At 49.0% G+C, this 72089-nt stretch overlaps 1 long non-coding RNA gene across 1 annotated transcript; it reads right to left on the bottom strand.

Moving 5' to 3' along the window:
- Positions 1–27852: 27852 nt before the first annotated feature.
- On the bottom strand, positions 27853–69642 carry LOC140411409 (uncharacterized). Its single transcript, XR_011940847.1, has 3 exons — positions 69543–69642; positions 29439–29789; positions 27853–27984 (listed from the first exon to the last, which is right to left on the bottom strand). It is a non-coding gene; the product is annotated as an uncharacterized lncRNA (long non-coding RNA).
- Between the last annotated feature and the right edge of the window lie 2447 nt (positions 69643–72089).

Here is a 72089-nt window from a genome sequence, read left to right as displayed (position 1 = left end):
GTCTCGCCGGGTGCAGGAGCCTAAACCTCACCCCTTTGGCGTGAAGGACCGCCTTTGCCCGGTTAAACCCTGCACGCCTCCTCGCCAGCTCAGCTCCCAGGTCCTGGGAAATTCGGATCTCGCCACTCTCCCACTTCCTGCTCCGCTCTTTCTTCGCCCACCGCAGGACTCGCTCCCGGTCTGCCAAGCGCTGAAACCGTATCACCATCGCCCTCGGTGGCTCGTTTACCGTCGGCTTTCCAGCGAGAACCCTGTGCGCCCCATCCAGCTCCAAGGGCCGTGGGAAGGCCCCCGCGCCCATCAGCGTCCCCAATATTGTGGCCACGTACGTGCTCGCGTCCTCCCCCTCCGCTCCTTCAGGAAGGCCCAGGATCCGCAGATTGTGGCACCGAAATCTGCACTCAAGGCCATCCAGCCTCTCCTGCCATCTGTTATGGAGCGCCTCATGCGCCTCCACTTTCACCGCCAGGCCCAGGATCTCGTCCTCGTTCTCCGCCACCTTCCTCCTCACCTCCTTGATCTCCTTTTCCTGCGCCTTCTGGGTCACCACAATTCTCTCCATGGCGGCCAGCATCTCCCTTTTCAGCTCCATGAAGCAGTTTTTCAGGAGCTCCTGCTGTTGTCTGGCCCACTGGGCCCACACCTCCCGATATTCTCCGGCCGCCATTTTGTCCTGCCGGACCTTCTCGATCTTCTTCCCCGGGTTCGCGCATCTGCCGGCTCCGCACCTGGTCCTCTCCATGCACCAGCGGGGGGGGCTCTCCCACGTCAGTTCCCATGCCGGTCCCTCCTGTTAATTGCCGCCGCCGCTCCTTTTAGCGGCCCGAAACACCGATCCCGGCGGGAGCTGCCGTTCGCGTGACCTAGCAGGTCATGGCCGCTACTGGAAGTCTACAGACAATATTTAGGTGTGGCCGCACCAAGGCCCTGTATAATTGCAAAAACACATTCCTGCTCCTGTACTCAACCTCTCGCAATGAAGGTCAACATGCCATTCGCCTCCTTTACCACCTGCTGTACCTGCATGCTTACCTTCAGCGAATGGTGCACAAGGACACGCAGGTCCCGCTGCACTCTCCCCTCTCCCAATTTACAACCATTCAGGTAGTAATCTGCCTTCCTGTTTTTCCATCCTCACACTTATCCAAATTATACTGCATCTGCCATTGATTTGCCCACTCGCCCAACCTGTCCAGATCATGCTGTAGGATCGCTGCATCCTCATCACAGTTCACCCTCCCACCCAACTTGGTGTCACCTACAAACATTGAGATGTTACATTTTGTTCCCTCATCCAAATCATCAATATCTCTTGTGAATAGCTGGGGTCCCAGTATCGATCTGTGTGGTACCCCACTAGTTACTGCCTGCCAATTTGAAAAGGACCCAATAATCCGTGCTCTTTGTTTCTGCTCTCCCAACCAGTTTTCTATCCACCTCAATACACTTCCCCAATTCCATGCACTTTAATATTGCACGATAATTTCTGATGCGGGACTTTGTCAAATGTCTTCTGAAAGTCCAAATATATCACATCGACAGGCCCCTTGTCAACTCTACTACATACATTTTCAAAGAATTCCATTTGATTTGTCAAGCATGATTTCCCCTTCATAAATCCCTGCTGACTCTGACTGATCTTGCCACAGCTTTCTAAATGTCCCGCTACAAAGTCCTTGATAATGGATTTGAGAATTTTCCCCACTGCCAATGTTAGGCTTACTGGTCTATAATTCCCTGCTTTCTCTCTGTCTCCCTTTTTGAATATTGGAGTGACATTAGCCACCCTCCAATCAGCAGGGACTGCTCCAGAATCTATAGAATCCTGGAAGATGACCACCAATGCATCCACTATTTCCAGAGCCACTTCCTTCAGTATTCTGGGATGTAGATTATCAGACCCTGGGGATTTATCCGCCTTCAGTCCTATCAATTTCCCCAACACCATTTCTCTCCTAATATTGATCTCCCTCAGTTCTTCCCTCTCACTCAGCCTTTCAATCTCCAACATTTCTGGTATCTAATTTGTCCTCTTTTGTGAAGATAGAACCAAAGTATGTATTCCATTGCTCAGCCATTTCTTTGTCACCAATTATACAATCCCCCATTTCTGTCTGTAGGGGGCCGACATTTGTCTTTACCAATCTCTTTCTCTTTATGTATTATAGAAACTGTTATAGTCTGTCTTTATGTTCCCTGCAAGCTTACTTTCGGACTGTATTTTCCCCTTGTTAATCAATCACTTGATCCTTTTTTGTTGAATTCTTTACTGCTCCCAATCCTCAGACTTATTATTTTTCTTGGCCAATCTGTGTGCTTCTTCCTTGGATCGGATACTATCCCGAATTTCCTTTGTAAGACAGAGATTGGTCCTCTTACCCAAGCGAGACAAGCGAGGCCAGCAGCGCGGGTTCAATTTCTGTACCAGTGACAAATCCCAAATTTCTTTACCCGTCAGTCTGGCCTCAATAAAAGTCGAGATGGATTTGCAGGTACAGCATTAGTTATTTTATTTAGCTTGCAAGCTTGTTTCATTTCACAGAAGCATAGGACACATCTAGTCTCCTACATCCCGGAAAGCGAATGAACAAAGAGACAAAGGGATCTCTGCAAATCAATTCAAATGGTATCAAGTTTCACATACACGATTCCCATAGGTCAGCCTATACCCCTCCTGGCCTAGTCAGACATTCTGATTGGCTCACTTCCAATCCCTTCCTCTGGCCCCTATTACCCAGCATCCTTTTCTCCTCCATTGGTGGACACACCTCTTCCTGCTTTGCCATGCGGTCTGAAATCCTTTGTCTGTGAACTCACCAGAATGAGACTGGCCTATCTCTACATTACAGTAACTAATATCTCTAAAGTAACTATTTTATATCACATTCGTCATTCCCTCCTTTTATCATTCCATGATAACCAAACTATCCAATCCATAGCTACGGTCCCTCATCTAAAAAGATCTGTCACTGCATTTCCAATTCCTGGCGTAGCCCCCCTTCATCTGCTGCACCCTCATAGATTTTGACAGCTAAGATTTTAGGGGCGTTGATCTGTTCCAGTGTACCCCGCATTCTACCCATCACACATTTAAGGATGGCTGGGCCCACAAACATGCAGCCGATAGCCACCACTAAATACATGACCATATTTATCAACCAGCCCTTTCAACCTCCAAATCCCCAGTTACCCCAAGTGCTTTGATGCTGCATTCCGTCCAGGTGATCCCGTATGTGATCCATTAATTTAGTGATGTTAGCGGTCAAGTCCTGAACTCCCATGATACACTTGCCCTGCACTATGGCGCATACCCCACCCTCACGGGCCAGAAGATAGTCAAGAGCATACCGGTTCTGCATTGCAAACAACCGTAGCTGAGACAATTCCTTGGTTATTGCCCGAGGGCTCCCAAGGTTTCATTTCCCAAGATGGTAAGGCCACAAATAAAATAATTCCTATTGCTGACAGCCAAGGAACCCCCCACACCTCCCAGTGTCAAGATGCTCAGAATCCCCCACCAGGCTGAGTGGCCCCGGTTGGGTGCGAGAACCTGAGCTTTTTTCCAGTTCTCGCAAAATTCAGCCGAGACTGCCCGGCGTGCTAACTGATTATGCAGCTTCCACGCCGCAGGGCAGGGGACTGTGGTATGGACTAGAGTCCCTATAGCAATTTGGCGGGGAAATGGGGGTGACAAATCATTGGTCGCTGTGCCATTAAAGAAAAAGTAGTATCCTTGTTCCGTGTGCAGGCTAGCATCACAATCAGTATATCGGTTGCGTAAGGATCCCCCAGTAGCCCAGTTTATCCAGCTTCGAAATGCCCATTCGGGCCGCCTAGCAATGCGGAAAGCCCTAGTCCCAACAGTGATATGTGAGACATTCGCCCAGCCACAAAGGAGCTGGAGGCCGGCGTTCAATGGAACGCAAGTGGTGTTGTAACAAACGCATTGGCCAGACGCCTGGGTGATATGGCACCTCCTGTCCGTACAGGTGGGGAACAGACATGTTATATTCGTTTCCACCTCTTCCAGCAAACAGCCGTATCCGTCACTGCTGAAACAATTCTCGTACGACCGGGAATCCCTATTGGGAGTGAAGTGGCTAGGTATATATGCCCTCCACCGTTGCAACCTATCATACTGTGAATGGGAATTATCCCGAGGAAGGGGAAGGCAAATAGCCGGTGGTGCTGAACCCGGATCGTAAGGAAGAGTGACTTGCTCGGGCAGTGGCTCGGAATGCTGACAATGAACCACTGTTTGGGGAGTGCCCCAAAGCGGTGAAACAGAAAATAATCTAGACACTGCTGCGGGGTTCGGATAGCAGACAACCCGTCCCTGGCCATACAAGCGATGGTAAATCTGGTAGAAGATACTACCCAGGTTTTCCTCAGTTTGGCCTTTAACTAACTTAAGTGTATCTCCCGGTAACCTACGTTCTAGCTGTACTTCCCTTCTCACACGCCCCGTCCTCTCTCTAGTCCCTCTCTCTTTCTCATAGCCTCTTCCTACGCTCTCCTGACGGCCTGATGTTACCTTTATTGCACCAATCTTAACACATCCAAAATCAAATTTACATGTTTTCCAAAAACAAGGCAATGTTTCCATAAAATATTCCCTTCCCATCGCCGGGACCGGTGCAATTGCTTCATGAGTCCTGCATTCTCCTTAACTTTGACGATCTTCCATGAGTCGATACCATGTCCTCGTATATGGGGGCAGCGAAGAACATCACCTTTGCATAGGTGATGTATCCTTGTAGATTGGTTGGGGTTACAAATATAGATAATATTCCCCTTTTCCATGTCCGTCGCCAATAACACTCCAAGCGAAGTGAGGCCAAATATCACACAGACGGTGCGTAGCCACCCCATCATGCTCCACACCTGGAAAATAGCACGGGGAATGATTTTCCGCATCAAGACTTTAACCACAGTAGCAGCTTTATTATCGATAGTCGGATACGCCTTGACCCATCTGCTGAACACATCCACAATGACCAAAACATATTTATAACATTGACACCTTTCCAACTCAATGTAATCCATTTGGAGCGTCTCAAAGGGACCACTGGGCAACGGGGTTTGCCCCATCCCACAAGGGATACCTTTTCCGGTGTTATATTGCTGACAAATCAAACACCGATTACTGATACTCTGGGCCAACCCCTGCATTTTAGCACATTCAATGACCCATTAAGCCAGTACATCAGACATACAAGTCTGATGTGCTGGCATGGTCCATAAAGAGGAAACAGAATCATATGTACAACCTAACCGTTTCCACATTTGTTTATCACTCTCAGGAGCGTCCTCCTGTAACCTTATGACGTCTTGGATGGTTGGCATTGACTTGTCAGAAGCAGACATATTTATAGTAGATCGTTTAGTCTGACTTAACATTTTAGGCACCATCACTTGCTGAATTTGCACGGCTGTCCACGCTGCACAATCTGCTTGTTCATTACCAACGTCAACTGGGGTCTTACCATTTGTGTGGGCAGCGCATTTAAGAACGGAAATCTGTGCGGGCATAAGAAGGACCTGCAGTAAGTCATTAACTAAACCCCGGTGGGATATTTGACCACACATAATCATGTCAGGTTGTTCTGACGAAATGTCACTCAAATCGCCCCTTATTGTGGTAGTTTCCTGAATCAAGGCTAAACAGTCGTGGCCAGGTGTGTCTTCATGGACAGGGGGACCACTAAGAAAACAGGCTGGATTGATAGTGGTACAGTGGTTAAATGTCGGACGTGGATTGTTCAAAAGGTATACCTCATACCTATTCTGACGAGCTGCGGTAAGATGCTGAGTCTGCAGTTGCCTCAGTAGTGTGATGACCGAGTGGGAGCTATACACCGTAATATCCTGTTGGAGGGCGAGAGCATGTAACGGCTATGCGGTGGCATTGATTGAACGTAAATCCTGTACTAATCGGTACTGGTCTGGTTTGGCTGGTTTAGGCACAGCAAGTATGAGGGTGTTACATTCTGATTGGCAAGGGACCAAAATACCCTCTTGCAACAGCTCATGAATTAATTTGTCTATAGACGGAGCAGCTTGGGATTTCAGGGGGTATTGCTGAATGGAAGGTAGCTTTACATGATCCTTAATCGTTACCTTTATAGGTGTAACATTTGTCTTTCCCACTTGTGATGGGTATTTCGCCCAGACCTGTGGATTGACATATTCCAAAACATCATGTCCCCAGTGATGCTGCAGTCGAGTGTTAATTGTTTCAGGGACCTCAAAATATGTTATGGCAGTGCCGTCTGGCATGACTTCAAGTGCGTACTCTGTTGGATCTGAATGATCCACTGCCCTTCTTACCATTTGCCCCAGATCCCTGGCATGGTACTGGTCGTGGACCTGACGTGTAATATGAGGGCTTACCGAAGCTGACTGTGGCCATAAATGTGGTGGTATTGTAACAAAATCGGCTGTACCTTCTTTTCCCGTGACTGTGGCTGTAACCTTGACTGGCCATTCGGTCCCAATTAATGGCCGGTATTTGTCCTCCAACTCCCTGTTTTGTCCAGTTCTGTCATAGGCCAGGGTAACGTGATGCAGTGAATGTTCAATGTCTAACGTCCACCACTGGGGGGTGATATAAATATAGCACTGTTGTCTCATCCTCCATGATTTAACCGTTACCCCCTCGTCTCCGCACTCTAGCTGTAGCTGGAAGATACACAGTAAATCTCGGGCCAACAAGTTACAGTCCAATCCAGTAGTCACTGCAAACTGATGATCTGCAGACTTATTCTCGTAAGTGACTGTCACAGGTTCAGAAATAGGATACTCTCACACCTGTCCTTGGAACCCCGACAATTGCTGCGTGTGGTCGGATAGTGGTAGTCCAAGTTCTGATTGCACAGAAGACATGGCTGCTCCAGTGTCGATTACAAATGAGTGATGTTGATCTCCTATCTGCAGAGAGATAATAGGTTCCCTGTCCGATTGGAGAGTCCTTATGACTAAATTAACTAGTCAATCCTATGTTGGGAAAGGGTTTGCCTGGGAGAAGTCAGTGTATCTCGTCTGTCTTCCCCTTGGTGGGTACCCCCTCCTTTGGGTCGGATAATCTCCTTCTACTGCCTGTCTTTTAAAGGGGCATTCCTGTTGCCAGTGATCTGCATGGCCGCAATTAAAACATGCATTGCTCCCTCTATATCTGCCCCGTCCTCTTCTCCCAGTAGACCAATGGCCCCTCAGAGGGGGCGGCGGTTGTAAAGCTGTTGATGCATACGGTGGGCCATAAAAAGGAGCTGAGGGTCCCTTTGGGTGGGTTTGGTTTCCTCCCTAATCGGCAACTGTCTCCAAATCTCACCAGGGGGCACTCTAGCTATTTCCTCTGGTTCTTCCAAGACTTTGACGTCCCTCCCTGTCACTAGAGGGAGTTCTTTCTCTTCAAAATCATCTGTTGCAGCTCCCTTTGTTCTCGAACCTTCCGGTTTCCCGTTGGTTTGGAGGGATTTAGGCTTTATGCTTAATTGTTTTTGGTTAGGATCAAGCCCTTCTCTCGCTGTCCAAGATCTGGTCCTAGAGCTAACTGGGCTTGCGGAACAGAGCTCTTCTTTCTCTACTGATCGTGAAGATGGTAAATCAGGACCCACACTATCACCCAAAAGGGCTTGAGTTACTGGCATAATTGGAATCTGGGGAGCAGTGACTGGATATCAATTATTATACTCTGGTGGTTCTGGAATTAGTGCAGACAATGCTACAGGTGCAGTCGGAACTTTTAGTGACTTTTCTAAATTATTGAATTTATCATTTTCTGTCAATTCAAGGCCAGCCATTGAACTACTTAGCTCATCTTTTGTTTGACCCGCGCCTTTCCTGTCTCTACTTGCGCGTTTTTGTTTTTTTTTTCTTGGCAAAACGATTGAAAAGGTTCTAACAGTGTTTTTTTTTTTAAACATAAAAATGTTTGAAAATTCAAATTGAATTACTGCAACTTGCAAGCTTAGCTCTGATCTCAACTCAGAACTAAATCTACGATTTGCTTAACACAAACTTGTATAACATTTACAACTTAATTAATTCTTTATCTTAACAATTTTTCTTTTAACAAGTTTTTCTTACATTCACAAAAATGTTGGCAAAGTCAACTATCATCTCCAGATTTACACTTTTTAAAATGGTGTCAGTGATCTTCTTTAACTTTCTATTAATTCACAAATAAAATGAGATAAACATTATTTCAAGTAAGTAAAACTTAAGATTCTGGCAATTTCAATCAATTGCTTTCGAAAATAATAACTTTTATCAAAGAGGTGGAGAAACCCACTGGTTTCCTTTAATTAATTCAAAACGTAACTTTGCTGGAGTTCACTGACTCAAAGGAAAGGTATCCGATTACACGACAGGCTGCTGCTGTTATCTCGAGGCCTGAGTGAGAAGCACAGTCTGTCGTCTATAACTTTGGCTGCTGCTGTGAACCCTTTGAGAGACTTCTGCTTCAACCAATATGCAGCATTCCCCACAATCTCAACTAGTCCTCAGAACTGCGCCCTTCGCCACCACAGTCCAAGGGTACAATTTTAGCTTAATCAACTATATATTTAAAACACTCACACATGGAATTGAATCATCTTCAGATTTTAAAAACAGTTATACTGGACTGAACCTTCACTACTGAAGTCCCATCAACCCTTAAACACACATACTCGACTGAACCTCCACTACTGAAGTCTCATCAGCCCTTAAACACATATACTGGACAGAACCTCCACTACTGAAGTCCCATCAGCCATAAAAACACTTTTACTTGGAATTGAATCATCATTTTCGATGTCCCATTAACCCAAAAACATAACCCAAGCCGAATCAACAATATGAAATCCCATCAATTAAATTTCTAATCCCTAGACTGACCTTTGATTTCGTCGAGACGATCTTTCCGTACCAACCGCGAGTGACCAGACTAATCAGACGATAAGAAGAGGGGAAAAAGCAATGCGCGGTGATTTTCCAGCTATACATTGTGGGCCCCTTCTTCCCACTCTCCCTGTTCATAATCAGTCTAATTCTGATTTCGCAGTTGGTCAGAACCGTCTTGAGAAATCCCGGGTTTTCGGCACCAATTGACAAATCCTAAATTTCTTTATCCGTCAGTCTGGCCTCAATAAAAGTCGAGATGGATTTGCAGGTACAGCATTAGTTATTTTATTTAGCTTGCAAGATTGTTCCATTTCACAGAAGCATAGGACACATCTAGTCTCCTACATCCCGGAAAGCGAATGAACAAAGAGACAAAGGGATCTCTGCAAATCAATTCAAATGGTATCAAGTTTCACATACACGATTCCCATAGGTCAGCCTATACCCCTCCTGGCCTAGTCAGACATTCTTATTGGCTCACTTCCAATCCCTTCCTCTGGCCCCTATTACCCAGCATCCTTTTCTCCTCCTATGGTGGACACACCTCTTCCTGCTTTGCCATGCGGTCTGAAATCCTTTGTCTGTGAACTCACCAGAATGAGACTGGCATATCTCTACATTACAGTAACAAATATCTCGAAAGTAACTATTTTATATAACATTCGTCACCAGCTGAGGTTATACATTCAGGCCTCGCCTTCTCAACCTTGCCCCTCGCCTGAGGTGTGGTGATCCTCAGGTTAAATGGGCTGACAATTGGCAAATAACATTTGCGCTACGCAAGTGCCAGGCAATGACCGTCTCCTACAAGAGAGGATCTAACCATCGGTCCTGGACATTCAATGGCATTACTATCGCTGAATCCCCCACAGTCAACATCCTGGGGGTTACCATTCATCAGAATCTGAACTGGACTAGCCATATTGATATTGTGGCTACCAGGACAGGTCAATGGCTAGGAATCCTATGGTGAGTAACTCACCTCCTGACCCCCAAAGCCTGTCCACAACCTACAAGGCATAAGTTAGGAGTGTAATGGAATACTCTCCACTTGCCTGGATGAGTGCAGCTCCAACAGCACTCAGGACAAAGCAGCCCGCTTGATTGCTCCTCCTTCCACAGATATTCAAACCCTCCACCACTGACAAACAGTGGCAGCCGTGTGTACCATCAACAAAATGCACTGCAGTACCTCACCAAGGTTCCTTAGACAACACTTTCCAAACCCACAAGCACTACCATCTAGAAGGACAAGAGCAGCATATACCTGGGAACAACACCAGCTGGAGGTTCACCTCCAAGTCACTCAACACCCCGACTGGGAAATATATCGCTGTTCCTTCATTGTCACTGTGGCAACATCCTGGAATTTCCTCCCTAGCAGCACAGTGGGTGAACCTACACGCCAGGGACTGCAGCGATTCAAGATGGCAACTCACCCCCACCTTCTGAAGGGTAACTAGGGATGGGCAATAAATGCCGGCCTAACCAGCGATGCCCCGTAAATAAATATAAAAACATTTAATCCCCAACCCCAAAGTTGTGAGTGAAGTGCAGCTCGCCAGGTGAGGCCCTCCCTCTGGTGTCCAGTGTTGAATGGGACCGGTTGAATTATCTGTCGGTGGAGCACCGTGAACATGATTTCAGAGAGCTGGGTGTTTGATCAGCATATCTGAGACGCAAAGGGGTAAACGTGGTGCCAAACATTCACCCGGCATCGACCCCGGCACCCGGCATCGACCCCGGCACCACAAAGTCCCCTTCCTAACATTCAGGAGCCAAAATTGGGAGAGGGAATTGACAGACTAGTCAAACAGCAGCCTGACACGGTGATACTGACAGACCCCAGACACTGTCACCATCCTTCAATATGACCTGTCTCACCGATAGGTCACACCCAGCAGAGGTGGTGGTGCCGTGGTATACAGTCGGGATTTAGGTGTCCGGGAATCCTCAGTGTTTGTCCCAGAGGAACTGTATGAACATTCTCTTGATTTCTGTGACAGAGTCAGTGGGAGGGCCCAATGTGACCAGCCGGTACCACAACATGGAGGCAATCAGCTGGTTTATGACCAGAACTCGGCCCCTGTAGGACAGCACTCGGAGCAGTCCTGTCCACTCTCTCAGGCGAGCGGTGGCCTTGGCCTCCAGCTCCTGCCCGTTAGCCGGCCAGGATTCCTCAGCCGGGCAAAGATGGACGCCCAAGTAGAGGAGGCTGGTCCTGCTCCAGGTGAAAGGCCTGATCTCCTCTGGGAGGGATGTCCATCCGCCACGGACTGACCCGGAGTCGCGAGCACTCGGCCCAGTGGATCCAGGGAGGAGACGCAGCTTCCTCTGCAGGTCAGCAGGGTTCATGAACATGAGGACATGTCATCAGCGGAGGCCAGAAGAACAACTCCAATTCCCAGCTGGCACAGAACCAATCACGACCACCTCCTCCGCAGGAGGCGCTGAACATGGGTTCAACAACAGGCAGACTCCTTCAATCACCACCAGAGACAATGATTGGGTTCAACAATCATTGACAAATTACTTGCTGCTTATTTTCTCCTGACTCCGAGTTTCCGGAAGTGCTGTGTGCTTTGAGACAGAAAGTCTCGTAGCAGGTAGCCTTATCCATGCTGGTTGTTCAGGGAGCATTTTCCATATCTCCTTTGGTATCCAGAGTTATGCGTGTGCTGTCTGTGGTTCCTGGAGGAGGCCCTCACAGAGATGTATTCCTCTGGAATCAGATCCACATTCCAGTTCTATAAAAAGGTCATTTAGATCCGAAACGTGTTTCCCTCTCCAAATACACTGCCAGACTTGCTGAGGTTATCCAGCATCCTTCACATCCATTCTAAAGTGTGGTGCCCAGAGCTAGACGCAAACCTCCATTGAGACTGGACCCGTCATTTATAAAGGTTCACTAGACCATCCTTGCTTTTAGTCGACATCACAATATACATGAACGATCTGGAAGAAGGAACTGAAGGCACTGTTGCCAAGTCTGCAGATGATACAAAGATATGTCGAGGGACAGGTCGTATTGAGGAAGCAGGGGGGCTGCTGATGGACTTGGACAGGCTGGGAGAGTGGGCAAAGAAGTGGCAGCTGGAAAACAATCTGGAAAAGAGGTTATGCATTTTGGTAGGAAGAACGGAGGCATAGACCATTTCGAAATAGGGAGATGCTTCGGAAATCAGAGGCACAAAGGGACTTGGGAGTCCTTGTTCACGATTCTCTTAAGGTCAATGTGCATCTTCAGTTGGCAGTTAAGAAGGCAAATGAAATGTTAGCATTCATGTCAAGAGTGCTAGAATACAAGCCCAGGGGTGTTCTTCTGAGGCTATCTCAGGCTCTGGTCAGACCCCATTTGGAGTATTGTGAGCAGTTTTGGGCCCCGTATCTAAGGAAGGATGTGCTGGCCTTGGAAAGGGACCAGCGGAGGTTCACAAGAATGTTCCCTGGAATGAAGAGCTTGTCATATGAAGAATGGTTGAGGACTCTCGGTCTACACTCAGAGTTTAGAAGGATGAGGGAGGATCTCATTGAAACGTACAAGATACTGCGGGGCCTGGATAGAGTGGACTTGGAGAGGAAGGTTCCACTCGAGGAGTTTCCACGTGGAGAGGAGTTTCAAAATAGCGACAGCGATTGCTTATTCAGTCAAAGAGAGATAATGGCTTCCCAGCCAGGGATTTTCCTGCCCGGCTTGGGTATGCTCCAAAGCATACTTCCCAATCTCATTTCATTTTCATTTCATTTCATTTTCATTTCATTCATTTCATTTCAAGCATACTTCCCCATGGTGAGAAGTAGAATATCGGGACTGAGTTTCGGGTGAGTTCAGGTTGATGAAGGGTGGAAGATGTGTGGCTGGCCTGGAGGGCATTAGGGGCATTCTATTTGAAAGTGAGCAATGACGAGGGTTTCAGATGGATGGGGGTTGTTGGGGGATTCGGGGGAGGCAGCCAAAGTATGTCCTCAGTTTACAACATCACATTTTCCTTTGCACCACAATTGGGACAATCTGTAAATAAAAAGAGGATCTCTGTCAAGCCTATTTGTCCTTGTATTTCTCTTCAGGAGGCAGTGGTGTAGTGGTATTGTCACTAGTAAACCAGACACCCAGAGTAATACTGTGGAGACACAGGTTCAAATCCCACCAGATGGAGAAATTTGAATTGAAGGAAATAAATCTGGAATTAAAAATCGAAAGATGTCCATGAAACCATTGTCTTCCTTAAATGTTTCAACGCAGACTTCAGTGGAGAGGTGACAAGGCCAGCAGCATTGTGCACCCTGCTATTGGACAGTCAAATGTGCAGAGGCCACAACTCCACAAATAAAAGCGCGCATTGAGACATGTTCAATCCGAGGAGGTCACAAGGATGATTGATGCAGGTAGGGCAGTGGATGTTGTCTATATGGACTTCAGTAAGGCCTTTGACAAGGTCCCTCATGGCAGACTAGTACAAAAGGTGAAGTCACACGGGTCAGAGGTGAGCTGGTAAGATGGGTACAGAACTGGTTGGGTCATGGAAGGCAGAGAGTAGCAATGGAAGGCTGCTTTTCTGATTGGAGGGCTGTGACGAGTGGTGTTTCGCAGGGATCAGTGCTGGGAACTTTGCTGTTCGTAGCATATATAAATGATTTAGAGGAAAATGTAACTGGTCTGAGTAGTAAGTTTGCAGACGACACAAAGTTTGGTGGAATTGCGGATAGCGATGAGGACTTTCAGAGGATACAGCAGGATTTAAATCGTTTGGAGACTTGGGCGGAGAGATGACAGGTGGAGTTTAATCAGGGCAAATGTGAGGCCTGTTCCTGTGCTGTACTTTTCTTTGTTCTTTGTTCAAAAATAAACTCCTGTGGTATTGTTTAAAGTTCAACTTCCCCTTTTACAGCTTCCTCAGTGACATTTCCATCAAGAAGGGGTTTGTGTCCTTTCCATATACGGCCAACACTGAAAACTGAGTCAGCAACAATATCGGATGTATTTCTTATCAAAGTTGCTATTCTGGAAGGAAGGTACCTGAATAAAGAGCCAAAAAAAGAACAGTTACATTTCTGTAGCACCTTTCACATCAGCTGGACTTGTCCCAGTACATCACAGCAGCTGTCTGCCGAGTAAAGTAGGAAATTCAGCAGCTCATTTTCACCCAACGGTATCACAATGGCAGGTTTTACATTGTCATAGAATTGCTACAGTGCACAAGGAGACCATTCGGCCCATCGAGTCTGCACTTAGCCGCTGACTGATCACTCTACCTAGGCCCACTCCCTGCCCTATCCCGTTTTGGGTGAATTGGTTCCACAGCCTGAAGTTTACACAGTGCCTGTGGACCTGGACTTGAGTGGGAGTCACTGGATTCAATAAAAGAGACATTGAAGGGTGATTGGTGCCAATCTGTTTGCCCTCTTGTTCCTGATTTGTGAATTGTATATCAGAGGGCAGTCCCTCTTTCTCTTGTTATTCCTTCCTCTTTCTGTGACTGGTATTCGAGTTACGTGAACCGTAGTGAGAGTCAGTTACATCTGAAACTTCAGCAGTATCAGATTATACTCGGTGTGAAAGATCAGGAATTTCACCTTTGAAAAACCAGCTTGTTTGAAATGTTTGACTGGATTCTCTCAGTGCTGACTCTGGCCCTCGGTCTCACAATCAGTAAGTAAACACCCAGGGTTGACTTTGTTTGGTGTGGTTATGTTTTGGAATTCGATTTGCTGGTTATTGCTGGGCGACGTGTATTTTGGGTCAGATATTCCTGTTTTGGAAGGTGATAGTTTGGGATTCCTCGCGGTTCGATGGAAAAGTCGGAGATAAGACTGAGTCCCCAGCCCAGTTATCGGTGTGTGTCAGACTGCTGGATTTTGTCACGATATGCAGACATGCACATAATGAGATACAGACAGGCAGCTAATGAACACAGAGAACAGGACATAACCAATCAGCAGCCAGAACACTTGGGGGTGGTTTCCCACTATAAAAAGCACGAGGCACTCACACTCCACCTCTTTCAACTGGGGACATCTACAGAGTGAGTCAGGTGTATATATCACATAACACCTACAGCACATGGCTAAGAGCTAGTCTGGTTCAGTCAGACAGAGTAATCACACTAGGTTAGCAGAGAGTCGAACTCATAGAGAACTGAGCTAACTGTGTGACAGGTTCAATAAATCAAATTGAACTAACTTCAAGGTCTGGAGTATATTTCAGTTATAGCTGCACCAGTTGCAGCCCGTGTTACCTCCGTGTGCTTAACACGACATGGTACCAGAAGACTGCTATCCCTAGGTTGTTTACCTCAATCTGTTCCGTAACGACCAGCAAATGTATCCCGGCACCATGGAGAAGATCCAGGTTCCTCAACAGCTGCGGACCTCCAGCAATCTCAGTGCCAATTGACGGACTTTCAAGCCAAGTTTCTGCTGTACATCGAAGCCTCAGACCTCGAGGGTGCGCCTGATACAAGAAAGATCGCGCTTCTCCTCTCAACTGCGGGGGATCAAGCCATCCAACTCTTTAACTTGTTTAACTTCACCGAAGGCCAGTACAAGACAAAGTTTCAGACCATCCTGGACAAGTTTGATAGTCATTGTGAAGTGGACACCAATGAAATCTTCGAGCGCCAGAGATTCAAACAACGCCTACAAGGTAAAGATGAATCTTTCATCTCCTTCTTAACTAATCTCAGTCTACTAGCGCTGTCCTGCAACTTTGGTGATATTGCCGACTCCATGATCAGAGACCAAATCGTGTTTGGAGTTCACTCTGATCCTCAGAGAGCAGCTCTTGAAAATCAAGCATTTGACCCTGTCGGTCGCGATTGAAACATATACAGTGCATGAGCATGCCAAAAATCGGTATTCCCAATACAAATCGGCTGAAAATGAGAAACTTGCCTCCCACGAGGCAGAGTGTGTACAGGTGATCGCCCGGATGCAGCACCTCAGCATTGAAGACAGCGGCCATCTCGCGCGCTTTTCCTGGAGCCCCACGCATGCGTGATGCGAACGGGTTAACGAAGCGGCCGACACCCACACTGCGCAGGTGCTGATGTCTGCCGACCGCACTGCGCATGTGCGACGACGCACGGAGCGTAACAACGTCATGACGTGCCCGAACTGCAGCACTGCCCACTTAAAGAAACACTGCCCTGCAAGAGGCAGGTGCTGTTTAAATTGCGGAGAGCCTGGACACTATGCAGCCTTGTGCAGGTCTGCACCACCAGTCAAGGGCCAGCGCTCCCAATTCCAACGCAGGCGCGTTCGGAGTGTCCAACAAGGTTTACAGGATTCTGATCCTGGCAGTCCAACAGATCCAGAGGACGATTGCCTCGAGTTCCCCTGCCATGTGGGCATCATTACCACACGTGAACATGCCTGACCGACATCATCACGGTGCCTGCCCATCCTCACTGCGGATTCTGCGGACCAATGGCGAGCGGTGATGCAAGTAAATCAATGCTCTATCCAGTTACAGCTGGACACAGGTGCTTCTGCCAATCTCCTTTCACAGGCAGATTTCAACCGCATCAAGAAGCCACCCAAGCTCCTTCCAGCAGTCTGCCAGCTCCTGGACTAGAACGGCAATGCCATCACAGCACTGGGATCCTGCCACCTGCTCGTCTCCAACAGGAGCATTCGCGCAAGGTTAAGGTTTAAAATCATCAAGCCAGACATGGCCTCCCTGCCCGACGCTTGTGCATGCAAGCAGCTAAACCTTGGCAGCGGGTCTACACAATGACCTCCCCCAACGTGGATCTTCAAGCCGGCATTGACGACATCCTCGCTCAGTATCCGGATGTGTTTGACGGGATGGGCATTCTGCCATATTGGTACAAGATCTTGCTACGGCCTGATGCCACGCATGTGGTCCACGCACCACGCCGGGTCCCGGCTCCACTGAAGGAGCGTCAGAAGGCTCAGCTAAAGGATCTTCAGGACCAGGGCGGCAGCTCCAAAGTTACAGAACCGATTGACTGAGTCAGCTCGATGGTATGTGTAAAAAAGCCTTCGGGGGAGCTGCGCATCTGCATTGATCCCAAAGATCTCAATCAGAATATAATGCGAGAACACGACCCCATCCCGGAGCGGGAGGACACTGACAAGTGAGATGCACACGCCCAGTTTTTCACAAAGTTAGATGCGTCACATGGATTCTGGCAAATCCAGCTGGCTGAGTCCAGCAGAAGGTGTCATAATATACACCAGTATATCATGGTGCAGACACACACTGATGGACACACAGTGGGACCAATCAACACACACAACACCGCAGCCAATCACCAGTGAGAGCACACGCAGTATAAAGACAGGGACCATCAGTGTTCCCGCTCATTCGAGTTGCAGCTAGCTAGGAGGACAGAGCTCACAGCCTGCAACACAGACATGCACCAGGTGCTGAGTGCATCGACTGCTTAGGACAAGGCAAAGGTCTTTAGTTAAAGCTAGTATCGTATTAACCCACAGTCTAAGTATGTTTGAACATTTAATGATACAATGAAATAGTGTTGCACTATTTCAAGTGTTGGTGACCTGTATGTGATCCAGAACACCCAACACATCAGAAGGCTCTGCACCTTCAACACACCGTTTGGCAGGTACTGCTATAATCGTATGCTGTTAAGCATTGTCTCGGCCTCGGAGATCTTCCATAGAATCATTGAGCAGATGATGGAGGGCATTGAAGGGGTTCGTGTGTATGTGGACAACGTTATCATCTGGTCCACAACCCCCGACGAGCACATCTCTCGTCTCCAGCAGGTATTCCGCCGTGTCCATGCCAATGGCCTCAAGCTGAACAGGGCCAAGTGTTGCTTTGGCATGTCGACACTTAAGTTCTTAAGTGACCAGTTATCACCTCGCCAATGGCTGGGTAAAGCGCACTGCCCTAAATTCTTCAATGTGAAGAACGGCCTGACGGTGGTTGATGGTATCCTCCTCAAGCTGGACCGCATTGTCATTCCATTCAGTCTCCAGAGCTTGGTGACCCGGCAAATCCACGAGGGACATCTGGGTGTCGGAGTGCAGGCGCAGAGCCAGGCAAGCTGCTACTGGCCTGGGATTAGTCAGGACATCTCAATATGGTCCTCAACTGACCGACCTGTCAATGCTTCCAGACAGCACAGAGCAAGGAGACGCTTCAGCAGCACGGAATCGTGACCTCCCCGTGGTCCAAGGTGGGTATCGACCTCTTTCACGCCAATGGTCGTGATTATGTGTTAATCATTGATTAATTTTCCAACTACCCAGAAGCTCTCGGACCTCACATCCAAGACCGTCATCAAGGCCTGTAAGGAGACGTTCTCCAGGCATGGTATTCCACTCACTGTCATGAGTGACAACGGTTCTTACTTCAGCAGCCAAGAGTGGTCAAGATTTGCCCAGTTATATCAGTTTCATCACGTCACTTCCAGCCCACATTCCCCGCAGTCCAACGGGAAGGTTGAGAAAGGGGTGCACATAGTGAAGCAGCTCATCTGCAAGGCCGCGGATTCTGTTTCTGACATCACCCTTGCGCTGATTGCATACAGGGTAACCCCTCTGTCTACCAGCATGTCACCGGCTCAACTCCTGATGAACAGGGACCTGCGGACGACTCTTCCAGCCATCCACTTGCCTGACCTGGATCCCGGTGCTGCAGAAGGTGCAGAAACTCAGGGACCGGCAAAAGCAGGGCTCTGATGCTCATGCCACCGATTTGCCTGCGCTATCCCCGGCGGATGCTGTTCGGATCAAGCTACCTGATGGAGGCTGGTGAGTTCCAGCTGTTGTTGTTCGACAGGCGTATGTTGTGCATGTGGCTGATGGCTCTGTTGTGCGGCGAAACAGACGGGCACTGCGCACAGCTGCCCGCCCGCAACCACATTCTTCGTTGTTTCCATCTGTTATTGTGCCACCTCCTGATACCTCGAACCACGAGGCCACCAGTCAGGCTTCAATCCCGCCTATCAAGGTGCCGTAGTCCCCACCACCACCTCTCCAGCGGTCGACGAGGATCAGACGCAAGTCCCAGAGACTGGACTTATGAACATTTGTTTTGTTTGCTCTGTCCTGTTTTCGCACATAGGCCACCTGTTTTCACATTTACAATGGCAGATGGGATCATATGTATGTAAATAAGTTAGTTTTTCGGCCTACACATGTAAATACTTTCATATATGCTATAGAAAAACATTTCAACAGGGGAGATGTCACGATATGCAGACATGCACAGAATGAGATACAGACAGGCAGCTAATGAACACAGAAAACAGGACATAACCAATCAGCAGGCAGAATTCTTGGGGATGGTTTCCCACTATAAAAGGCACGAGGCACTCACACTCCGCCTCTTTCCACTGGGGACACCTACAGAGTGAGTCAGGTGTATATATCCCATAACACCTGCAGCATGTGGCTAAGAGCTAGTCTGGTTCAATCAGACAGGGTAATCACACAAAGGTTAGCAGAGAGTCGAACTCACAGAGAACTGAACTAACTGTTAGACAGACTCAATAAATCAAATTGAACTAACTTCAAGGTCTGGAGTATATTTCAGTGCATCCAGTTGCAGCCCGTGTTATCTCCGTATGCTTCACACGACAGACTTGGAGGCCAATCAGCTGCTCTTCGAGCTCGAGAAGCCACCCAGACATTTTCCTGCAGCCTCCCAGAGAACAATCATTTCCACACCAGGGCTGACATCACCTGTCAGTTCAAGCTGATATTAAACTAAAAGGCAGAGACAATAAAAAATGTGAAAAGGAAAGAGATACAGAGAGAGTGAGAGAGAATAGTGAGGAAAGGAATGCAGGAAAAGACTGTGAAGAATGATCGATGAGAAGGAAATGGCAGGTTTGTTCACTGAGAATGTTGCAGTCCTTCAGGAAAACAAATTGGATTTGATACGGGTAAAGGCAGTGACAGTGGAGTAAATGTTGGGATTTAAGATCGATAAATCTCAAGGACCTGATGGTTTCCATGTCAAGTTATCAAAAGAACAGGTGAGAAAATTGCAAATGTGTTCATCAGAAGTTTCCAAAGCTCGGGAGACCCAGGGGTAGTATTTGCACTGGAGAGTAACAAATGTCACTCGGGGTGGCACAGTGGTTAGCACTGCTGCCTCACAGCACCAGTGACACGGGTTTGATTCCGACCTCGTGTGACTGTGTGGAGTTCTCCCCGTGTCTGCGTGGGTTTCCTCCGGGTGCTCCGGTTTCCTCCCACAGTCCAAAGATGTGCAGGTTAGGTGGATTGGCCATGATCACTGCACGGGCTTGCGGGGGAGTGGGCCAAAGGAAACAATTGGAAGTTGTTCAAACTCTCCTCATTTCCTCTGTTCAGAAGGTTCTTCTTTCACAATCCGTATTCCCCGGATCTGCTCCAAAGCTCAGCTTCTCAGCGATTGCCGGGAAATGTAACTGTGAAGCAATTCTTTAGCAAGAGGAAGTTGTGAAACTGAAGCAAGGAGGATATTGTGAATTCCGGCATAACCACAATATACAACCTGGCCAGCACTCAATTTCCTCTCCCGAGCTCAGGTAGCAGTTGGTCGGGTCGATATCAGAGGGTGTTGGGTGTGGGGCTGGGGGTGCCAGAGAGCAGAGTTGACCATTTCACACTACGATATGTGTTAGTTACTAACCCTGCCCTCCCCACCTCTCCCAGGGGTTAAATACACTTTACATTGGTACCGCTCACAAAGTAAGGAATGGATATTGAGTCATGATGCAAATGGCGAAGTTTCCCGGGTGACAGGTCTGTCTGATCGGTTTCAGCCTTCCAGAGATGTTCCCGGTAACAGCTACATTCTGACAGTCAGAGATGTGAAGCTCGGTGACTCCGCTGTCTATATCTGTGGGATTTGGGGGAAAATCTTTGGAAATGGAATCTGCCTGATTGTAACCAATAAGTACTGTCTATCTTATATTGATTTTATTCCATATTGACCATATATTAGAGGAATATGATGGAACCTTGGCAGCCTCGGAGGCTGTGACCCAGAGGGAGGAACAATCTGGGAAGAAGCCTGAAGTCTGTGAAGTAAAAATGTACAATTTAAACACACACACAGACGTAAAGCGACAGCGTGAGTGTAAAGGTGTGACATCAAAGTTTCACCCCTGAAATCTCTCAGCGCTCCAGGGGGTGTTGTCCGGGATTTTCCCGTTCAGATTCCTGGTGGGGATTCGGGATGGATTTTGACAGAACTGAAAGTGTGAATTTCTGTCCTCTCTCTCTCTCTCTCTCTGCCTTTCCCCAGCTGATTGGAATTAAACTTTACAGTGCGGGCAGTGTGTGCACTCTGCTGGTCTATGGGCAGGGAAGCTGCTGATGTGGCACCGATAGGTGGGCTACAGAACCTCTGGTCAAACAGGGAAGCTCTTCCATAATGTCCTCCCTGGATGGTTACATCCTGGCCAGCCTCTCTGCCGCTGCCATTGCAAACCCTCTTGTTGACCAGCGTCACATCCCCGCCTCCTGCTCCTGAGGTTACGGGAATATTGGGTGTCTGAGATCCAGACGTGTTCCAGTGGCCAAACTGTGTCTAGAGGGAAGGCCGTGATTGTCACTGTCTACAGAGGCTGCTGCGTCTCCTGAGCATTCATTCCCAGCATTTTCTGAAATCCTCATTGTCAAAATCTGCAGCACTTTGCTTGCGGTTTATTGTAACAAGTTAGTGCGGATAATACACAATATCCAGGCATCAATACACAGGAACTGGACACAATATTCCAAGTGTGGTCTAACCAAGGTTTTATAAAGTTGCAGCAAAACCTTGCGGCTCTTAAACTCAATCCCCCTGTTAATGAAAGCCAACACACCAGACGCCTTCTTCACAACCCTATTAACCTGGGTGGCAACTTTGAGGGAGCTCTGTACGTGGACCCCAAGATCCCTCTCTTCCTCCACGCTTCCAAGAATCCTGCCTTTAACCCTGTATTCAGCATTCAAATTTGACCTTCCAAAATGAATCACTCCACATTTATCTAGGTTGAACTCCATCTCAGCCCAGCTCTGCATCCTGTCAATGTCCTGTTGTAACCTGCAACCACCCTCAACACTATCTACAACTCCCCCAACCTTCGTGTTGTCGGCAAACTTACTAACCCACCCTTCCACTTCCTCATCCAAGTCATTTATAGAAACCACAAAGAGGTGAGGTCCCAGTACATATCCCAACACTTAGCCTCAGGATCAGAGAATCCCGCCCCCTATCTCTCAGAATCCTGAAGCAAAAATACTGAAGCAAAATATTTATTCAGGGCCTCCGCTATTTCGTCTGACTCCAGGCACAAGTAATAATAATAATAGCTTATTGTCACAAGTAGGCTTCAGTGAAGTTACTGTGAAAAGCCCCTAGTCGCCATATTCCGGTGCCTGTTCAGGGAGGCCGGTATGGGAATTAAACCCGCGTTGCTGACATTGTTCTGCATTACAAGCCAGCAGTTTAGCCACGCTGCTAAACAGCCTCTGCTTCCTCCACTATCCCTGTTCGGCCCTAATCTCACTTTGATCATCCTCTTATTTCTCCGAGTCATGTCCTTGCTTGCTCAACCTCACGTAAGTTTCCTTCTTCCTCTTGACTAGAAGCTCCACTTCTCTTGTCATCCAAGGCTCCTTCACCTTTTCCATTCCTTCCTCATCTCAGTGGGACAAAACTATTCAGCACTCGCAGCAAGTGCTCCTTAAACAACCCCCACATTACTGTTGTGCATTTCCCAAGAACAACTGTTCCCACTTTATGCTCCTCAGTTCCTGCCTAATAGCAGTATAATTTCCCCTCCCCCAATTAAATACTTTCCCATTCTGTCTGTCCCTATCCCTCTCCATGTCTGGGGTAAAGGTCAAGGAGTTGTGGTCACTGTCACCGAAATGCTCTCCCACCGAGACATCTGACACCTGGCCTGGTTGTCAAATGTTGGGGTCTGGTCCGGACCCAACAAATGTTGGTGTTTGCTCCGGGATCCTAACAAATGTTGGGGTTTGCTCCGGGATCCTAATAAATGTTGGGGTCTGCTCCGGGATCCTGACGCTGTATGGATTTGAACAGGTGGATTTGAGATGGTTTATGGGTTGAGATTAGATGAAGAGTCAGCAGTCGGGGGGCAGATATGTCTGGATGGTTTCTCTGAAGAGAGGATTGATGACAATGGTTTTGAATATTTGAGGAAAGCCCCCAGTGTGTGACCCGAGATTAAACAATGACAAAGTGTCACGGGAGGTAAGAAATAGAAATTAACGGGGGAGGGGGGCATTTAGGAAATATGGAGAGAGGGATTGGGAGGGAGAATGGGACAATTCTGCAGTGATAGGGATCAGGGAGGAGGAATAGGGAAGTTGGGAATGGTGGGGGGAGTGGCAGAGACAGCTGAACATGTGACCTTAAACAAATAAATCTTTAGCTTTTTCAGATCAGAGCGTTTGATAATTTCTTTACTTTGTCCCCAAGGTAACATCAGCGGATACATTTCTCCTTGAAACATTTGCAGATATTTGCAACCTTCAGACTGGTTATAACTTGTTGATATTTTTCTCTTAAAGGTGCAAATGCTCCAGTCCTTATCCAGTCTCCGCGTCTGGAACGTGTCACAGAGGGTCAGACTGCACGGTTACAGTGCAACATGCGGAACGCCGCAGTGACACACACCGATGTTCACTGGAACTGGGAGCTGCCAGGGAAAGATATGGAGAGGGTTCTAACACATGGGGCGAAATTCTCCCCCAACGGCGGGATGTCCGCCGACTGGCGCCAAAGACGGCGCCAATCAGACGGGCATCGCGCCGGCCCAATGGTGCGGAATGCTCCGCATCATTGGGGGCCGAGCCCCAACATTGAGGGGCTAGGCCGGCGCCGGAGGGATTTCCGCCCCGCCAGCTGACGGAAATGGCGTTTGTTGCCCCGCCAGCTGGAGCGGAAATGCGGCGCATGCGCGGGAGCGTCAGCGGCCGCGGTCAGTTTCTTGGCGCATGCGCAATGGGGAGAGTCTCTTCCACCTCCGCCATGGTGGAGACCGTGGCGGAGGCGGAAGGGAAAGAGTGCCCCCACGGCACAGGCCCACCCGCGGATCGGTGGGCCCCGATCGCGGGCCAGGCCACCGTGGGGGCACCCCCCCCCCGGGGTCAGATCGCCCCGCGCCCCCCCCCCCAGGACCCCGGAGCCCGCCCACGCCGCCTGGTCCCGCCGGTAAACACCAGTTTTGATTTACGCCGGCTGGACAGGCAATTTCTGGGCGGGACTTCGGCCGGAGAATTGAACGGGGGGTCCCGCCAACCGGCGCGGCCTGATTCCCGCCCCCGCCCAATCTCCGGTACCGGAGACCTCGGCGGGGGCTGGGGCGGGATTCACGGCGGCCAACGGCCATTCTCCGACACGGCGGGGGGTCGGAGAATGTCGCCCATGATATAAAAAACACACAACGGAGTCCAGGTTTCACTGGGCGTTTCCATCCTTCCCGAGACACGTCCAATAAAACCTTCATCCTGACAATAAGCAACGTGCAGCCCAGTGACACTGCCGTCTATTACTGCTCCGTGTGGGGAGATATCAGTGGGAATGGATCACAGCTGAGTGTACCCAGTAAGTGCATTCACAATGACATCACTACATAGAGGGGAATCCTGTAACCAAACATTCCCAGTGAAGAGGACAATGGGCTGGGGAATTGCCATTGTGATGTTCTAACCCAATATTCCATGGGACTGTGACTCCTCCCTGGGAGCACGGCATTGTCAAATCTTTCTCCTGCACACATATCAGCTCTGAATAGAGGTGGTAACCCCAAAACGTTATTTCTGTTACTCAGCAAAGTTGTGAAGACTGGTTTTATGAAGTGAAATGATTGGAAATAAACACCCACATAGCAGCCAATTAAATGTGGAGTTAGAAACACAGGATTGGGAAATGGGACTGCTGTTTGCCTGGCTGAAATATCCATTATTCCCAGAACTCCAGAGGTACGCCCACTCCTCTGCTTCTGTCCTCTGAAGCGGCCCAATTTTAATAACTCCACCACTGGGGACTTTGCCTCAATGGATGAGGATGAAGTTTACAATTCCCTCCCTACACCCCTCTACATCTTGACCTATCTCTCCGTTTTAAGATGCTGTGTATTACCTACGCTTGTTGACCAAGGTTATGGTCACCGGGAGAATATCTCCTTGTGTGGTGCAGTGTCAGACATTTTTTGATCAAGCTCTCACTGAAGCTCTTTGTGTTGTTTACCATGTCAAAGGCGCTACGTAAATGAAAGTCATTGTTTTAATTGTTAGGCTGTTCGATATCACAGAGGCCTTCTGTCGTGCTTCTCCAAAGTACATCTCCCTCCCTCCTCTCAACCCATTTAACTGCAAACATTCCAATTCTACACAGAATCACAATAAAATCATTGTGAAAATAACTGGGAAAAGTGGGGCCAGAGAGATGTCTCTTTGTGGATACAGAAATGGCAGAAAATGGATTTTATGCTGCAAGATTGAATTTTCTGTGCCTGCGTGACCTCACAATATTGTTCGTGGACCATTTTGCAGGTTAAGAGTGTCTTGGGTCCTGAACCCACCCACACACATCCATTGATGATGGGGTCACCAAAACAAGGCCCATAGGAAAAAAATAATTCCTGTCTCCCAGTGTTTTTGAAATCGGTTTGGTCGGTGTTTGATAGACTTCTAAAACCCAGCAAGTAAGACAGCTTGAGAACCTGGAGGGAAACCTGACGAGGAGCCAGGGACGTTCTGACAGGTAAGTGTCAAATGGTTTGATGGCTTCAAGTGGTCTTGCTCGGTGCTGAATTGCAGGGTAGATGTGTTTTTACTGAAGTGATTGAAAATGGGAGTCTGATTTGCAAAGGGAAGCTTACCATTACCTTGAACAACATTTTATAAGTATTGAGATGCTTTAGAGTACTTTGACCATTTGGAAAAATGCTAGACTGCAATCAAAACTGAAGAAAATGCTGTTTTTGATCCCAGGCGCCATGATATACAGTTATTTAAATGTCCAGAGCCCTTTTGAATTGAAAAGAAAAACCTTCAGGTTTCCTTTGGATTGTCCTGATTTTTGTTAATGTCCATTTTAAAGACGTGGTTCCTGAGGAAGCCCCTTATGGATACTGGAGTGTGTGGCTACATATGAGAATATAGGTAGAGATATAGGGATATAAATTATATAAATGACATGGAGGGGGCAGGTAGGGTGTGGAAGGTGACCAGGGGGTTGATGGGGTCAGGATGAGATGGTATAAAATCATTCTTGGAGAGCTGGCCTGATATCCCAGTGAACTGACACTGGCTTTCTAACCAACCGGCATCACCAGCTGCCCTGGGCCTCAGGAAACCTGGACCTTACCAACAGCACCTCCACAAGGTGAAATTCTGTATCTCTGGGCAGAGGTGAGGGGCTCAGGTTTCCAAAGGCAGGAATTGGCCTGGATCACGTTGTCCATCCCAACATGAAAACCCAGTCGGTGGTGTCAGGAAACTCAAACCCACCCTCCGATGCATCACATGAGAGAAAGTAACATCCTCACAGACCAACTGAACTCAGCCGAGTGAGTCCAACTTTCTCATAATCTGCAGCCGTGTTCTGACCATCAGCTGCTCCCGGGGCAGCTGGGAAATGAATTATAAAATCGCACCAACATCAGCCACAATATTCATCACATTTATCAGCGGACAACAACATTTCTGTCCTCACCAATTACTTTCCTTTTATAATGGGGTGGGGGACGCACTGACACAGCGATGAGTCATTGCTGAGGCCCAGGCTCATTCTCTGTTGATAAGGTTTCAAATTCCACCATGGCTTCCGGTGAGATTTAAATTCAAGTTTTTAATTAATACAGACTCTGGAATATAAAGCTATTCTCCTCAGTGGTGACCTTGAAACCATCTGTGACTGTTGTAAAATCCATCTGATTCTCTGATGTCCTTTAGGGAAGGAAGTCTGCCGTCCTTACCTGGTCTGGCCGACATGTGACTGCAGTGTGGTGAATGTAGGAATTTCAGACATGTTGTACTGTGGGTATTTGGTGCAATCAGGGTTAAAATCCGGAGTTAGTGTGTGTGACTGCTGCAGTCATGTTTTTATAAATCCTGGTTTTGGATCCATGGGTGCAATTAAAGCATAGTTAAAAGCTTGGGCTAATGGAGTTTTGTTTGGATTAAGGGGTTTCCCTGTGGAGTTAATTAAGATTTTAGCTTGGTAAAATAATGTCATTTCTGGGAGTAGCAAAGATATCAGGCATTTTGCGGAGCAGCAGAGTTCAGTTGAGTTTCAGATGGAGATGTGAGCAGGCAGCAAGCATCTCAGTTCAGTTCAAAGATTTATGCCTGTGACTAGATGAGCACTTTCTTTCCAAGCAGTTCAGATGAGTGTAATCAGAAGGTGAGCTAAAACAAGCTGAAGTATCTTCTGAAGAAATACAGCCAGACTTTCTGCACGGTTCTGACAGGGTTCAGATCTTGTCTTCAAATGATCGCTCTTCTTCAAAGAACATCTCTGTGAAGCAGGTATTCTTGAGGGCTAACTGTATTTAACAGTGGATTGAGAGTTGAGATGGGATTTTTAATTGTTTGAGTGGGAACAAAGATAGCAGTTAAGGGTTACTGTATTCACCGTATTGATTAGCATTGTTTACGTGGCGATTGTCAGCTATTTCCTGGTGTGATGTAAAATATAATTTCATACTCTGTAAGTAATCAAGTTTGTTTAATACACCATATCCCTATTTTTCCCAAAATCACTCCTGGAGTGAGGTGTCATTTCATCACAGTTTTACCAAATTAAGATCAAATATTGGGGTTCCTGTCCCGTATTTCATCCACTGTTTTTGTCTGGCCAGGATTGCAACATCAGATCCTCAACAATGGGGTTGACTGTTAATTGCTCGCAAGGGAAATTAGGGATTGGCAATAAATGCTGCTCTTGCCAACAATGCCCACATACCATAAACAAACAAAACAAACTACACACAATAACCGAGATAAACGGAATTATTCTGTCAAAATTACGGGATTGTTATTTCCGAAGCAGTATGAATCCGATGAGCAAACTAATTCCAGCAAATCCCGTAAGAGTTCCCAGAATGATCCAGACAAGCTTCATCTTCTCAGCGTCAGCCGGGTCTGTGAAAGGAAATCACATGTTTACGGTTAAAGGACGGGGAAAGGATTTGATTCTCGTCAGTCGGTGACATTTGAAATGGTAAAGTAGAGAAATGACAGCAGGTGGAATTCAGACTGAGCAGATATTTCTATCTGCTGGACACCTGGAATAACAATGTCAGTTTAAACTCAGATCAATTTGAATTATTGATAATGCGGCAGGCCAATCTTATATTACACACTGACCACTTGCTGGCCATTCTGGCTGACTTGGTAACAGTGCAGCAAAGTTCCACAGATGGAAAGAAAACCACCAACAGATCCCCAGTGAGTTCCGTTCTGTATCCTCCTCCGTGTTTCTCGGTGGCGCGCTGTTCCCAGGCAGCGCGATTCTGCCTTCCCGCTTGTCAGTGGGATTTCCCATTGAAGCCACGCCACAGGGAAAGCCCCGGGCGAGGGGGCGCTGCCGGCGGCAATCGCAACGGCCAGAGAATTGCAGCCTTTCTTTCTGCTTTTAGTAGAAGTGCCACCCTCCGATCAGAGACTCCGGGGTCCTCGATCACAGGGTCAGACCCATTATTGACCTGTCAATCCCTTCATGCTCACATAATCCAATGGAGCTTCCCAAAAAGAAATGATGTGGGGGTGTGGCTGCCTCTCCAGCCACCCGCTGAGTTCCCATCACCTCCACAAGATTCCACCCATTGTCCCGGCCGCACTGAAGCCGCCAGTTAATGTGTTCCTCACTCACATTCAAAGTGTGGGGCAACTATTTTGTGGCCCTTGTCCTATTAGCTGAATGAGTTGCTCAATTCAAGAACAAACCTTTGTTTCTTTAGTCCACATTCCAGCAATTCTCATTGATGATTGGAAAGTGAGCATTGAGCTGCTCAATAGTTTAATAAATCATTGTCGATGCCACCAATCTGTGTGGCCAGGACTGCAGGGAACAAAGCTCAGGAAGAATTCCCACCTCCGGGAGGGGAGGGCAAAGACAACAAGCAGGAAAATCTCACACACTTGATGGCCCACACGCTGTGATTCTAAAAGAGATCGCTGCAGATTTAGAGAATGCACTCGTTACAAATTTCCCAAATTCCTTCACGGGGACATCGGCCGGTATTCTGCGCTCTAGGCCGCTGAGATCGGGAAACCCGCTGGGATTGGCGCCGGGCGACAGACCCGTTCCCATTCTCTACCCGCCTCCACCCTCCCCCCCCCCCCCCCCCGTGCTGTGCTAACCCCCCCTGCAACCTGAAACCTTCTTCCTCACTATTAACCACCAGCTCAATCTTTGTGTCTTTCACAAACTTACTGATCCTCCCTCCACATTCTCATCTGTATCAAACTTCAGCAACGTCTCTCTCTTTTCATCAAGATTCAAGTTCTGGGCGGTCAAGTCACTGTTTTTAAACTCAGTCTTTGTGCAATAACATTATTTGGAATAAAAGTAATAAAGCATAGACATTACTCACTGGTTACATTCAGCCGGGTTCCATTCCCAAAGATTTTCCCCCAAATCCCACAGATATAGACAGCGGAGTCACCGAGCTTCACATCTCTGACTGTCAGAATGTAGCTGTTACCGGGAACATCTCTGGAAGGCTGAAACCGATCAGACAGACCTGTCGCCCGGGAAACTTCGCCACTTACATCATGACTCAATATCCATTCCTGACTTTGTGAGCGGTACCAATGTAAAGTGTATTTATCCACAGTGTGCCCTACATGCTTGCTCTGTAAGTCACACAGAAACGTCACTGTTTCACCCTCAGGCACTTTCACAACTTGAGGAGATTGGATAAGAACCGTCCCTGTCACATGACCTGTGAACAGAAAATAACTGAAGATCAGAACAGATAAGAAAATACAAAATAGAAGCTGAAACACAAGTTATTATAAAATCCCGTGTAGATCAGGAATTAATATTGTGCATTGTCATCAGTAACTTGTAGCCCAGTTGCTTTATCCACACCCTGAACTTCACTGTCTCACATCGCACTGTACTGACCAATAATGTCAGCCTAGCATTTTGTGCTCAAAGCCTCGCGTCTCAAGTGGGATTTGAACTGAGCCAAGATGGACACAGTGGGGAGGATTTGAGGGATAGAACGATGTCCTGGAGGTGGGTCAGATTGACCAAATGTGTGCTGGTGTTGTGAATGGCTGCTTGCAGGCCTTAGAGCCAGGAACAGAATGTATTCAGCCAGGAGCAGTGCAGTTTCCTCTGTTAAGCGTGGTCCAAGTTTAAATTATTGATATGAATGGTAAACAAGAGTCATCCCAGCACAGAACATTGAAGAGCTCCAATTCCCGTCTTCTCTCATTCATTTGTTTATTACCTTTTCAAAGGAAATCTAAATATATCACATCTACAAGTTTACCTATGTCTACTCTCTTAGTTAGCTCTTCAAAGAATTCTGGTCAGTGGCATGGTAACACAGAGGTTAGCACTACTGCCTCACAGCACCAGGGACGCAGGTTCAATTTTGGCCTCGGGTGACTGTCTGTATGGAGTTTGCATCATCTCCCCGTGTCTGTGTGGGTTTCCTCCGGGTGCTCTGGTTTCCTCCCACAGTATAAAGATATACAGGTTAGATAGATTGGACATGGAAAATTGCCCCTTAGTGTTCTGTAACGGGGATAGGGTGGGGGCCTGACCCTCTGTCATGTGCTCTTTCAGAGGGTCGGTGCAGGCTGGATGGGCTGAATGGCCTCCTTCTGCACTGTGGGGATTCTCTGAGTCTATGAATTGATTTGGTCAAGAATGACACGTCCATTTCAAGTCCATGTTAACTATTCATTCTTCTATTTGTTTTTTAGAGTCTAGATTTTTTTAGTAGGAATTCCATTATGTTTCATACAACTTATGTGATACCAAATTGTCTATAATTCCCAGGACATGTTATATTTCCTTTCTTAAGTGCAACATTTCTCTTAATTTTATTTTAATTGAGATTTCTAATCACATTGTTGGATGTCATTTCCTGTCTGACTTCACTCTCTTTCCTGGCTTCTTGTGGTTTTGCATCAAGGATCCTATCAGAAGCTGAGAAAGATAAAATCCAAAAGTCTATGAAAATTGATAAAATAATCATCTCCCATTGGGCACAATGGGTAAACTGATCTCCTGACCCAACGATCGTCCAACAATCAAACTGGATCTCGAGAATTTCTGACCCCTTTGAGTTCCCAATCCCCCCTGCAGCCTGCGGCAACGTTACTGGATTCAGGAGCCTCAACGCAAGGGGCAGGGTTCTGACCCTCTGGTGGCCAGAACATTCCAAGGTGGCTTTCTGAGATTGTCAACTCTGCTGAGGCACCGAGTGGGACCTCTTCACATCCCCCTCAACATCACCACAGGATTCCCATTGGGAAGCTCGGATCACTCACACTAATTAGATCAGGAAACATGCTCACAAAATTCATGACTGAAGCATAGAGGCAGAAAAATGCCTGGAGTTGTGTCAGAGTCACTTCAGCCTTCAGCATCTGTACATTAAACATCCTCCTCAGTGTGCTGACCCCCTCAGCAATCCCTACACCTCCCATTCCCATTCACACAGACAGCAGTAAATAGGGGCACACATTTGGGGGAAAGGCTTCAAGGGGGTGACTGTTCCTATGAGACGGATCAGGCTCCTCACGGACATGAAAGGGGTCTGAAGGATTTTGGGATGATAATTCAGGAGCAGTTTATGAATGGTGGATTTGAGGAAGAAATCCTCTGGCAAATTAATTCCCTCCATTTAACATTCCAGGACGGAAAATAATCCAATGAAAATCATCGTGCAAATCAGGAGAAATGGGAATTAAAGAATCAACGAGGTTTTGTTAATTTTAAAATTAAATTTAGAGTACCCAAGGAGCAATTTGGAATGGACAATCCATCTACCCTGCACATCTTTGAGTTGTGGGGGTGAAACCCACACAGACACGGGGAGCATGAGCAAACTCCACACAGACAGTGACCCGGGGCCGGGTTTTAACCCAGGTCCTCAGCTCCCAAGGCAGCAGTGCTAACCACTGTGCCACCTTGCCGCCCAACGATGTTTTGAACATGAAGAGTGAGACAATTGTGTCTGTGGATTGCCGGCTGCTCGAGTTTCAGAGTGGGATCACTGAGCTGGGGGCTCAGTGTTGTCTCTGACGCTGTATTTTCCCATTGAACCATGAGAACCCCAAACTATCCCAACTCTTATACAGGAAAATCTGACTAAAAATACACATCACCCCCAATAACCAGAAAATCAACTCAAAAACATAACGATGTGCAAGCAGCCCCAGGTTACTTACCCACCGCCATACAGAGGGTGAGAGTCAGAGCAGAGAGAGCTGGGCAAAACATTCCAAACAAAGTCCTTTTGCAAACACACAATTCTTGTTTCTTTCACATACTCTTCTATTAGATTTTGCTGTGAAAGATTCCAGAATGTCTCAATATTACTTCCTTTTTTTACTTCTAGAGGTGTGACAGCACGGTGACATTGTGGTTATGACTGCTGCCACACAGCGCCAGTCACCAGGGTTAGCAATGCTGCCTCACAGTGCCAGGGACCCGGGTCAGCTGCTGTCTCACAGTGCCATGGACCCAGGTCAGCACGGCTGTCTCATAGTGCCAAGGACCCGGGTCAGCACAGGTGTCTCATAGTGCCAGGGACCCGGGTCAGCACAGCTGTCTCACAGCGCCAGGGACACAAGTTCAATTCCAGTCTTGGGTGACTGTGTGGAATTTGTACATTCTCCCCGTGTCTGCGTGGGTTTCCTCCGGGTGCTCCGGTTTCATTCCACAGAGAAAAGATGCACAGGTTAGGTGGATTGGTCATGCTGAATTGTCCCTTAGTGTCCAAGGCTATGCAGGTTAGGTGGATTGGTCATGCTAAATTGCCCGTACTATTCAAAAGCTTACATGGTGACATGGGGATAGAAGTTGGGTGGCACGGTAGCACAGCGGTTAGCACTGTTGCTTCACAGCTCCAGGGTCCCAGGTTCGATTCCCGGCTTGGGCCACTGTCTGTGCGGAGTCTGCACGTTCTCCCCGTGTCTGCGTGGGTTTCCTCCGGGTGCTCCGGTTTCCTCCCACAAGCCGCGAAAGACGTGTTGTTGGTGAATTGGACATTCTGAATTCTCCCTCTGTGTACCCGGACAGGCGCCGGAATGTGGCGACTAGTGTTAACGTAAGCCTACTTGGGACAATAAAGATTATTAAAAAACAAAATTAAGTGTGGAGGAGTGGGCCTTGGTGGGGGGCTCGTTCACAGGGTCAGTATAGACTCAATGGGCCCAATGGCCTCCTCCTGCACTGTCGGGAATGTTTCTGTGCTTCTCTGATTCATTCCCATGGAACAGATTGGGTTACTGAGGGATATTAAAGTGGTTTTGGGGATGATAATTCAGGAGCCCCAGCAGCAGACTTCAGCAAGGTTCACCCTGCGTCTCCACAGATACTCGGAGAGCTCGCCAGTACTGACCAGTGGAAATGGCTCCATTTTATTCTATAGACAATGGTCTCCATCCCCTCACTCTGATGATGTTTTTTTAAAATAAATTTAGAGAACCCAATTCATTTTTTCCAATTAAGGGCCAATTTGGCGTGGCCAATCCACCTACCCTGCACATCTTTGGGTTGTGGGGGTGAAACCCACGCAAACACGGGGAGAATGTGCAAACTCCACACGGACAGTGATCCAGAGCCAAGGTCAAACCTGGGACCTCGGCAACGTGCTAACTGCTGCGCCACCGTGCTGCCCTCCTGATTCCAGGGATGGCAGGACTGACGTATGAGGAGAGATTGATTAGGTTAGGATTGTTTTCGCTGGAGTTCAGACGAATGAGGGGGGATCTCATAGAGACTTATAAAATTCTATTTATCTAATTCTAGTCGCCGTAAATGCCATCTTATTGATCGAGATCGGAACTCCTCTGAACCTTGAATGAAAATTTGAATGGAACCTCTGCCCCTCCCACCCTTTCCTCAGTCTCGTCTGATCCCTAATTGGCAAATATGTCTCCTGCAAGAAGACTACTTCTGCGCGGAGAGTCCGCAAATGAGTAAACACCCGAGACCTTTTAACCCGACCATTACCCCCTCACCTTCCCTTTCTGTGGTCCACCTTGAACTTGAACACAAGGAAGTGCGTGACAATGAGCTACCTGTGAACCACTGACCCGAGAATACAGGAAGAAAGAATAGAATTGTACATTTGCAAAAGGACTTTGTTTGGAATGTTTTGCTCAGCTCTCTCAGCTCTGACTCTCACCCTCTGTATGGCGGTGGGTAAGTAACCTGGGGCTGCTTGCACATTGTTATGTTTTTTAGTTGATTTTCTGGATATTGGGGGTGATGTGTATTTTTAGTCAGATTTTCCTGTTTAAGAGTTGGGATAGTTTGGGGTTCTCATGGTTCAATGGGAAAATACAGTGTCAGAGACAACACTGATCCCCCAGCTCAGTGATCCCACTCTGAAACTCGAGCGGGCGGCAATCCACAGACACAATTGTCTCAGTCTTCATGTTCAAAACATCACATTGTCCCGGTTCAGTGACGAGGAACAGTTATTGAAAAGAGTTATTGGAAGACTGATGCCACCTGTGGGATCACTCCCCACAGTGAGGTCAACACCATCAGGGTGAGGGACAGCACGGTATCACAGTGGGTTAGCACTGTTGCCTGACGGCGCCAAGGACCCGGGTTCGATCCCGACTCTGGGTCACTGTCCGTGTGGAGTTTGTACATTCTCCCTGTGTTTGTGTGGGTTTTAAAAGTTTATTTGAAAAAAACTCCCTGGAATCAGTCTGGTAAACCTTTACTGCTCACCCACGAGAGCAAGAACATCCTTCCTCAGAAAAGGAGGCCAAAACTACACACAACATTTAATAAATGTTTCATTAAAGTTTTCCAATGAACGTTTTACATAACAAAAATAGGAATACAGATAGTAATAAACAATAACAAGAAACATATCCCAAAGTTTACAGTGAAACTACTGACACAACAGAATTAAAAAAAAACAGAACAAGGTGGGTTTTGTCTCCATGCCCAACTCACATTGTATCAACACTACCCCCACCTGAACCCCCCGCCCCTCCCCCCCAGGATGCTGCTGCTGCTGACACTTACGGATCCCCTCGAAAGTCAAGGAAAGGTTGCCACCGCCGGGAGAACCCCATCAAGGACCCTCTCAAGGTGAACTTTATTCGCTCCACGCTGAGGAACCCCGCCATATCGCTAACCCAGGTCTCCACACCCGGGGGATTTGAGTCCCTCCACATTAGCAAGATCCGTCACCGGGCTACCAGGGAGGCAAAGGCCAGTACCTCGGCCTCTTTCGCTTCCTGCACTCCCGGATCCTCCGACACCCCAAATATCGCTACTGTTGGACTCGCCTTCACCCGAGTGTTCCAAATCCTGGACATCACCCTCGCAAACCCCTGCCAGAGTTCTTTAAGTGCCGGGCATGCCCAAAACATATGGGCATGTTTCACCGGACTCCCTGCACATCTCGAGCAACTGTCCTCCACCCCAAAAAACTTACTCATTCTTCCCGCCGTTATATGCGCCCGATGCACCACCTTGAACTGGATTAATCCGAGCCTGGTACATGATGAGGAGGAGTTCACCATGCTCAGCGCGCCGGCCCATAGACCCTCATCCAGCTCCTCACACAGCTCCTCCTCCCACTTGCCCTTCAAATCCTCCTCTGAGGCTTCCTCCACCTCCTGCAGCTCCTGATATATGTCCGACACCTTCCCCTCCCCTACCCAGCTGCCAGACACCACCCTGTCCTGGATCCTACGAGGGGGTAGCAGCGGAAATGTCCCCACCTGTTTTCTAAGAAAGTCTTGAACCTGGAGGTACCTGAACGCATTCCCCGGGGGCAGGCCGAACTTCTCCTCCAGCACCTGCATGCTAGGGAAAGTCCCGTCTATAAACAGGTCTCCCATCCTCCTAATACCTGCCCTATACCAGCCTTGGTATCCCCCATCCAACCCACCCAGAGCAAATCTGTGGTTATTCCATATCGGGGTCCACACCGAGGCCCCCTCCTCTCCCCTGTGTCTCCTCCACTGCTCCCAGATCCTCATTGCTGCTGTCACCACCGGACTAGTGGTGTATCGCGCCGGCGAGAACGGCAGCGGAGCCGTAACAAGTGCCCCTAGACTGGTGCCTCTACACGACACCACCTCCAACCGCCCCCACGCCGCCCCCTCCTCCATCATCCATTTCCTGATCATGGCCACATTGGCCGCCCAGTAATAACTGCAGAAGTTCGGCAGAGCCAGTCCACCCACCCCCCGCCCCGGCTACGCTCCAGGAATACACTTGTGACTCGCGGGGTTTTATTCACCCACACAAATCCCGTCACAATCCTATTCATCCGCTTAAAGAAGGACTTGGGGATGAAAATGGGGAAGCACTGAAATACGAAGAGGAACCTGGGGAGAACCGTCATCTTCACAGTCTGCACCCATCTCGCCAAGGAAAGTGGGAGCATATCCCACCTTGTAAACTCTCCCTCCATCTGCTCCACTAGCCGGGTTAAGTTGAGACTGTGCAGGGCATCCCAGTTCCTGGCCACTTGTATCCCCAAGGACCGAAAGCTCCTCTCCACTAACCTGAGCGGGAGCTCCCTCAGTCTCTCCTCCTGGCCCCTACCATGGACCACGAACAGCTCACTCTTCCCCACGTTCAACTTACACCCCGAGAACCTCCCGAAGTCCCCCAGGATCCGCATGACATCCCCCATCCCCTCTAACGGGTCCGAAATATACAACAGCAGGTCATCCACGTAGAGGGAGACCCGGTGATCCTCCCCTCCACGGACCAGCACCCTCCAAACCCCCGAAGTCCTGAGCGCGATGGCCAATGGCTCAATTGCCGGGGCAAACAGCAATGGGGACAGGGGACACCCCTGTCTCGTCCCCCGGTGCAGACTGAAATATTCCGACCTTAGCCGGGTTGTGGACACACTCGCTGCAGGGGCCTGATACAGCAACTTGACCCACCCTATAAATCCCTCCCCAAATCCAAACCTGCCTAGCGCCTCCCACAGATACTCCCACTCAACCCTGTCAAAGGCCTTCACCGCGTCCATCGCAGCCACCACCTCCACCCCCCCCACCCCCCCAAGCCATCATGATAATATTCAGGAACCTCCTCACATTCGCGTTCAGCTGCCTGCCCTTAACAAACCCCGTCTGGTCCTCCCCAATCACTCCCGGGACACAGTCCTCTATTCTGGTGGCCAGAATTTTTGCCAACAGCTTGGCATCCACGTTCAGGAGCGATCTCGGCCTGTAGGACCCACACTGAAGCGGATCCTTCTGCTTCTTCAGGATAAGCGAGATCAATGCCTGCGACATTGTCGGAGGGAGGATCCCTTTCTCCTTTGCCTCATTGAAGGTTCTCACCAAGAGCGGGCTCAACAGCTCCGAGAACTTCTTATAAAATTCTACGGGGAAGCTGTCCGGGCCCGGGGCCTTGCCCGTCTGCCTGCCTGCCGGCCCCCTGACTACCTCCTCCTACCCAATCTGGGCCCCCAGTCCCTGCACTCGCTCTGCTTCCACCCTTGGGAACCTCAACCGGTCCATGAACCGTCTCATCCCTTCCCCCTCCCCGGGGGGGGGGGGTGGGGGGGGGGGGGGGGGGGGGGTCCGACTTGTATAACCTTCCATAGAACTCCCTGAAGACTTCATTGACCCTCTCTGGGCTCAGCACCATGTTGCCTTCCCTATCCCGCACTCCCGCAATCTCTCTGGCCGCCTCCCTCCTGCGCAGCTGGTGCGCCAGCATCCTACTCGCCTTCTTCCCATACTCATAAACTGCCCCCTTCGCTTTCCTCAGCTCCGCCTCCGCCTTCCCCGTGGACAGCAAGTCAAACTCCGCCTGTAATTTCCGGCGCACGTTCAACAGCCCCCCTCTGGGGCCTCCGCGTACCTCCTATCTACCCTGAGTATCTCTCCCACCAGTCTCTCCCTCTCCGCCCTCTCCTTCTTCTCTCTGTGGGACCTAATGGAGATTAACTCTCCCCTACTGACCGCCTTCGGAGCCTACCAAACCACTGCCACCGTCACCTCTCCTGTGTCATTCGTTCCCACATAATTCTCAACACTCCTCCTTATCCGCCCGCACACCTCTTCGTCCGCCAGCAGCCCCACATCCAGTCGCCAGAGAGGGCGCTGACCGCGTTCCACCCCAGTCGCAGGTCCACCCAGTGCGGGGCATGGTCCGAGACTGCAATGGCCGATCTTTCTACCCCCTCCACCCTCGGGATTAACTCAACACAAAGAAGTCTATTCGCGAATACACTTTATGGACATGGGAGAAAAAGGAAAACTGCTTCATCCTTGGCCGTGTAAACCTCCAGGGGTCCACTCCCCCCATCTGGCCCATGAACTCCCACAAGGCCCTGGCCTCCTCCGGCCTCTTTCCTGTTCTGGATTTGGAACGATCCAAGCCCAGATCCAAGACCGTATTAAAGTCCCCTCCCATAATCAGTTGACTTATCTCCAAGTCCGGGATCCTACCCAGTACACGCGTCATAAAGTCCGCATTGACCCAGTTCCGGGCATATATATTCACTAACACCACCCGAGCCCCCTGCAGCTTGCCACTCACCAATATATACCTGCCCCCCTTGTCCGCCACGATACTCCCCGTCTCAACCGCCACTCATTTACTGACCAAAATAGCCACTCCACTGGTCTTTGAGTCTAACACCGAGTGAAACACCTGTCCAACCCATCCTTTCCTTAGCCTCGTCTGGTCCGCGAGCTTTAAGTGCGTCTCTTGCAACATGGCCACGTCTACCTTCAACCCCTTCAAATACGAGAACACGCGGGACCGCATGACTGGCCCATTCAGGCCCCTCACGTTCCATGTGATCAGCCTGCTTGGGGGGGGGGGGGGGGGGGGGGTAACCATCCCCCCATCCCGCCGACTAGCCATCTCCCTTTTTCGGCCAACCGCGTGCCCCGGCCTCCCTCCTCCAGCTCTCCCCCCGGCCGACTCTCCATCCATACCCCTCACCTGGCTCCCCTTCAGTCAGCAAAGCAGCACCCCTCCCCCTTCCCCCCCCAAACCCCCCTCCCCCCCCCCCAAACGCCCCCCCCCCCCGGCCAAGCATCCGCTTAGCTCTGGTTTCCCCCCCATTTTGCTTCCGTGAGTCAGCTCACCCATGCTGACCCCGGCCGCTCCCGCCTCTATATATCCACCCTTAACTTGTTGCCCCCTTCGGGCCACCCTATCAGGGTAGAGGGGCAAGCGCCATCTGGGACCTCCCCGTGCCCCGGACAGCCCGTCCCGGGCGATTCCCACCCCCTAGCACCGAACACCTGTAAAACAAAACACCTGGAAAACAAGCAAAACAAACAACAAACCCCAACCAAACTAGGGCAGACGTGCCCATAAACTTATGCTTTACCCGCAGTCCTCCCCTCGGTCCCACCCCACCCGCACATTTCACCCCCATACAACAGTCCCTTAGTTCAGGTCCGGCTTCTCCTGCCTGATGAACGACCACGTCTCGTCTGGGGTATCAAAATAGTGTTGCCTGTCCTGGTATGTTACCCACAGTCTCGCCGGGTGCAGGAGCCCAAACCTCACCCCTTTAGCGTGAAGGACCGCCTTTGCCCGGTTAAACCCTGCACGCCTCCTCGCCAGCTCATCTCCCAGGTCCTGGGAAATTCGGATCTCGCCACTCTCCCACTTCCTGCTCCGCTCTTTCTTCGCCCAACGCAGGGCTCGCTCCCGGTCTGCCAAGCGCTGAAACCGTATCACCATCGCCCTCGGTGGCTCGTTTACCGTCGGCTTTCCAGCGAGAACCCTGTGCGCCCCATCCAGCTCCAAGGGCCGTGGGAAGGCCCCCGCGCCCATCAGCGTCCCCAATATTGTGGCCACGTACGTGCTCGCGTCCTCCCCCTCCGCTCCTTCAGGAAGGCCCAGGATCCGCAGATTGTGGCACCGAGATCTGCACTCAAGGCCATCCAGCCTCTCCTGCCATCTGTTATGGAGCGCCTCGTGCGCCTCCACTTTCACCGCCAGGCCCAGGATCTCGTCCTCGTTCTCCGCCACCTTCCTCCTCACCTCCTTGATCTCCTTTTCTTGCGCCTTCTGGATCACCACAATTCTCTCCATGGAGGCCAGCATCTCCCTTTTCAGCTCCATGAAGCAGTTTTTCAGGAGCTCCTGCTGTTGTCTGGCCCACTGGGCCCACACCTCCCGATATTCTCCGGCCGCCATTTTGTCCTGCCGGACCTTCTCGACCTTCTTCCCCGGGTTCGCGCATCTGCCGGCTCCGCACCTGGTCCTCTCCATGCACCAGCGGGGGGGGGGGGGCTCTCCCACGTCTGTTCCCATGCCGGTCCCTCCTGTTAATTGCCGCCGCCGCTCCTTTTAGCGGCCCGAAACACCGATCCCGGCGGGAGCTGCCGTTCGCGTGACCTAGCAGGTCATGGCCGCTACTGGAAGTCTACACACAATATTTAGGTGTGGCCGCACCAAAGCCCTGTATAATTGCAAAAACACATTCCTGCTCCTGTACTCGAAACCTCTCGCAATGAAGGTCAACATGCCATTCGCCTCCTTTACCGCCTGCTTTACCTGCATGCTTACCTTCAGCGAATGGTGCACAAGGACACGCAGGTCCCGCTGCACACTCCCCTCTCCCAATTTACAACCATTCAGGTAGTAATCTGCCTTCCTGTTTTTGCTTCCTCACACTTATCCAAATTATACTGCATCTGCCATTGATTTGCCCACTCGCCCAACCTGTCCGGATCATGCTGTAGGATCCCTGCATCCTCATCACAGTTCACCCTCCCACCCAACTTGGTGTCACCTACAAACATTGAGATGTTACATTTTGTTCCCTCATCCAAATCATCAATATCTCTTGTGAATAGCTGGGGTCCCAGTATCGGTCCGTGTGGTACCCCACTAGTTACTGCCTGCCAATTTGAAAAGGACCCAATAATCCGTGCTCTTTGTTTCTGCTCTCCCAACCAGTTTTCTATCCACCTCAATACACTTCCCCAATTCCATGCACTTTAATATTGCACGATAATTTCTGATGCGGGACTTTGTCAAATGTCTTCTGAAAGTCCAAATATACCACATCGACAGGCCCCTTGTCAACTCTACTACATACATTTTCAAAGAATTCCATTTGATTTGTCAAGCATGATTTCCCCTTCATAAATCCCTGCTGACTCTGACTGATCCTGCCACTGCTTTCTAAATGTCCCGCTACAAAGTCCTTGATAATGGATTTGAGAATTTTCCCCACTGCCAATGTTAGGCTTACTGGTCTATAATTCCCTGCTTTCTCTCTGTCTCCCTTTTTGAATATTGGAGTGACATTAGCCACCCTCCAATCAGCAGGGACTGCTCCAGAGTCTATAGAATCCTGGAAGGTGACCACCAATGCATCCACTATTTCCAGAGCCACTTCCTTCAGTATTCTGGGATGTAGATTATCAGACCCTGGGGATTTATCCGCCTTCAGTCCTATCAATTTCCCCAACACCATTTCTCTCCTAATATTGATCTCCCTCAGTTCTTCCCTCTCACTCAGCCTTTCAATCTCCAACATTTCTGGTATCTAATTTGTCCTCTTTTGTGAAGATAGAACCAAAGTATGTATTCCATTGCTCAGCCATTTCTTTGTCACCAATTTTACATTCCCCCATTTCTGTCTGTAGGGGGCCGACATTTGTCTTTACCAATCTCTTTCTCTTCATGTATTATAGAAACTGTTATAGTCTGTCTTTATGTTCCCTGCAAGCTTACTTTCGGACTGTATTTTCCCCTTGTTAATCAATCACTTGATCCTTTTTTGTTGAATTCTTTACTGCTCCCAATCCTCAGACTTGTTATTTTTCTTGGCCAATCTGTGTGCTTCTTCCTTGGATCGGATACTATCCCTAATTTCCTTTGTAAGACAGAGATTGGTCCTCTTACCCAAGCGAGACAAGCAAGGCCAGCAGCGCGGGTTCAATTCCTGTACCAGTGACAAATCCCAAATTTCTTTACCCGTCAGTCTGGCCTCAATAAAAGTCGAGATGGATTTGCAGTTACAGCATTAGTTATTTTATTTAGCTTGCAAGCATGTTTCATTTCACAGAAGCATAGGACACATCTAGTCTCCTACATCCCGGAAAGCGAATGAACAAAGAGACAAAGGGATCTCTGCAAATCAATTCAAATGGTATCAAGTTTCACATACACGATTCCCATAGGTCAGCCTATACCCCTCCTGGCCTAGTCAGACATTCTGATTGGCTCACTTCCAATCCCTTCCTCTGGCCCCTATTACCCAGCATCCTTTTCTCCTCCTATGGTGGACACACCTCTTCCTGCTTTGCCATGCGGTCTGAAATCCTTTGTCTGTTAACTCACCAGAATGAGACTGGCCTATCTCTACATTACAGTAACTAATATCTCTAAAGTAACTATTTTATATCACATTCGAACTATCCAATCCATAGCTACGGTCCCTCATCTAAAAAGATCTGTCACTGCATTTCCAATTCCTGGCGTGGCCCCCCTTCATCTGCTGCACCCTCATAGATTTTGACAGCTAAGATTTTAGGGGCGTTGATCTGTTCCAGTGTACCCCACATTCTACCCATCACACATTTAAGGATGGCTGGGCCCACAAAGATGCAGCCGATAGCCACCACTAAATACATGACCATATTTATCAACCAGCCCTTTCAACCTCCAAATCCCCAGTTACCCCAAATGCCAGGATCCTGCATTCCGTCCAGGTGATCCCGTATGTGATCCATTAATTTAGTGATGTTAGCGGTCAAGTCCTGAACTCCCATGATACACTTGCCCTGCACTATGGCGCATACCCCACCCTCACGGGCCAGAAGATAGTCAAGAGCATACCGGTTCTGCATTGCAAACAACCGTAGCTGAGACAATTCCTTGGTTATTGCCCGAGGGCTCCCAAGGTTTCATTTCCCAAGATGGTAAGGCCACAAATAAAATAATTCCTATTGCTGACAGCCAAGGAACCCCCCACACCTCCCAGTGTCAAGACGCTCAGAATCCCCCACCCGGCTGAGTGGCCCCGGTTGGGTGCGAGAACCTGAGGTTTTTTCCAGTTCTCGCAAAATTCAGCCGAGACTGCCCGGCGTGCTAACTGATTATGCAGCTTCCACGCCGCAGGGCAGGGGACTGTGGTAGGGACTAGAGTCCCTATAGCAATTTGGCGGGGAAATGGGGGTGACAAAACATTGGTCGCTGTGCCATTAAATAAAAAGTAGTATCCTTGTTCCGTGTGCAGGCTAGCATCACAATCAGTATATCGGTTGTGTAAGGATCCCCCAGTAGCCCAGTTTATCCAGCTTCGAAACGCCCATTTGGGCCGCCTAGCAATGCGGAAAGCCCGAGTCCCAACAGTGATATGAGAGACATTCGCCCAGCCACAAAGGAGCTGGAGGCCGGCGTTCAATGGAACGCAAGTGGTGTTGTAACAAACGCATTGGCCAGACGCCTGGGTGATATGGCACCTCCTGTCCGTACAGGTGGGGAACAGACATGTTATATTCGTTTCCACCTCTTCCAGCAAACAGCCGTATCCTTCACTGCTGAAACAATTCTCGTACGACCGGGAATCCCTATTGGGAGTGAAGTGGCTAGGTATATACGCCCTCCACCGTTGCAACCTATCATACTGTGAATGGGAATTATCCCGAGGAAGGGGAAGGCAAATAGCCGGTGGTGCTGAACCCGGATCGTAAGGAAGAGTGACTTGCTCGGGCAGTGGCTCGGAATGCTGACAATGAACCACTGTTTGGGGAGTGCCCCAAAGCGGTGAAACAGAAAATAACCTAGACACTGCTGCGGGGTTCGGATAGCAGACAACCCGTCCGTGGCCATACAAGCGATGGTAAATCTGGTAGAAGAGATTCATACTACCCAGGTTTTCCTCAGTTTGGCCTTTAACTAACTTAAGTGTATCTCCCGGTAACCTACGTTCTAGCTGTACTTCCCTTCTCACACGCCCCGTCCTCTCTCTAGTCCCTCTCTCTTTCTCATAGCCTCTTCCTACGCTCTCCTGACGGCCTGATGTTACCTTTATTGCACCAATCTTAACACATCCAAAATCAAATTTACATGTACTCCAAAAACAAGGCAATGTTTCCATAAAATATTCCCTTCCCATCGCCGGGACCGGTGCAATTGCTTCATGAGTCCTGCATTCTCCTTAACTTTGACGACCTTCCATGAGTCGATACCATGTCCTCGTATATGGGGGCAGCGAAGAACGTCACCTTTGCATAGGTGATGTATCCTTGTAGGTTGGTTGGGGTTACAAATATAGATAATATTCCCCTTTTCCATGTCCATCGCCAATAACACTCCAAGCGAAGTGAGGCCAAATATCACACAGACGGTGCGTAGCCACCCCATCATGCTCCACACCTGGAAAATAGCACAGGGAATGATTTTCCGCATCAAGACTTTAACCACAGTAGCAGCTTTATTATCGATAGTCGGATACGTCTTGACCCATCTGCTGAACACATCCACAATGACCAAAACATATTTATAACATTGACACCTTTCCAACTCAATGTAATCCATTTGGAGCGTCTCAAAGGGACCACTGGGCAACGGGGTTTGCCCCATCCCACAAGGGATACCTTTTCCGGTGTTATATTGCTGACAAATCAAACACCGATTACTGATACTCTGGGCCAACCCCTGCATTTTAGCACATTCAATGACCCATTAAGCCAGTACATCAGACATACAAGTCTGATGTGCTGGCGTGGTCCATAAAGAGGAAACAGAATCATATGTACAACCTAACCGTTTCCACATTTGTTTATCACTCTCAGGAGCGTCCTCCTGTAACCTTATGACGTCTTGGATGGTTGGCATTGACTTGTCAGAAGCAGACATATTTATAGTAGATCATTTAGTCTGACTTAACATTTTAGGCACCATCACTTGCTGAATTTGCACGGCTGTCCGCGCTGCACAATCTGCTTGTTCATTACCAACGTCAACTGGGGTCTTACCATTTGTGTGGGCAGCGCATTTAATAACGGAAATCTGTGCGGGCATAAGAAGGGCCTGCAGTAAGTCATTAACTAAACCCCGGTGGGATATTTGACCACACATAATCATGTCAGGTTGTTCTGACGAAATGTCACTCAAATCGCCCCTTATTGTGGTAGTTTCCTGAATCAAGGCTAAACAGTCGTGGCCAGGTGTGTCTTCATGGACAGGGGGACCACTAAGAAAACAGGCTGGATTGATAGTGGTACAGTGGTTAAATGTCGGACGTGGATTGTTCAAAAGGTATACCTCATACCTATTCTGACTAGCTGCGGTAAGATGCTGAGTCTGCAGTTGCCTCAGGAGTGTGATGACCGAGTGGGAGCTATACACCGTAATATCCTGTTGGAGGGTGAGAGCATGTAACGGCTATGCGATGGCATTGATTGAACGTAAATCCTGTACTAATCGGTACTGGTCTGGTTTGGCTGGTTTAGGCACAGCAAGTATGAGGGTGTTACATTCTGATTGGCAAGGGACCAAAATACCCTGTTGCAACAGCTCATGAATTAATTTGTCTATAGACGGAGCAGCTTGGGATTTCAGGGGGTATTGCCGAATGGAAGGTAGCTTTACATGATCCTTAATCGTTCCTTTATAGGTGTAACATTTGTCTTTCCCACTTGTGATGGGTATTTCGCCCAGACCTGTGGATTGACATATTCCAAAACATCATGTCCCCAGTGATGCTGCAGTCGAGTGTTAATTGTTTCAGGGACCTCAAAATATGTTCTGGCAGTGCCGTCTGGCATGACTTCAAGTGCGTACTCTGTTGGATCTGAATGATCCACTGCCCTCCTTACCATTTGCCCCAGATCCCTGGCATGGTACTGGTCGTGGACCTGACGTGTAATATGAGGGCTTACCGAAGCTGACTGTGGCCATAAATGTGGTGGTATTGTAACAAAATTGGCTGTACCTTCTTTTCCCGTGACTGTGGCTGTAACCTTGACTGGCCATTCGGTCCCAATTAATGGCCGGTATTTGTCCTCCAACTCCCTGTTTTGTCCAGTTCTGTCATAGGCCAGGGTAACGTGATGCAGTGAATGTTCAATGTCTAACGTCCACCACTGGGTGGTGATAGAAATATAGCACTGTTGTCTCATCCTCCATGATTTAACCGTTACCCCCTGGTCTCCGCACTCTAGCTGTAGCTGGAAGATACACAGTAAATCTCGGGCCAACAAGTTACAGTCCAATCCAGTAGTCACTACAAACTGATGATCTGCAGACTTATTCTCGTAAGTGACTGTCACAGGTTCAGAAATAGGATACTCACACACCTGTCCTTGGAACCCCGACAATTGCTGCGTGTGGTCGGATAGTGGTAGTCGAAGTTCTGATTGCACAGAAGACTTGGCTGCTCCAGTGTCGATTACAAATGTGTGATGTTGATCTCCTATCTGCAGAGAGATAATAGGTTCCCTGTCCGATTGGAGAGTCCTTATGACTAAATTAACTAGTCAATCCTATGTTGGGAAAGGGTTTGCCTGGGAGAAGTCAGTGTATCTCGTCTGTCTTCCCCTTGGTGGGTACCCCCTCCTTTGGGTCGGATAATCTCTTTCTACTGCCTGTCTTTTAAAGGGGCATTCCTGTTGCCAGTGATCTGCACGGCCGCAATTAAAACATGCATTGCTCCCTCTATATCTGCCCCGTCCTCGTCTCCCAGTAGACCAATGGCCCCTCAGAGGGTCGGCGGTTGTAAAGCTGTTGCTGCATACGGTGGGCCATAAAAAGGAGCTGAGGGTCCCTTTGGGTGGGTATGGTTTCCTCCCTAATCGGCAACTGTCTCCAAATCTCACCAGGGGGCACTCTAGCTATTTCCTCTGGTTCTTCCAAGACTTCGACGTCCCTCCCTGTCACTAGAGGGAGTTCTTTCTCTTCAAAATCATCTGTTGCAGCTCCCTTTGTTCTCGAACCTTGCAGTTTCCCGTTGGTTTGGAGGGATTTAGGTGGTATGCTTAATTGTTTTTGGTTAGGATCAAGCCCTTCTCTCGCTGTCCAAGATCTGGTCCTAGAGCTAACTGGGCTTGCGGAACAGAGCTCCTCTTTCTCTACTGATCGTGAAGATGGTAAATCAGGACCCACACTATCACCCAAAAGGGCTTGAGTTACTAGCATAATTGGAATCTGGGGAGCAGTGACTGGATATCAATTATTATACTCTGGTGGTTCTGGAATTAGTGCAGACAATGCTACAGGTGCAGTCGGAACTTTTAGTGACTTTTCTAAATTATTGAATTTATCATTTTCTGTCAATTCAAGGCCAGCCATTGAACTACGTAGCTCATCTTTTGTTTGACCCTCGCCTTTCCTGTCTCTACTTGCGCGTTTTTTTTTTTTCTTGGCAAAACGATTGAAAAGGTTCTAACAGTGTTTTTTTTTTAAACATAAAAATGTTTGAAAATTCAAATTGAATTACTGCAACTTGCAAGCTTAGCTCTGATCTCAACTCAGAACTAAATCTACGATTTGCTTAACACAAACTTGTATAACATTTACAACTTAATTAATTCTTTATCTTAACAATTTTTCTTTTAACAAGTTTTTCTTACATTCACAAATATGTTGGCAAAGTCAACTATCATCTCCAGATTTACACTTTTTAAAATGGTGTCAGTGATCTTCTTTAAGTTTCTATTCATTCACAAATAAAATGAGATAAACATTATTTCAAGTAAGTAAAACTTAAGAATCTGGCAATTTCAATCAATTGCTTTCGAAAATAATAACTTTTATCAAAGAGGTGGAGAAACCCACTGGTTTCCTTTAATTAATTCAAAACATAACTTTGCTGGAGTTCACTGACTCAAAGGAAAGGTATCCGATTACACGACAGGCTGCTGCTGTTATCTCAAGGCCTGAGTGAGAAGCACAGTCTGTCATCTTTAACTTTGGCTGCTGCTGGTAACCGTTTGAGAGACTTCTGCTTCAACCAATATGCAGCATTCCCCACAATCTCAACTAGTCCTCAGAACTGCGCCCTTCGCCATCACAGTCCAAGGGTACAATTTTAGCTTAATCAACTATATATTTAAAACACTCACACATGGAATTGAATCATCTTCAAATTTAAAAACAGTTATACTGGACTGAACCTTCACTACTGAAGTCCCATCAACCCTTAAACACATATACTCGACCGAACCTCCACTACTGAAGTCTCATCAGCCCTTAAACACATATACTGGACTGAAACTCCACTACTGAAGTCTCATCAGCCATAAAAACACTTATACTTGGAATTGAATCATCATTTTAGATGTCCCATCAACCCAAAAACATAACCCAAGCCGAATCAACAATATGAAATCCCATCAATTAAATTTCTAATCCCCAGACTGACCTTTGATTTCGTCGAGACGATCTTTCCGTACCAACCGCGAGTGACCAGACTAATCAGACGATAAGAAGAGGGGAAAAAGCAATGCGCGGTGATTTTCCAGCTATACATTGTGGGCCCCTTCTTCCCACTCTCCCTGTTCATAATCAGTCTAATTCTGATTTCGCAGTTGGTCAGAACCGTCTTGAGAAATCCCGGGTTTTCGGCACCAATTGATAAATCCTAAATTTCTTTACCCGTCAGTCTGGCCTCAATAAAAGTCGAGATGGATTTGAAGGTACAGCATTAGTTATTTTATTTAGCTTGCAAGATTGTTCCATTTCACAGAAGCATAGGACACATCTAGTCTCCTACATCCCGGAAAGCGAATGAACAAAGAGACAAAGGGATCTCTGCAAATCAATTCAAATGGTATCAAGTTTCACATACACGATTCCCATAGGTCAGCCTATACCCCTCCTGGCCGAGTCAGACATTCTGATTGGCTCACTTCCAATCCCTTCCTCTGGCCCCTATTACCCAGCATCCTTTTCTCCTCCGATGGTGGACACACCTCTTCCTGCTTTGCCATGCGGTCTGAAATCCTTTGTCTGTGAACTCACCAGAATGAGACTGGCATATCTCTACATTACAGTAACTAATGTCTCTAAAGTAACTATTTTATATCACATTCGTCACCAGCTGAGGTTATACATTCAGGCCTCGCCTTCTCAACCTTGCCCCTCGCCTGAGGTGTGGTGATCCTCAGGTTAAATGGGCTGACAATTGGCAAATAACATTTGCGCTACACAAGTGCCAGGCAATGACCGTCTCCTACAAGAGAGGATCAAACCATCGGTCCTGGACATTCAATGGCATTACTATCGCTGAATCCCCCACAGTCAACATCCTGGGGGTTACCATTCATCAGAATCTGAACTGGACTAGCCATATTGATATTGTGGTTACCAGGACAGGTCAATGGCTAGGAATCCTATGGTGAGTAACTCACCTCCTGACCCCCAAAGCCTGTCCACAACCTACAAGGCATAAGTTAGGAGTGTAATGGAATACTCTCCACTTGCCTGGATGAGTGCAGCTCCAACAGCACTCAGGACAAAGCAGCCCGCTTGATTGCTCCTCCTTCCACAGATATTCAAACCCTCCACCACTGACAAACAGTGGCAGCCGTGTGTACCATCAACAAAATGCACTGCAGTAACTCACCAAGGTTCCTTAGACAACACCTTCCAAACCCACAAGCACTACCATCTAGAAGGACAAGTGCAGCAGATACCTGGGAACACCACCAGCTGGGGGTTCCCCTCCAAGTCACTCACCATCCCGACTGGGAAATATATCGCCGTTCCTTCACTGGCACTGGGGCAACATCCTGGAATTCCCTCCCTAGCAGCACAGTGGGTGCACCTACACGCCAGGGACTGCAGCGATTCAAGAAGGCAACTCACCCCCACCTTCTGAAGGGTAACTAGGGATGGGCAATAAATGCCGGCCTAACCAGCGATGCCCCGTAAATAAATATAAAAATATTTAAATCCCCAACCCCAAAGTTGTGAGTGAAGTGCAGCTCGCCAGGTGAGGCCCTCCCTCTGGTGTCCAGTGTTGAATGGGACCGGTTGAATTATCTGTCGGTGGAGCACCGTGAACATGATTTCAGAGAGCTGGGTGTTTGATCAGCATATCTGAGACGCAAAGGGGTAACCGTGGTGCCAAACATCCACCCGGCACCGACCCGGCACCCGGCATCGACCCCGGCACCCGGCATCGACCCCGGCACCCGGCATCGACCCCGGCACCCGGCATCGACCCCGGCACCCGGCATCGACCCCGGCACCCGGCATCGACCCCGGCACCCGGCATCGACCCCGGCACCCGGCATCGACCCCGGCATCGACCCCGGCACCTGGCATCGACCCCGGCACCCGGCATCGACCCCGGCACCTGGCATCGACCCCGGCACCGACCCCGGCACCCGGCATCGACCCCGGCACCCGGCACCCGGCATCGACCCCGGCACCCGGCACCGACCCCGGCATCGACCCCGGCACCCGGCATCGACCCCGGCACCACAAAATCCCCTTCCTAACATTCAGGAGCCAAAATTGGGAGAGGGAAATGACAGACTAGTCAAACAGCAGCCTGACACGGTGATACTGACACGGCATCGACCCCGGCACCTGGCATCGACCCCGGCACCGAGCCCGGCACCCGGCATTGACCCCGGCACCCGGCATCGACCCCGGCACCCGGCATCGACCCCAGCACCCGGCATCGAGCCCGGCACCCGGCATCGACCCCGGCACCCGGCATCGACCCCGGCACCCGGCATCGACCCCGGCACCCGACATCGACCCCGGCACCACAAAATCCCCTTCCTAACATTCAGGAGCCAAAATTGGGAGAGGGAATTGACAGACTAGTCAAACAGCAGCCTGACACGGTGATACTGACAGACCCCAGACACTGTCACCATCCTTCAATATGACCTGTCTCACCGACAGGTCACACCCAGCAGAGGTGGTGGTGCCGTTGTATACAGTCGGGATTTAGGTGTCCGGGAATCCCCAGTGTTTGTCCCAGAGGAACTGTATGAACATTCTCTGGATTTCTGTGACAGAGTCAGGGAGAGGGCCCAATGTGACCAGCCGGTACCACAACATGGAGGCAATCAGCTGGTTTATGACCAGAACTCGGCCCCTGTAAGACAGCACTCGGAGCAGTCCTGTCCACTCTCTCAGGCGAGCGGTGGCCTTGGCCTCCAGCTCCTGCCAGTTAGCCGGCCAGGATTCCTCAGCCGGACAAAGATGGACGCCCAAGTAGAGGAGGCTGGTCCTGCTCCAGGTGAAAGGCCTGATCTCCTCTGGGAGGGATGTCCATCCGCCACGGACTGACCCGGAGTCGGGAGCACTCGGCCCAGTGGATCCAGGGAGGAGACGCAGCTTCCGCTGCAGGTCAGCAGGGTTCATGAACATGAGGACATGTCATCAGCGGAGGCCAGAAGGACCACTCCAATGCCCAGCTGGCACAGAACCAATCCCGACCACCTCTTCCGCAGGAGGCGCTGAACATGGGTTCAACAACAGGAAGACTCCTTCAATCACCACCAGAGACAATGATTGGGTTCAACAATCATTGACAAATTACTTGCTGCTTATTTTCTCCTGACTCCGAGTTTCCGGAAGTGCTGTGTGCTTTGAGACAAAGTCTCGTAGCAGGTAGCCTTATCCATGCTGGTTGTTCAGGGAGCATTTTCCATATCTCCTGTGGTATCCAGAGTTATGCGTGTGCTGTCTGTGGTTCCTGGAGGAGGCCCTCACAGAGATGTACTCCTCTGGAATCAGATCCACATTCCAGTTCTGTAAAAAGGTCATTTAGATCCGAAACGTGTTTCCCTCTCCAAATACACTGCCAGGCTTGCTGAGGTTATCCAGCATTTTCTGTTTGTAGTCCATGGGCACCGTGCCCACCACCTGCCCACCCACCCTGACCCCGTCACAATTGTACCCATGGCAAGGGTAATATCGGGAGGCCGACCTGTCCACTGGGCCAATAGAGGCCATTAATTGGCCAAACATTTTGCCACCACTGGCATTGAACCAGCAGCAGGAGAAATCCAAAGCTGACCTGCAGCCGGGCAGCTTTCATTGGGTGGGCTGCTGGCGAGCGAGGGGGCTCCTCCTTTATGCCCCATTGGGCCTATCTGGGCAATGCCCCCAAGCTCTTCCCCACACCCCCCTGCCCCCACCCCCCAGTGAAGTTCCTCATCCTCAAACCATTTCTGTCAATCTTTTCTGCATTTTCTCCAATGCCTTCACATCCTTTCTAAAGTGTGGTGCCCAGAGCTAGACGCAAACCTCCATTGAGACTGGACCCGTCATTTATAAAGGTTCACTAGACCATCCTTGCTTTTAGTCGACATCACAATATACATGAACGATCTGGAAGAAGGAACTGAAGGCACTGTTGCCAAGTCTGCAGATGATACAAAGATATGTCGAGGGACAGGTCGTATTGAGGAAGCAGGGGGGCTGCTGATGGTCTTGGACAGGCTGGGAGAGTGGGCAAAGAAGTGGCAGGTGGAAAACAATCTGGAAAAGAGGTTATGCATTTTGGTAGGAAGAATGGAGGCATAGACTATTTTGAAATAGGGAGATGCTTCGGAAATCAGAGGCACAAAGGGACTTGGGAGTCCTTGTTCACGATTCTCTTAAGGTCAATGTGCATCTTCAGTTGGCAGTTAAGAAGGCAAATGAAATGTTAGCATTCATGTCAAGAGGGCTAGAATACAAGACCAGGGGTGTTCTTCTGAGGCTATCTCAGGCTCTGGTCAGACCCCATTTGGAGTATTGTGAGCAGTTTTTGGCCCCGTATCTAAGGAAGGATGTGCTGGCCTTGGAAAGGGACCAGCGGAGGTTCACAAGAATGTTCCCTGGAATGAAGAGCTTGTCATATGAAGAATGGTTGAGGACTCTCGGTCTACACTCAGAGTTTAGAAGGATGAGGGAGGATCTCATTGAAACGTACAAGATACTGCGGGGCCTGGATAGAGTGGACTTGGAGAGGATGGTTCCACTCGAGGAGTTTCCACGTGGAGAGGAGTTTCAAAATAGCGACAGCGATTGCTTATTCAGTCAAAGAGAGATAATGGCTTCCCAGCCAGGGATTTTCCTGCCCGGTTTGGGCATGCTCCAAAGCATACTTCCCCATCTCATTTCGTTTTCATTTCATTTCATTTTCATTTCATTCATTTCATTTCAAGCATACTTCCCCATGGTGAGAAGTAGAATATCGGGACTGAGTTTCGGGTGAGTTCAGGTTGATGAAGGGTGGAAGATGTGAGGCTGGCCTGAAGGGCATTAGGGGCGTTCTATTTGAAAGTGAGCAATGACGAGGGTTTCAGATGGATGGGGGTTGTTGGGGGATTCGGGGGAGGCAGCCAAAGTATGTCCTCAGTTTACAACATCACATTTTCCTTTGCACCACAATTGGGACAATATGTAAATAAAAAGAGGATCTCTGTCAAGCCTATTTGTACTTGTATTTCTCTTCAGGAGGCAGTGGTGTAGTGGTATTGTCACTGGACTAGTAAACCAGACACCCAGAGTAATACTGTGGAGACACAGGTTCAAATCCCACCAGATGGAGAAATTTGAATTGAAGGAAATAAATCTGGAATTAAAAATCGAAAGATGTCTATGAAACCATTGTCGATTTTCATAAAAACCCATTGGGTTCACTAATGTCCTCGAGGGAAGGAAATCTGCCGTTCTTACCTGGTCTGGCCTACATGTGACTCCAGACCCACAGTACTGTGGTTGATTCTTTACTGCCCCCTCAAGGGCAATGAATCAATAAATGCAGGCCCGGCCTGCCCCGCCCACATCCCGTGGAATAAAAAACCTGTTGCCAGACAGACTGCAATGATTGTATATTTTTTAAATGACTTCCTTAAATGTTTCAACGCAGACTTCAGTGGAGAAGTGACAAGGCCAGCAGCATTGTGCACCCTGCTATTGGACAGTCAAATGTGCAGAGGCCACAACTCCACAAACAAAAGCGCGCATTCAGACATGTTCAATCCGAGGAGGTCACAAGGCCTTTGACAAGGTCCCTCATGGCAGACTAGTACAAAAGGTGAAGTCACACGGGTCAGAGGTGAGCTGTTAAGATGGGTACGGAATTAGTTCGGTCATAGAAGGCAGAGAGTAGCAATGGAAGGATGCTTTTCTGATTGGAGGGCTGTGACTAGCGGCGTTCCACAGGGATCAGTGCTGGGAACTTTGCTGTTCGTAGCATATATAAACGATTTAGAGAAAATGTAACTGGTCTGATTAGTAAGTTTGCAGACGACACAAAGTTTGGTGGAATTGCGGATAGCGATGAGGACTTTCAGAGGATACAGCAGGATTTAAATCGTTTGGAGACTTGGGCGGAGAGATGACAGGTGGAGTTTAATCAGGGCAAATGTGAGGCCTGTTCCTGTGCTGTACTTTTCTTTGTTCTTTGTTCTTTATTCAAAAATAAACTCCTGTGGTATTGTTTCAAGTTCAACTTCCCCTTTTACAGCTTCCTCAGTGACATTTCCATCAAGAAGGGGTTTGTGTCCTTTCCATATACGGCCAGCACTGAAAACTGAGTCAGCAACAAACTCGGATGTATTTCTTATCAAAGTTGCTATTCTGGAAGGAAGGTACCTGAATCAAGAGCCAAAAAAAGAACAGTTACATTTCTGTAGCACCTTTCACATCAGCTGGACTTGTCCCAGTACATCACAGCCGCTGTCTGCCGAGTAAAGTAGGAAATTCAGCCGCTCATTTTCACCCAACGGTATCACAATGGCAGGTTTTAAATTGTCATAGAATTGCTACAGTGCACAAGGAGACCATTCGGCACATCGAGTCTGTACCTAGCCTCTGATTGATCACTCTACCTAGGCCCACTCCCCGCCCTATCCCATTTTGGGTGAATTGGTTCCACAGCCTGAAGTTTACACAGTGCCTGTGGACCTGGACTTGAGTGGGAGTCACTGGATTCAATAAAAGAGACATTGAAGGGTGATTGGTGCCAATCTGTTTGCCTTATTGTTCCTGATTTGTGAATTGTATATCAGAGCGCAGTCCCTCTTTCTCTTGTTATTCCTTCCTCTTTCTGTGACTGGTATTCGAGTTACGTGAACCGTAATGAGAGTCAGTTACATCTGAAACTTCAGCAGTATCAGATTATACTCGGTGTGAAAGATCAGGGGCGAAATTCTCCCGAAACGGGGCGATGTCCGCCGACTGGCGCACAAAACGGCGCCAATCAGACGGGCATCGCGCCGCCCCATAGGTGCGGAATGTTCCGCATCTTTGGGGGCCGAGCCCCAACATTGAGGGGCTAGGCCTACGCCGGAGGAATTTCCAACCCGCCAGCTGGCGGAAACGGCCTTTGTTGCCCCGCCAGCTGGCGCGGAAATGACATCCACGGGCAGCGCATGCGCGGGAGCGTCAGCGGCCGCTGACAGTTTCCCACGCATGCGCAGTGGCGGGAGTCTCTTCCGCCTCCGCCATGGTGAAGACCGTGGCGGAGGCGGAAGGGAAAGAGTGCCCCCACGGCACAGGCCCGCCCGCGGATCGGTGGGCCCCGATCGCGGGCCAGGCCACCGTGGGGGCACCCCCCGGGGCCAGATCGCCCCGCGCCCACCTCAGGACCCCGGAGCCCTCCCTCGCCGCCTTGTCCCGCCGTTCAAAAGGTGGTTTAATCCACGCCGGCGAGACAGGCAATTTATCGGCGGGACTTCGGCCCATCCGGGCCGGAGAATCGAGCGGGGGGGCCCGCCAACCGGCGCGGCCCGATTCCCGCACCCGCCGAATATCCGGTGCCGGAGACTTCGGCAACCGGCGGGGGCGGGATTCACGGCAGCCCCCGGCTATTCTCCAACCTGGAGGGGGGATCAGAGAATGACGCCCCAGGAATTTCACCTTTGAAAAATCAGCTTGTTTGAAATGTTTGACTGGATTCTCTCAGCGCTGACTCTGGCCCTCGGTCTCACAATCAGTAAGTAAACACCCAGGGTTGACTTTGTTTGGTGTGGTTATGTTTTGGAATTCGATTTGCTGGTTATTGGTGGGCGACGTGTATTTTGGGTCAGATATTTCTGTTTTGGAAGGTGATAGTTTGGGATTCCTCGCGGTTCAATGGAAAGTCGGAGATAAGACTGAGTCCCCAGCCCAGTTATCGGTGTGTGTCAGACTGCTGGACTTTGTCACGATATGCAGACATGCACATAATGAGATACAGACAGGCAGCTAATGAACACAGAGAACAGGACATAACTAATCAGCAGGCAGAACACTTGGGGGTGGTTTCCCACTATAAAAAGCACGAGGCACTCACACTCCACCTCTTTCAACTGGGGACATCTACAGAGTGAGTCAGGTGTATATATCACATAACACCTACAGCACATGGCTAAGAGCCAGTCTGGTTCAGTCAGACAGAGTAATCACATTTAGGTTAGCAGAGTGTTGAACTCACAGAGAACTGAGCTAACTGTGTGACAGGTTCAATAAATCAAATTGAACTAACTTCAAGGTCTGGAGTATATTTCAGTTATAGCTGCACCAGTTGCAGCCCGTGTTACCTCAGTGTGCTTAACACGACATAGTACCAGAAGACTGCTATCCCTAGGTTGTTTACCTCAATCTGTTCCGTGACGACCAGCAAATGTATCCCGGTACCATGGAGAAGATCCAGGCTCCTCAACAGCTGCGGACCTCCAGCAATCTCAGTGCCAATTGACGGAATTTCAAGCAAAGGTTTCTGCTGTACATCGAAGCCTCAGACCTCGAGGGTGCGCCTGATACAAGAAAGATCGCGCTTCTCCTCTCAACTGCGGGGGATCAAGCCATCCAAATCTTTAACTTGTTTAACTTCACCGAAGGCCAGTACAAGGCAAAGTTTCAGACCATCCTGGACAAGTTTGATAGTCATTGTGAAGTGGACTCCAATGAAATCTTCGAGCGCTAGAGATTCAAACAACGCCTACAAGGTAAAGATGAATCTTTCATCTCCTTCTTAACTAATTTCCGTCTACTAGCGCTGTCCTGCAACTTTGGTGATATTGCTGACTCCATGATCAGAGACCAAATCGTGTTTGGAGTTCACTCTCATCCTCTGAGAGAGCAGCTCTTGAAAATCAAGCATTTGACCCTGTCAGTCGCGATTGAAACATATACAGTGCATGAGCATGCCAAAAATCGGTATTCCCAATACAAATCGGCTGAAAATGAGAAACTTGCCTCCCACGAGGCAGAGAGTGTACAGGTCATCGCCCGGATGCAGCACCTCAGCATTGAAGACAGCGGCCATCTCGCGCGCTTTCCCTGGAGCCCCACGCATGCGTGATGCGAACGGGTTAACGAAGCGGCCGACACCCACACTGCGCAGGTGCTGATGTCTGCCGACCGCACTGCGCATGTGCGACGACGGACAGAGCGTAACAACGTCATGACGTGCCCGAACTGCAGCACCGCCCACTTAAAGAAACACTGCCCTGCAAGAGGCAGGTGCTGTTTAAATTGCGGAGAGCCTGGACACTATGCAGCCTTGTGCAGGTCTGCACCACCAGTCAAGGGCCAGCACTCCCAATTCCAACGCAGGCGTGTTCGGAGTGTCCAACAAGGTTTACAGGATTCTGATCCTGGCAGTCCAACGGATCCAGAGGACGATTGCCTGGAGTTCCCCTGCCATGTGGGCATCATTACCACACATGAACATGCCTGACCGACATCATCACGGTGCCTGCCCATCCTCACTGCGGATTCTGCGGACCAATGGCGAGCGGTGATGCAAGTAAATCAATGCTCTATCCAGTTACAGCTGGACACAGGTGCTTCTGCCAATCTCCTTTCACAGGCAGATTTCAACCGCATCAAGAAGCCACCCAAGCTCCTTCCAGCAGTCTGCCAGCTCCTGGACTATAACGGCAATGCCATCACAGCACTGGGATCCTGCCACCTGCTCGTCTCCAACAGGAGCATTCGCTCAAATCTAAGGTTTAAAATCATCAAGCCAGACATGGCCTCCCTGCCCGACGCATGTGCATGCAAGCAGCTAAACCTTGGCAGCGGGTCTACACAATGCCCTCCCCCAACGTGGATCTTCAAGCCAGCATTGACGACATCCTCGCTCAGTATCCGGATGTGTTTGACGGGATGGGCATTCTGCCATATCGGTACAAGATCCTGCTACGGCCTGATGCCACGCCTGTGGTCCACGCACCACGCCGGGTCCCGGCTCCACTGAAGGAGCGTCTGAAGGCTCAGCTAAAGGATCTTCAGGACCAGGGCAGCATTTCCAAAGTTACAGAACCGACTGACTGGGTCAGCTCGATGGTATGTGTAAAAAAGCCTTTGGGGGAGCTGCGCATCTGCATTGATCCCAAGGACCTCAATCAGAATATAATGCGGGAACACTACCCCATCCCGGAGCGGGATGACACTGACAAGTGAGATGCACACGCCCAGTTTTTCACAAAGTTAGATGCATCACATGGATTCTGGCAAATCCAGCTGGCTGAGTCCAGCAGAAGGTGTCATAATATAAACCAGTATATCATGGTGCAGACACACACTGATGGACACACAGTGGGACCAATCAACACACACAACACCGCAGCCAATCACCAGTGAGAGCACATGCACCATAAAGACAGGGGGCATCAGAGTTCCCGCTCATTCGAGTTGCAGCTAGCTAGGAGGACAGAGCTCACAGCCTGCAACACAGACATTCACCATGTGCTGAGTGCATCGACTGGTTAGAACAAGGCAAAGGTTTTTAGTTCAAGCTAGTATCTTATTAACCCACAGTCTAAGTATGTTTAAACAGTTAATGATTCAGTAAAATAGTGGCACTATTTCAAGTGTTGGTGACCTGTATGTGATCCAGAACACCCAACACATCATGATACCAGGGGTGGTGGGATACTAGCACTTCTTAGACCAACCTGCAAGTGATCTGCCTTCCGCCAGCATTCCATCATCCTGCAACATGGACAACATCAGCCCGCCGCCGCCGCTCCGCATCGCCGGCAACCTTGGGGCCAACTGGAAGATTTTCAAACAGTGCTTCCAGCTCTTCCTCGAAGCCACGGACAGGGAGGGCGCCTGGGACACCAGAAAGACTGCTCTTCGCCTCTCCACGGCCGGGGACTATGCCACCCACATTTTCAACTCTCTCACCTTTGCAGATGCTGAAGATAAGATGAAGTTCAAGACGGTCCTCCTCAAGTTTGACACTCACTGCAGCGTAGAGGTGAATGAAAGTTTTGAATGCTACGTGTTCCAGTAGCATTTGTAGGATAAGGATGAACCTTTCCAATCTTTTCTCACGCACCTCCGCATCCTTGCGCAATGTTGCAGCTACGACTGGGAGGTTATTGTGTAGACCCGCTGCACAAGGTTTAGCTGCTTGCATGCACATGCGTCGGGCAGGGAGGCCATGTCTGGCTTGATGATTTCAAACCTTAGGGCCCACGTCCGACTCCATGATATGCGACCTGATCGTTTTCGGTGTTCAGTCGGACCCCCTATGTCAGCAGCTCCTCAAAGTAAAGCAAATCACCCTAGCGACCGCCCTCGAGACCTGTGTCTTACATGAAAACGCCACAAGTCGGTATTCCCAGAAACAAGCGACTCAAACGGCGCGGCAAGGTCCCTGCGAGGCGGAATGGGTCCAAGTGATTGAGCACCTCCAAGGCCTCAGCCTGGATGAGGGCGGTCATTTCCGGAGTCAGGAGGTCATGTTGCAGCTGTACAAAACTCTGGTACGGCCGCATTTGGAGTATTGCGTACAGTTCCGGTCACCGCATTATAGGAAGGACGTGGAGGCTTTGGAGCGGGTGCAGAGGAGATTTACCAGGATGTTGCCTGGTATGGAGGGAACATCCTATGAGGAAAGGCTGATGGACTTGAGGTTGTTTTCGTTGGAGAGAAGAAGGTTAAGAGGAGACTTAATAGAGGCATACAAAATGATCAGGGGGTTAGATAGGGTGGACAGTGAGAGCCTTCTCCCGCGGATGGAAATGGCTGGCACGAGGGGACATAGCTTTAAACTGAGGGGAAATAGATATAGGACAGAGGTCAGAGGTAAGTTCTTTACGCAAAGAGTGGTGAGGCCGTGGAATGCCCTACCTGCAACAGTAGTGAACTCGCCAACATTGAGGCCATTTAAAAGTTTATTGGATAAGCATATGTATGATAATGGCATAGTGTAGGTTAGATGGCTTTTGTTTTGGTGCAACATCGTGGGCCGAAGGGCCTGTACTGCGCTGTATCGTTCTATGTTCTATGTTCTATTTCGCGCGCTTTTCACGGCCTCCCGCGCTTGTATGCACCAAACGAGGTGACGGCGACGTTGAGGGACGTAATGCGCAGGCGCGCACCACGCACGACCGCACCACGCATGCGCGGTGGTGCAGCGAACGTGCTGACGTCACAACGTGCGGCAACTGTGGCTCTGCCCATTTAAAGCGGCAATGACCCGCAAAATCTCGTCCATGTCTACGATGTGGAAGACTTGGCCACTATGCTGCCTTCTGTCGAGCAGCTCAGCCTGCCAACTCATATCACTTCAGCCAGCCTCGCAGGAATGTTTTTTTTCTCATAGATTATCATAGAATTTACAGTGCAGAAGGAGACCATTCAGCCCATCGAGTCTGCACCGGCTCTTGGAAAGAGCACCCTACCCAAGGTCAACACCGCCACCCTATCCCCATAACCCAGTAACCCCACCCAACACTAAGGGCAATTTTGGTCACTAAGTGCAGTTTATCATGGCCAATCCACCTAACCCGCACATCTTTGGACTGTGGGAGGAAACCGGAGCACCCGGAGGAAACCCACGCACACACGGGGAGGATGTGCAGACTCCGCACAAACAGTGACCCAAGCCAGAATCGAACCTGGGACCCTGGAGCTGTGAAGCAATTGTGCTATCCACAAGGCTACCGTGCTGTTCGGGCAATTCAACCCGCGGTCACCGAGTCCGATGCGGACCTCCCACACAGCAGTGACACCGAGGACCAGAAGGCGCCTTTTGAGTCGGTGTCGTAACGAAAAACAGGCTGTCCCCGAAGCAAAGACACCAGCCGCTGTCGGTATACAGCATCGACCCAGACGATGAGTGGTGTGCCACCCTGACAGTCAACCAGAATTTGGTCGCCCACCTCAGACTTAATTTGTGAACTTTGTGGATTTATGGACTTTCTGATTCGTTCTGTTCTTCCGTTTAATCGTTCATTGGTTTGTATATAGTGTTCATCTCGTTATTCTTGTGACACACTGTTTTTTTCTGCACCAGGCACCTTCCCATGTAAATAGCTTAGTTGTTACGTACATAGTCCGGTAAATATTCCACACACACATAGTCATGAACATTCACCACACACTATTTATTTCCACGCAGGTACATTTTTATAAAAGGGGGGATGTCATAATATACACCAGTATATCATGGTGCAGACACACACTGATGGACACACAGTGGGACCAATCAACACACACAACACAGCAGCCAATCACCAGTGAGCGCACACGCACTGTAAAGACAGGGACCATCAGAGTTTCCGCTCATTCGAGTTGCAGCTAGCTAGGAGGACAGAGCTCACAGCCTGCAACACAGACATTCACCATGTGCTGAGTGCATCGACTGGTTGGGACAAGGCAAAGGTCTTTAGTTAAAGCTAGTATTGTATTAACCCACAGTCTAAGTATGTTTGAACAGTTAATGATTCAATAAAATAGTGTTGCACTATTTCAAGTGTTGGTGACCTGTATGTGATCCAGAACACCCAATACATCAGAAGGCTCTGCACCTTCAACACACCCTTTGGCAGGTACTGCTATAACCGTATGCTGTTCAGCATTGTCTCGGCCTCGGAGATCTTCCATAGAATCATGGAGCAGATGATGGAGGGCATTGGAGGGGTTCGTGTGTATGTGGACGCCGTTATCATATGGTCCACAACCCCCGAAGAGCACATCTCTCGTCTCCAGCAGGTATTCCGCCGTGTCCATGCCAATGGCCTCAAGCTGAACAGGGCCAAGTGTTGCTTTGGCATGTCGACACTTAAGTTCTTAAGTGACCAGATATCTCAGCAGGGTGAGCGCCCGGACACAGATAAGGTCTAGGCCATCGAAGCCATGAAGACCCCTGAAGACAAGAAGGATGTGCTGCGCTTCCTAGGCATGGTAAACTTTTTGGGCAAGTTCATCCCTAACCTGGCCTCACACACCACGGCCCTCAGACACCTGGTGAAAAAGTCTCCTGCCTTTGAGTGGCAGGCAGCTCATCAAGCAGAGTGGTTGGAGCTGAAAGCCAAGCTCACCACTGCACCTGGATTGGCATTTTTTGACCCTGACAGGGAAACAAAAATCTCAACAGATGCGAGCCAGGACGGCATCGGCGTGGTGTTGCTCCAGCGCGATGACACCTCATCCTGGGCACCGGTTGCCTACGCATCACGGGCGATGACACCCACTGAGCAGCGGTACGCCCAAATTGAAAAGGAATGCCTGGGCCTACTCAATGGAATTCTCAAGTTCTACGATTATGTCCACGGCCGACCGACGTTCACCGTCGAGACGGACCACAGGCCTCTGCTCCACATTATCCACAAGGACCTGAACGACATGACACCCCGGCTGCAGCACATCCTCCTCAGACTCAGAAGGTACGACTTGGAACTCGTGTACACGCCTGGCAAGGTGCTCATTATTGCGGATGCCTTGTCCCGCTCCATAACCTTGCCTGTGACCCGCCGGCATTCATCCAACAGATCGAATCACAAGTGCAGCTGTGGGCCAGCAACCTCCTGGCGTCGGATGAAAAGGTGATCCGCATTCGCGAGGAGACAGCCAAAGACCCTCTTCTGCTGCGTGTCATGCACCACCTCGCAATGGCTGGGAAAAGCGCACTGCCCTAAATTCTTCAATGTGAAGGACGACCTGACGGTGGTTGATGGTATCCTCCTCAAGCTGGACCGCATTGTCATTCCATTCAGTCTCCAGAGCTTGGTGATCCGGCAAATCCACGAGGGACATCTGGGTGTCGAGGAGTGCAGGCGCAGAGCCAGGCAAGCTGCTACTGGCCTGGGATTAGTCAGGACATCTCAATATGGTCCTCAACTGACCGACCTGTCAATGCTTCCAGACAGCACAGAGCAAGGAGACGCTTCAGCAGCACGGAATCGTGACCTCCCCGTGGTCCAAGGTGGGTATCGACCTCTTTCATGCCAATGGTCGTGATTATGTGTTAATCAGTGATTATTTTTCCAACTACCCAGAAGCTCTCGGACCGCACATCCAAGACCGTCATCAAGGCCTGTAAGGAGACGTTCTCCAGGCATGGTATTCCACTCACTGTCATGAGTGACAACGGTTCTTACTTCAGCAGCCAAGAGTGGTCAAGATTTGCCCAGTTATATCAGTTTCATCACGTCACTTCCAGCCCATATTACCCGCAGTCCAACGGGAAGGTTGAGAAAGGGGTGCACATAGTGAAGCAGCTCACCTGCAAGGCCGCGGATTCTGTTTCTGACATCACCCTTGCGCTGCTTGCATACAGGGTAACCCCTCTGTCTACCAGCATGTCACCGGCTCAACTCCTGATGAACAGGGACCTGCGGACGACTCTTCCAGCCATACACTTGCCTGACCTGGAACCCGGTGCTGCAGAAGGTGCAGAAACTCAGGGACCGGCAAAAGCAGGGCTCTGATGCTCATGGCACCGATTTGCCTGTGCTATCGCCGGCGGATGCTGTTCGGATCAAGCTACCTGATGGAGGCTGGTGAGTTCCAGCTGTTGTTGTTCGACAGGCGTATGTTGTGCATGTGGCTGATGGCTCTGTTGTGCGGTGAAACAGACGGGCACTGCGCACAGCTGCCCGCCCGCAATCACATTCTTCGTTGTTTCCATCTGTTATTGTGCCACCTCCTGATACCTCGAACCACGAGGCCACCAGTCAGGCTTCAATCCCGCCTATCAAGGTGCCGTAGTCCCCACCACCACCTCTCCAGCGGTCGACGAGGATCAGACGCAAGTCCCAGAGACTGGACTTATGAACATTTGCTTTGTTTGCTCTGTTCTGTTTTCGCACATTAGACACCTATTTTCACATTTACATATGTTCCCATCTGCCATTGTATGTAAATAAGTTAGTTTTTCGGCCTACACATGTAAATACTTTTGTATATGCTACAGAAAAACATTTCAACAGGGGAGATGTCATGATATGCAGACATGCACAGAATGAGAGACAGACAGGCAGCTAATGAACACAGAGAACAGGACATAACCAATCAGCAGGCAGAATTCTTGGGGATGGTTTCCCACTATAAAAGGCACGGGGCACTTACACTCCGCCTCTTTCCACTGGGGACACCTACAGAGTGAGTCGGGTGTATATATCACATAACACCTGCAGCATGTGGCTAAGAGCTAGTCTGGTTCAGTCAGACAGGGTAATCACACTTAGGTTAGCAGAGAGTCGAACTCACAGAGAACTGAACTAGCTGTTAGACAGACTCAATAAATCAAATTGAACTAACTTCAAGGTCTGGAGTATATTTCAGTTATAGCTGCATCCAGTTGCAGCCCGTGTTATCTCAGTGTGCTTCACACGACAGACTTGGAGGCTAATCAGCTGCTCTTCAAACTCGAGAAGCCACCCAAACATTTTCCTGCAGCCTCCCAGAGAATAATCATTTCCACACCAGGGCTGACATCACCTGTCAGCTCAAGCTGATATTAAACTAAAAGGCAGATACAATAAAAAATGTGAAAAGGAAAGAGATACAGAGAGAGTGAGGGAGAATAGTGAGGAAAGGAATGCAGGAAAAGACTGTGAAGAATGATCGATGAGAAGGAAATGGCAGGTTTGTTCACTGAGAATGTTGCAGTCCTTCAGGAAAACAAATTGGATTTGATACGGGTAAAGGCAGTGACAGTGGAGTAAGTGTTGGGATTTAAGATCGATAAATCTCAAGGACCTGATGGTTTCCATGTCAAGTTATCAAAAGAACAGGTGAGAAAATTGTAAACGTGTTCATCAGAAGTTTCCAAAGCTCGGGAGATCCAGGGGTAGTATTTGCACTGGAGAGTAACAAATGTCACTCTGGGTGGCACGGTGGCACAGTGGTTAGCACTGCTGCCTCACAGTGCCAGGAACACGGGTTCGATTCCGACCTCGGTGACTGTATGGAGTTTGCACGTTCTCCCCGTGTCTGCGTGGGTTTCCTCCGGGTGCTCCGGTTTCCTCCCACAGTCCAAAGATGTGCAGGTTAGGTGGGTTGGCCATGATCACGGCACGGGCTTGCGGGGGAGTGGGCCAAAGGAAACAATTGGAAGTTGTTCAAACTCTCCTCATTTCCTCTGTTCAGAAGGTTCTTCTTTCACAATCCGTATTCCCCGGATCTGCTCCAAAGCTCAGCTTCTCAGCGATTGCCGGGAAATGTAACTGTGAAGCAATTCTTTAGCAAGAGGAAGTTGTGAAACTGAAGCAAGGAGGACATTGTGAATTCCGGCATAACCACAATATACAACCTGGCCAGCACTCAATTTCCTCTCCCGAGCTCAGGTAGCAGTTGGTCGGGTCGATACCAGAGGGTGTTGGGTGTGGGGCTGGGGGTGCTGGAGAGCAGAGTTGACCATTTCACACTACGATATGTGTTAGTTACTAACCCTGCCCTCCCCACCTCTCCCAGGGGTTAAATACATTTTACATTGGTACCGCTCACAAAGTCAGGAATTGACATTGAGTCATGATGTAAATGGCCAAGTTTCCCGGGCGACAGGTCTGTCTGATCAGTTTCAGCCTTCCAGAGATGTTCCCGGTAACAGCTACATTCTGACAGTCCGAGATGTGAAGCTCGGTGACTCCGCTGTCTATATCTGTGGGATTTGGGGGGAAATCTTTGGGAAAGGAACCCGGCTGAATGTAACCAGTGAGTAATGTCTATCTTATACTGATTTTATTCCATATTTGACCATATATTAGAGGAATATGATGGAACCTTGCCAGCCTCGGAGGCTGTGACCCAGAGGGAGGAACGATCTGGGAAGAAGCCTGAAGTCTGTGAAGTAAAAATGTACAATTTAAACACACACACAGACGTAAAGCGACAGCGTGAGTGTAAAGGTGCGACATCAAAGTTTCACCCATCTCTCAGTGCTCCAGGGGGTGTTGTCCGGGATTTTCACGTTCAGATTCCCGGTGGGGATTCGGGGTGGATTTTGACAGAACTGAAAGTGTGAATTTCTGTCCTCTCTCTGCCTTTCCCCAGCTGATTGGAATTAAACTTTACCGTGCGGGCAGTGTGGGCACTCTGCTGGTCTATGGGCAGGGAAGCTGCTGATGTGGCACCGGTAGGTGGGCTACAGAACCTCTGGTCAAACAGGGAAGCTCTTCCGCAATGTCCTCCCTGGATGGTTACATCCTGGCCAGCCTCTCTGCCGCTGCCATTGCAAACCCTCTTGTTGACCAGCGTCACATCCCCGCCTCCTGCTCCTGAGGTTACGGGAATATTGGGTGTCTGAGATCCAGAGGTGTTCCAGTGGCCAAACTGTATCTAGAGGGAAGGCCGTGATTGTCACTGTCTACAGAGGCTGCTGCGTCTCCTGAGCATTCATTCCCAGCATTTTCTGAAATCCTCATTGTCAAAACCTGCAGCACTTTGCTTGCGGTTTATTGTAACAAGTTAGTGCGGATAATACACAATATCCAGGCATCAATACACAGGAACTGGACACAATATTCCAAGTGTGGTCTAACCAAGGTTTTATAAAGTTGCAGCAAAACCTCGCGGCTCTTAAACTCAATCCCCCTGTTAATGAAAGCCAACACACCAGACGCCTTCTTCACAACCCTATTAACCTGGGTGGCAACTTTGAGGGAGCTCTGTACGTGGACCCCAAGATCCCTCTCTTCCTCCACGCTTCCAAAAATCCTGCCTTTAACCCTGTATTCAGCATTCAAATTTGACCTTCCAAAATGAATCACTCCACATTTATCTAGGTTGAACTCCATCTCAGCCCAGCTCTGCATCCTGTCAATGTCCTGTTGTAACCTGCAACCACCCTCAACACTATCTACAACTCCCCCAACCTTCGTGTCGTCGGCAAACTTACTAACCCACCCTTCCACTTCCTCATCCAAGTCATTTATAGAAACCACAAAGAGGTGAGGTCCCAGTACATATCCCAACACTTAGCCTCAGGATCAGAGAATCCCGCCCCCTATCTCTCAGAATCCTGAAGCAAAAATACTGAAGCAAAATATTTATTCAGGGCCTCCGCTATTTCCTCTGACTCTAGGCACAAGTAATAATAATAATAATCGCTTATTGTCACAAGTAGGCTTCAGTGAAGTTACTGTGAAAAGCCCCTAGTCGCCATATTCCGGTGCCTGTTTGGGGAGGCCGGTATGGGAATTGAACCCGCGTTGCTGACATTGTTCTGCATTACAAGCCAGCAGTTTAGCCCACGCTGCTAAACAGCCTCTGTTTCCTCCACTATCCCTGTTCGGCCCTAATCTCACTTTGATCATCCTCTTATTTCTCCGAGTCATGTCCTTGCTTGCTTAACCTCACGTAAATTTCCTTCTTCCTCTTGACTAGAAGCTCCACTTCTCTTGTCATCCAAGGCTCCTTCACCTTTCCATTCCTTCCTCGTCTCAGTGGGACAAAACTATTCAGCACTCGCAGCAAGTGCTCCTTAAACAACCCCCACATTACTGTTGTGCATTTCCCACAAACAACTGTTCCCACTTTATGCTCCTCAGTTCCTGCCTAATAGCAGTATAATTTCCCCTCCCCCAATTAAATACTTTCCCATACTGTCTGTCCCTACCCCTCTCCATGTCTGGGGTAAAGGTCAAGGAGTTGTGCTCACTGTCACCGAAATGCTCTCCCACCGAGACATCTGACATCTGTCCTGGTTGTCAAATGTTGGGGTTTGCTCCGGGATCCTAACAAATGTTGGGGTCTGGTCCGGGATCCTAACAAATGTTGGGGTCTGCTCCGGGATCCTAACAAATGTTGGGGTCTGCTCCGGGATGCTAACAAATGTTGGGGTTTGCTCCGGGATCCTAACAAATGTTGGGGTCTGCTCCGGGATCCTAACAAATGTTGGAGTCTGCTCCGGGATCCTAACAAATGTTGGGGTCTGCTCTGGGATCCTAACAAATGTTGGGGTCGGGTCCGGGATCCTGACGCTGGATGGAATTGAACAGGTGGATTTGAGATGGTTTATGGATTGAGATTAGATGAAGAGTCAGCAGTCGAGGGGCAGATATGTCTGGATGGTTTCTATGAAGAGAGGATTGATGACAATGGTTTTGAATATTTGAGGAAAGCCTCCAGTGTGTGACCCGAGAGTAAACAATGACAAAGTGTCAGGGGATGTAAGAAATAGAAATGAATGGGGGAGGGGGGCAATTAGGAAATATGGAGAGAGGGATTGGGAGGGAGAATGGGAAGACTCTGCAGTGATAGGGATCACGGAGGAGGAATAGGGAAGTTGGGAATGGTGGGGGGGGGTGGCAGAGACAGCTGAACATGTGACCTTAAACAAATAAATCTTTAGCTTTTTCAGATCAGAGCGTTTGATAATTTCTTCACTTTGTCCCCAAGGTAACATCAGCGGATACATTTCTCATTGAAACATTTGCAGATATTTGCAACCTTCAGGCTGGTTATAACTTGTTGATATTTTTGTCTTAAAGAGGTGAATGCTCCAGTCCTTATCCAGTCTCCGAGTCTGGAACGTGTCACAGAGGGTCAGACTGCACGGTTACACTGCACCATGCGGAACGCCGCAGTGACACACACCGATGTTCACTGGAACCGGGAGCTGCCAGGGAATGATATGGAGAGGGTTTTAACACATGATATAAAGAACAACACACGACGGAGTCCAGGTTTCACTGAGCGTTTCCATCCTTCCCGAGACACGTCCAATAAAACCTTCAACCTGACAATCAGCAACGTGCAGCCCAGTGACACTGCCGTCTATTACTGCTCCGTGTGGGGAGATATCAGTGGGAATGGATCACAGCTGAATGTAACCAGTAAGTGCATTCACAATGACATCACTCCATAGAGGTGAATCCTGTAACCAAACATTCCCAGTGAAGAGGAGAATGGGCTGGGGAATTGCCATTGTGATGTTATAACCCAATATTCCATGGGACTGTGACTCCTCCCTGGGAGCACGGCATTGTCAACTCTTTCTCCTGTCCCCATATCAGCTCTGAATAGAGATGGTAACCCCAAAACATTATTTCTGTTATTCAGGTCGGCTTTGAGAATTCCAAAAAAGTTACAAATTGGACATTGCAAAACATTAATACATGAGTGACCATCGCTGATGCAGGTACCATAACCTCCCCGAATACATCACCAGTTCACCCCCAACAACATCAGGTCTGTGTACGTTATGAAACAGCCTTCTTAACTTGTCCTACAGGTTTGAAGGAATGTGCCCGTACCGACTGAGCTCTCTCAGCCCCTGCACCCTGTTTAAAATTGTACCAACTCATTCACATTGCCTCTCCTCATCTTTACCAAACTGAGTCACTTTCCACTTCTTTGTGATAAATTTCATCTGTCCCGACTCTACCTATTTCACCGTTCTGTCAATATTCCCCGGAACCTGACACTGTTCATCTCACTCTTCCCGACATTCCTGAACTTGGAGGGAGCTGTTCACTGGGAAATTCTGCCTCCTCTACTCGAGCCCATTTTAAATATTTAAAAATCTTGCTCATGTCCCCTCTTGCTGAAAATTAACCAGTGCGACAAAATCTGATTGTGTCATCACACCGAGCCTCCCCCATTGTCTGCCTGTCTCTCTCTGAGGACATGGTGCTGGGCACAGCCCTCTGCACACACTGCTGCCATCACTTTAGTCAGGGTGCATGCGGGAGCTGGACATTACTCTCAGATTCGGGTTGCCTTGTTATTTTAGGACAATTACATTGAGCAGAAAAGGAATGAAACAATTGTTTATAAATCACCTATCACAACTTCAGGGTGTCCAAACACGATTCGCAGACAATTAAATATATTTACACAGGAAAATAGGAATGTAGTTTTTCCACCCCCTGAGCTAGTGTGCGGTCAATTCCAGCCCCACTGGACCCGGAGTCGCAACACAATTGAAATTAACCAATAATTCTTCGAAAAACTCCCAAATTTTTGACTGCCCAATAATTACAGTCACCAGGTTTGTAAATCCCAAAACATTAATTTTTATCAATGACAACAACTAGAATTAAATATGCAGCAAGTACAACAGGCTAACAAATATATAATTCCTCATCCCCCCCACTTTAATTCACCCCACCCTCTACACACACATACACAAGACAAACAAACACAGAGGGAGAAGAGGGGTGTATAAATAATGGTGACAGTTAAAGGATAAGAGTCCTTGTTGCAGATGGTTGTCTTCTAGCCCACCTTCCTTCAGTCCAGGCTTTCAGTTCGAGGTTTCTGCTTTCAGTCTCTAAGGGTTTGCACTGCAAATTCATCCAGGTTCTCTTTAGATTCAGAAATACAGCAGCTGTGCAGCATTTCTGGGGATAGGGAGAGAGAGAGAGAGACTTACACAGTTTCTTCTCTGAGTGTTCACAGCCTGACTGTCCTTTCCTTGGTTCTCTGGGAACCATCCCACTCGGATAGGATCCAATCACCACCTGTCGCCGGGCAGAATACAGCCTTTTGCCAATTCATTGGCCACCAAGCAACCAATCGAGCTGAATCCCTCCAATCTCCCTTGGGTGCCAAAATGCCTGCTGTTCAAAGGTTAACACAACGCACTAGATTGCAAGCACTTCATCTGTGCGGTTTAAAGGTACATGTCAATTAAACATCCATGGATCAAAAATGATAGTGGCAAAATAAATGAAATGGAAAATAAGGGAATCAACAGGAGTGGCTCTTACAATATGAACAGTAGTAGGCCATTCAGCCCCTCGAGCCTATCCCGCCATTCAATGAGATCATGGCTGATCCGTGCTAACTCCATATACCTGCCTTTGGCCCATTTTCCTTAATAACTTTGCTGAACAGAAATCTATCTCGGATTTAAATTTCACAACTGAGCTAGCTTCAGCTGCTGTGTGTGGGAGAGAGTTCCAAATCTCGACCACACTTTGAGTGAAGAAATGCTTCCTGACATCTCTCCTGAACGGTCTGGCCCGAATGTCTAGACCATGCTCCCTAATTTTAGAGTCTCCAAACAGTGGGAATAGTTTATCTGTCTTTCCCTGCTTTCTCCTGCTATCGGAATCACTGCTGTAGGGAACACACAAATCCCACACAAACGGCAATGATAGAAATGGGCATATCATCTGGTTTAGGGATCTTTAAATAATGGTGTGGGGTATTTCATCTCGAGCTGCAAGGATGGACTTGGCTGAACCCCTCAGTTCAGTGATGGCTCCTCCTAAAGAGCAGCTTCAATACTGTACAGATTGTCTCGATATCTGTGGAATTCTCTGCACTGGAACCAAACCCATGACCTCCTAACTCGGAGGTGTGATCACTTCCACTAAGTCACACCTGACACTCTTCATCATGTCCACTGCAATCTGTTTGGAAACTCATATATTAAACAACAAGTCATCATATAACTTTATTTAATGAATCGTTAAACTTTAAATGATGGAAAATCGATTTCTTTGCATTGAACTCCATCTGTTTGCTATGCACAGGTCGATTGGCTGACCCAGTCCTTATTCAGTATCCAAACATCAGCAAGGTGCCAGAGGGTGAGACTGTGGAATTACAATGTGCCATGTACAATGCCAGTGTGAATGACACTGATGTCCACTGGTATCACCAGAGACCCGGGTACGAGAGGCAGTGGACGATGAGCTGGTTTGTAAATGGCACCATCAGGAAGTTCCGGGATTTCCAGGACCGTTTTCAGCATTCCCAAGATTTCAGCAGGAACAGTTACATTCTGACCATTGTGAATGTGACCCTCAATGATACAGCTGTCTACAGCTGCAGTGTGTGGAGCTACATCCATGGAGCAGGGAGCCAGCTCTATGTCACAGGTAAGTCAATACTGACTCACACTGACAGAGTGACAGTAACAATAAGCGGATTGGGAACCTGTTTTACCTCCCACAGCAGAGTAGACACGTGCAAACATACA

Source organism: Scyliorhinus torazame, chromosome 1, assembly GCF_047496885.1.
Source record: "Scyliorhinus torazame isolate Kashiwa2021f chromosome 1, sScyTor2.1, whole genome shotgun sequence".
Lineage (NCBI taxonomy): Eukaryota > Metazoa > Chordata > Chondrichthyes > Carcharhiniformes > Scyliorhinidae > Scyliorhinus > Scyliorhinus torazame.
The sequence above is the reverse complement of the archived record's forward strand: the minus strand, read 5'-3'. Positions and strand labels throughout refer to the sequence as shown.